Genomic DNA, 72,089 nt, shown 5'->3' on the forward strand with positions numbered 1-72,089 from the left:
TGGTAGTCATTATAGCGCCACTTTCACTAGATTACGGTCATAATACTTGTCATGTTATTCATGACTCAGAACACTTTACGTTCCTCAAAGATGACTCCGTGCCAGACGAGCGATTCTCTTCACAAAGTTAGTTACAAATACAGCTTGACCACTGAATGGCTGTGTCCATGCAACTAAACAGGTTTAAACAGAGAAACATTTTTTGAACTAGTGGGAATGAGCCATTAGCAGGTCCTTCACACTATCAGGCAGTTTGTTTGCTGTGCAGTCTGTACAATGTTATCACTTGTTTGCAGAAAGAGCAGATACTCAACCGTAGAGATCAGCACTGCACACATTTTTATACTTATTCTTGTAGTGCGAGGCAAAAAAGCAACAGCACCAGCTCCTGTCTGACTAATGGTTTTATGACCCTTTCTGCAAAGTCAAAACATGATAAATTCAGAAAGAACTACAGGAATTTGTTCCTAAGAGCTGTAAATGGATGTTGCCAAAGACAAATCTGGCAATTCTGTTTACACTGAACATGTATTACGTATGTGGGCCTAGGAAGGCACTACACAGACTTGCCACCATTAGTACTTAGGAGGTAATGAATCCATTTTGTTTATAGAAGAGCGCCAATTGCCGGGCGGGACTTTAACTTGCAAGAGCAGTAGAGATGAGCGAACGTTCTCGTTTCGAGTAATTACTCGATCAAGCACTGCGATTTTTCGAGTACTTCAGTACTCGGGTGAAAAGATTCGGGGGGCGCCGAGGGGCAGCAGCGGGGAACAGGGGGGAGCCCTCTCTCTCTCTCCCTCTCCCCCCCACTCCCCGCTGCAACCCCCCACTCACCCACAGCGCCCCCTGAATCTTTTCACCCGAGTACGGAAGTACTCGAAAATCGCAGTACTTGGGCAAAAAAGGGGCGTGGCCGAGTATGCTCGCTCATCTCTAAAGAGCAGCATGATTATTGCATTGATTTAAAATCTAGACTCACCTGTTTTATACTAGGGGACTGTATGGGCAGGAGTTCCCCAACACTAACTCCTCAGTGTACAATAATTTCACTAACAATTCATGTACGTTCAAATGGAGGAATTTTCCTTGGCAAATTGCGCCTGAAAAACTAAATCAAAATCCACATTCCTGCGCTATTCTGCATCAAGTAGTGACATAGAATTTCTTGATGCAGATATGCACAGAAAGGAGATTTTCTGCATAACCTTTCTGCATGCGGATTTTGTACATTGACAGGTGGAAGTTAAATGGAATTTTTCCATGGTGAATTCTGCCATGTGAAAATACCCTTGTACTTTATCTGTAATGGTTAAATAAAAAGAATAAATCGCTTTACAATAGACACTTTCACTAGATAAAGTCAGTGGGGCTGGCTGCTTCATACCCCCCCCCCCCCTCCCCAATGTCCCTTTCCCTGGAGTGGCTCATCTTACGTCCAGTGCCCAAGACAGCCAGTGTGTGTCAAGTAGCTGGTCCCCAACCTTTCCTTAAAAGGGTGATGTTTGACAGTCTGATATCAGCCACTGAGCACGAGCAGTGGAGGATGGGGGGGTGGGGGAATGGGGTTAATAAACCCATTTAACAGAAAACTATCATCTAGAGATGAGCGAGCCTACTCGGTAAGGCAGTTACTCGAGCAAGCATCGCTCTTCTCGAGTAACTGCTTAGTGATCAGAGCAGGCTCAGGTGGGCTGCGGGGGGGGCAGAGCGGGAGGAAGAGTGAGAGAGATCTCTCTTCCCCCCCGCTACCCCCTGCTCACCCCCGCAGCCCACCTGCGCCTGCTTGGATCATGCTCGCTCGAGTAACTGCCTTACCGAGTAGGCTCGCTCATCTCTACTAACGTCCCATTTATACAGGATGACTATCAGCTAAACAATCAGCACAAGCGGGTGACATCACGGCTACTTGTTCGCACTCATGCAGAATGTTTAGACAGGCAGATCATCACCGAGAATCACTCACTTCTTGCTCAGTGCTTCACATTCTAAGTACAACACTGAGCGCGAGCGTTTACACATAGCGAGAAGTGAGCGAACCAGCCGTGATTTTTATGCTGTATGAAAATTAATGTCAGACAAAAAGTAAACGAATAACGCATGATGGCTTTGCATTTAAAAACGATTATCACGCATTTTTGGTCATTTGAACAAATTTTGCGCAACAATCATTACGTGTAAATGGCCCTTAAGATTAGTCCATCTGGGTAAAGGGAAGAAAGCATGGAAATTAAAAAGAAAAAGACAAAGAAAAACCAGGTAAAGTCAGAGGGGCCACAGTGCAGAGCCATGCTGCTAAGGGTGACAAGGACTGTCATGGTCATTCTACGATTATCGCTCCTGTTCTTTCAAACAGTAGTGATAATTGCTCTATGAACGGAGGCAGAGCGCACAGGAGATCTATTCAGGCGGCCCACCTCCCTTCAGAGTAAACACTCGTTCATTTGATTTTTATATCTGCATCAAGTGAACGATGAGCGAACAAATAGTTCGTCGTTCAGGCGCAGCCAGGGCTTACACTGAACAATTACCGTTCATTTTTGCACGATTCAGCAATAAATTAAGTGAGAATCATTCCATGTAAAAGGGCCCCCAGACAGGCCCAGTTTCTTTGGATGGAGATTAATGTGACAAATACAATTGTTTTTCAGTAATAACCTGCAGTGTGCAATAAGACTAAATACAATCAGTCTATTTTACTAGAAAAAGCAGCCAACTAGAATCAAAATGCACGCGTCTACAGAAACGATAATGCTCTTAAGGAGTCTAATATGTAGCACCTTTACAACCCAAAGTAACAGCTTTGTTTTACACTTCAATAAAAGTCGGGAAAAAAAGGTGAGGATTTGGACATCTTTATTTCAGAACATACTCCATGAGTCTGGTGTCATCAAAACCAAAAGTAAGCATCTTCCTTTTCATACTAGGATGAAGACATAGAGCTCATCAAATGGAAGAAGAGTTTCTTTTTTTTCCTTTTTTTATTTTATGTTTTTTTAAATAAAATGGTATCGCTCATTCAATACTACCGCTATTGGAAGTCCAAAAATAGCAGTCGTGGGACTTAAAGAGCAAAACTGTGCACAAGGCTTCAGGATAAGTCAAGAACTCCACCTGCAAATTAATGTGCAAGTAAAAGTAATTGTGATGATTGTTGGTTGTCCCTTGGTGGGACTGAGGAAGGCATGCCCATAGCACCAGTCTTCTATTAAAAGTGCTGGAAGAAGCTTCAGTGACTCATTTTTTCCACCAACCAGAGTCTTTAAGAAGGCAAGAAAAGTACAAGCACACAGGAAGCATCTGTACAATCTGAGAAAGTTCATGGTTTTCTTTCTACTGACATTACTATAAGTATTTTCGAGCCACATAGCTTAATATTCCTCCGTTCTTGTAGAATGAGACTTCTGCTTCACTATTAAAGGCAGCGGTCACATGAAATACCTTTCCGGTGTTTGTCTGGAAATAAAGAAAATAACACAACAGTAAGACAGTTCATGATTAATATTAGAAGGATTTACACTCTCTAGAGAAAACCGTAAAAATTCCCAGTAAAATAGGATTTCAACTGCAGCCACATCGTCATTGGTAATATTAGGACCCAGTCTGTAATTTCCAGAACATGGGCATGTACAAGCAGTGACTGTAAAGAAAGCCATAGGACGGTTAGCAGGGCTATACACTTCTAGAATGGGAAAACAAGTAACTTCTTAAATCTTTCTTCCAATACAACAATGAAAGCCGACTAAGTCTCTCTCCTAGAGATTAGGGCTAAGGGCTTATTTAAAATAGACCCAAAAACTGTAAAGGAGATCAGAAATCTCTAAAAAGGTCCTTTATTGTACATAAATTGAATGATTTTCCCCTTAACCCCACCTATGTGCCAAGATCTGATCACTTGAAGTTGCGGGCTTAAAGCTTGATGCTATAGTAGTGAGAGACCATTGGATTACCTACTGTAACTTCTGTCATCTGATTTGAATCTACATAAGCCCTCCATGACTACATCTGTGTCAATATTCATATACCACCTAACCCAGTAGTGACCTTTTTACAGCGGTCATTAATGGACTTCATTAGGATACATTTGCCTTTTTCAGCTGTGCATCAGATGCCTAGGGTCACGTGCTGGGAATAGTGTGTGTGTGTGGGGGGGGGGGGGGGGGTTCAGCCATCTGATCACAGCTGGGCTCTTACTCCAACAGTCTGGATCAGAGAAAGCTCAAAGTCTGATCATTTAACACCCTAGATGTTGCGGTCAATGCTAAAAATGTCATTTAACCATTTCCAATCCGCTGTCTGATATGTAAAGACATTCTGATTGAAGGCTGTACAGCTTCTGATGTCGAAGACGTACCACAGGGTATTCTTACTGTACATTACTGGCCGCTCTGTCGTCGGGGGGGGGGCCTCTCCAGCATGTCCCATACCGCAGTAACTGGCTCTAGCCAGCAGGTGGCGCCATTGTATAATGGCAGAAAGAGAATCCCCCCCCCCCCTAGGAAACCAGAATTGGATTGCAAAGTGTTAAATGGATTAGAGAGAAAGGTGTATTCTTCTGTCATAATCACAGGGTGCATGTTACTATGAGAACTGAAGTACTGCAGTGTATTATAAAAACGATTAGTATAAAAGTGAAGTTCAAGTTCCGTGTTTAAAGGTTTTACACACACACACACACACGCGCACACACATTCTACCATTGGGTTTGTAATGAAACAATGAAAATGCCAAAAATGTAGCATATTCTACCTTATAAAAGCCAGACATAAAAGGGGGAAAAAAAGGATGGCATATGATCCTTTTTTGTTTCTATTGAGAGTGGGGTGTGTCTGGGCTAAAAGAAAAAAAAATAAAATAATGTATGCATATACATTATATGCACCCTAAAAGGACAGGTGTATGTGCAGTTTGATTAGCCCTTTTGTAAGAAGACTAATAAGGCTCCTCTGGCAAACAGCTGTGAGGAGAACAATGCAGCTGTTTGTACAGCGGGCGCGTGTGATTAAACGCATGCAGGCCCTTTTACATCCAAATGAAGATGAGAAAGTGTTAATGACCATTAACACTTTATGCAAATAGATTGCTCAATTTTTCAGTCGTTTGAAAGATTATCTTTGCGTGTAAAAGGGCCTAAAGTTCTCTCTGACAACACTGCACCTGACAGAAATCAAAACAGGAAATTAGGTCCTCAGAAGCCGCAGGAGTGCAGCCTCAGGGTTTGGCCAAGTCATTTCAGGCAATATTTCAACACAGGAGCAAAATACTTTTAAGGAGCGCTAAAAGGGCTTTTTAAAAATCTCCCTTCTGGCAGGTTTCTTATCTTATTTTAGGAGCCATAACAGCAGCAGACATGAGCACCAGTGTGTAATAGTCGAATCCTAACCTTGACTTCCACATTCTCTCCAGGAACCAGCTTGGCAGGGATAGATATAGAATACTGCTCTTTTCCAGAAAGGCCAAATGATTCTGCATTTTCTCCAGGGAGAAACTGGAGGGGTGCGATGCCAATGCCCACTAACTGATCCTTATGAATCTTCTCATAACTTTCAGCTATCACCGCTCGGACACCCTGTTGGCAGATAGTCAAGACAGAATGATGATGATGATATTTATGTAGTGTGAAAGAGTCAAAGTTAGAATTTTCAGTAAACTCATTACAAACATTTTTTATTTCATCTGCAACTTTTCTTCTGGTTTGTGAGGGAAAAAATATACTGTATATATTTCATTCTGGACCTGGAATAGCCAAGATGCATATAAAAAGAAGGGTTTCAAACACTGGTCTGAGTGGTACATATCTCCATCAGTGTAACAGTCAATTGTATTTTGTTCTAGCTATCTATTCAACCATACAGAACGAAGCTTGGCCATGACCTACTATGAAAAGCTTTACCTCCTGCAATATTGCTGCAGGCACCAGGGTAACCATTCTTATAGAATTTACACTGATAACTACTGTAACCCAGTGTAATATGCTTTAGGAAGGTTTTCATGAATTTATATGCCCTATCTAAAGTCTATCAGGTTGTTCTCCTCTGGCATTAGGCCACAATCCCTACCCATGTAGTTAATACGTTGTTAGGAGTTGGTTTTCCACGTATCTGCTCCCATTTAGAGCTCTAGGGTTTCGCCTTACTCCAGGGTCTCTGTTTGGCTTTAACTTCTGGTCCCGCTGTCTGGGCTGAGGCTGCATCCTTGGAGCTCTAGTATATTTTTACAGGTAGCTTGGGATTGCTTTACTGGTAACCTATGCTTCTCCGTAACGATGTGTGTATTCTCTGTATTGTCTGTTCTATTCGCTCAGTTTTTAATTATTTTTCCAAAGTCTTAAGGGCTTCCCCAGTAATTTTTTTCCCTCAGTTCAGCTATTCCCCTTTTTGTCCATATGGTGATTGAGAGAAAAGTTACCTGTTAGCAAATTACCAACTCAGCAACCCCTTTTAAATGATGTGGCTACCACAAGGAATATGAATACTTAAACCCCTTAAAAACAGATTGTTCTGGCGCTAAAGGACCACACACTTTTCAGTGATTACACACGTGGTTTTTTGGCCTTTTTTTTTTTCTTATCGGGTCATTAAAATTACACTGGTCAACAAATCAAACATTTTTTTCTGTATCTGGTTTGAAAACAGGTTGGTTCAACTAATTTTGGGGTGCTGAATTAAGTGGAAAAATCAGATTCCATCACATCACATTTCTGAGATGCATAGCACTATTACATAGAGAATAATACGGTATTGCCAAATATTGTCTGGTTTTAAATAGAAAAAAAAACAGAAAAACTTAGCACTCAGAACTCAATAAGGTTTTTCTGGTAATGTATTTGTGAATGAAACAAAAAAATATCGATATGCTGAGGTAAGAATGAAGAAAAATGCTTCATGCAGATTACAACAAACACTAAACAGCAGTGCAGACAGGCTCATGTTGGTAACCTTTCTGCTCAACTACATAGTTCTGCCATCTAGTGACCATTTTTAAAACTTCATCCACTGTGTATTACATTCAAGTAGAGTTTAGCTTAGTCACTGATTTAATTTTATATAAAATAATTCACCAGAAAAGGCGCACAAACACGAAAACCTTTATAAAATAAAAAAATAAATCTAAAATTACATAAAAACTTTACGTGATACATAATTTCTAAAGGTAAATCCGGATTCTACAGCCAAAAATCTATAAGAATTGATATAAATCGCACACTAGAGGCAAAAATGTTTTTTTAAAACCCCTTCTAATGATTTTTTTCCCCCTTTTCTTTTATTAGGGGTAAAGTGTGCAAAAACATTAAAACAAAGATTTTTTTTTGTAACCCCTTAAGGACATGGCCTATTTTGGGCTTCAGGACACAACGATAACTTTTTTATTTTTTCATCAACACGTCTGTAGAAAGGCTTGTCTTTTGCGTGGAGAACTATAGTTTTTATTGGTGCCATTTTTGGGTACATACGACTATGTTATAAAACTTTTATTAATTTTTTTAATGATAGCAGGGAGAAAAAAAACCCCACCACATTCTGCTATATCTCTTTTTTTACAGCGTTACTCATGCAGCATAAATGACAATACATTTTTTTCTGCGGGTCGGTACGATTACAATGATACCAAAATTCTTTTATATTTTTAAGGTTTTTCAAAGAACAAAAAAACATTTTTGGAAAAATTTTTTTCCTAAATCGCTGCATTCAAAGTCCTATAACTTTTTTATTTTTCCATGGATGGAGCGCTGTGATGGCTTAATTTTTGCGAGACTAGCTGTTTTTATTGGTACCATTTTGGGGTACATACAGCTTTTTTGATCACTTTTATTGTGTTTTTTGGGAGGTAAAAAGATAAATAAGCATTTTGTCTGTTTTTTTAGGGGCTTTTTTACGCTTTTGGCCATGTAGAATAAAAAAACGTGTTTAATTTATTGTATGCGTCGTTATGGATGGCGATACCAAATATGTGGGATTTTAATTAAAAAAAAAAAATTTCTATGACTATATGGGAGAAGGCCCAAAAAATTTCTTTAACTTTTTTTTTTTAACACACTTGATGTCCCTGTAGGGGACGTGCACCATAGCACCAATGATTGCTATAAGAGAAGGAGAAGCAGTTATAAGCCGCTGTCTGACAGAAAAGCACCCTACTTGCTCCTGGTAGACTGCAAGAGATTTAATCCTGCGCCATTTTTTACTATAATGCAGTAGATTTGGTCCTTGAAAGGTTAAGCCAGTGACTGGAGGCTGGGATTCTGTTATTTATGGCAAGAATAGTCTACTCTGCACTGCTGTTCTTGCCATCAGAAATACCTTAACCTTTCCAGAAAGCTAACAGACGCCATCGTAAGTCATTCAGTTCAGTCACAATTTGCTGGTATCTGCTTGCAAACAGATCCGGTGGGGCTGTCAAAATTGTATGAAAAACGGAAGCCATGACACTAGCAAGAATAGAATGCTAAGAATGAACTAGATAGAAAGTCATAAAATCTACATGGCAAGGGCAAATGTGTAGAGCAGATATACAAAACCTACCAGCAGGAATGGTCCCTTGGCTGCCCAGTCTCTCGAGTTACCGGATCCATATTTTTTACCAGCTAATATAATAAGTGGAACATCAGCCTTCTGATACAATTCTGATGCTTCAAATACATCCATCTAGGGAGAAACAAAATAGATACCGTATATTCAAAAGGGTAATTCATACATCAGTGTATCTTCTGCTCTGCAACTCAGGCCAAATTATCTTTTGTAAAGGATGTATTGCTGCAGCCTTTAACCCCTTAGTGACCATGCTTTTTTCAGCTTTTCCATGTTCGTTTTTTCCTCCCCTCCTTTAAAAAAATTGTAACTCCTTTAGCTATCCATTGACGTAGATGTATGAGGGCTTGTTTTTTGTGGGGCGAGTTATATTTTTCAATGGTACTATTTAATGTAACATATAGTGTACTGAAAAACGTTTAAAAAATTCTGAGTGTGAGGGAAATGGAAAGAAAAAAAAAAAAATTCTCCATCTTTCGGGCGCGTCTGGTTTCCAACGGCACACAAACCGCAACAAAAATGACATGATAACTTTATTCTAATGGTCAGTACGATTACTACAAGACCAAACTCAGATTTTTTTTTTTTTGGCTGTACTTGTCATTTTTTTCAGATTCAACATATTTAATTTTTTTAAATTATTTTCTGCCACCATCTTCAGCGAGTGATGGCCATTTTATTTTTCTGTTGACAGCTGTGTGCGGGTTAATTTTTTGTGGGACATCTTGTAGTTTGCATTGGTACCATTTTGGAATATATACGACTTTTTGATAGTTTTATTGAATTTTTTCTTAGAGACTAGGTGACCAAAAAAAGCGCATTTCTGGCGTGTTTTATTATTTTTCCTGACAACGTTCATCCTGCAGGGTAAATAGTGTGTTACTTTGATAGATCGGACTTTTACGGATGCAGGGATACTAAAAATATGTGTTTGGTTTTTATTTAGATTCTTTTATTACAAAAATTACAAAGGGGAGGGGCTGAGCTTTTATTATTAACAACTCTTATTTGTACCCTTTTTTTTTTCTTTAAAGCCCGCCCCCTAGGGGGCAATACTTTGATCGATCGTGCAATATGATGTAGTGACATAGCATTACATCATACTGCTGTCAGGCAGGCAGTCTATCAAGCCACCGCACAGGCATGGCCTGATATGCATTCTGCCATGACAGCCCTGGGGCCTTTTCGGGAGGCCCCCGGCTGCCATGCCACCCGCACGTCTCCTGCCGATACAAGCAGTCAAAAGGCATATCGGCGGTCACTAAGGGATTAAAGGAGTTGTCCCACTTCTAGCTGTCTTGCTGCAGAAAGCAGGCAGCTCTGTACATTGCACAGTGACCCGAATTGGTACTTTTGACTTTAACAGGACTCAGCCTGCAATACTAACCTGGGCCTCTGCGCAATGCACAGAGCTGCCCGCTTCCTACAGTAAAACAGCTACAAGCGTGACAACCCTTTTAACTGAGATTCTTTAAAAATTGGTGCCGACTAAAGCAGAGATGTCAGAGGAAAGGAAAATCTTGAAATCTCCACTGGCATAGATAACACATTTAATGCCTTGAGGGCGCAAACAATTTTGGTTTTAATGTGAATCTTCGACTTTCATAACATACTTAGAGAAAGTTATCACCACAGAATTTTAGACCAATCTAAGAGCTGCCAGAGTTTTGCTTTTTTTGATACAGCACTCCAACCCCCCTGCATAGGCATGGATTGAAAGAGAACCTGTCCCCACTCCGTACTACCACATGTTTTAGTAAATCCGTGTATTCCCCATGAAATAACTCTACATTGTACAGTAACAGTTATTCCTCTTGAATGTTTAGGAATAACTAGACAACTGGGTGTTACCATTAATCTTGTCAAATGAGTGTCCCAATTACTTGGAACTGTCAGTACTGATTGAACGATGTCCGACTGGGTGTTAACAGTTGGGAATGTGTCCCTAGAACAGTTTTCAATTTGTTAATCAGTTTCTAAAAGGACCACCACAAGAATAGAACAGAATACTGAGAAAAGATGCCCCAGAACGGATATTTCATGAGGAATATAACCATTTACTAAAATAAAAACATCCAAAGTGAAGACAGGTCCTCTGTAAAGCTATGTGCACGCTGTCATGCAATGAGCTCAATAGCCACCAGTGCGAGGTAGGTGCTCATGCTCTTCCTGCAAGTAATCAGCACGTTATGAATACGCAGAGGATTTGGAGCGCTGCACTAGAAAAACACAACTCTGACCTCTATAAAATGAAATATATTATGTTAATGGTTGATTTGCAGTTTAAGGACCACAGAAATTTTTTATGTTTGTATCTCTCTGCATTCTGACAGCGATAATTCTTTCACATTTGCAGCCGAGTGGGGTCTTGCTTTATGCAGGATGTGTAGAATTTTTAAGCATTTTGAAATAGATCTAAAGTATTGTTTCAATTATATATATTTTTTTCAAATGGCAGAATGCTTTAACGGTGTGATTTAGCTTTTTTTTTAATGCCATTTATAACACATTTTATAGTGTGGGTTGTTACAATTCCAGGGATGCCAAGAAAGTATATACTAAGAAATGTGCGTATATTTCCATTACTACATGTAAAGTGCTCAGTAATGCTAGTACGGTATTTTCTAATAGACATTTGTATTGGACAGCCCTCAGGGGTTTACTTAGGATGGGTTGATTTGCAGAATGTCTATAGTGGGTATTCCGCCGCTGATCAGCAGCAGAAAGCGTGCCTCAGACCCCCGCACCATTTGGTGTGGATTTTAAAGTGCGTTTTAGTGGCTATTGCTGTGTAGAATTCACCCCCTCATTAGGAGAGGAATTCAGCAGAAAGGGCGATAAAATTGACGTGCTGCAGAATTGATTTACGCACCACGTGTTAATTTCTGCAGCTTGTGGATGAGATTTTCAAAGTCTCATCCACTTTGCTGCTATTGTAATTGCGGCAGAATTAATATGTGGAGAGTCTGCATAGAAATTCCGCCCCGTCTGGACTTTCCCCATCACATTAGATGTCACCTGAAAACAATCAGCTCCAGTGATCACAATGCCAAAGCGCTCAACGCCTTAAGGACAGTTTAAATATCTTAACTAAGCAAGGTGACACTGAGGAACTAGTTACTTAATGTAAGAAAAAATATATATATTTCCCCGGAGTGGACAAAAAAAAAAAAAGAAGAAGAGGTATGCTGCTGTAGTTGCCTGGATGCCAAAAGGGCACTGGCCTAGGGACACGTTTCATTGTATTCTTCAGGAGTATTTCCAGGCTGAATATGTATTAACCAAATATTTTGTGAACATTGCCCAAGAGAGGTTTTTCCCAATTTTGAAAAGAACTTATTCGGAGTAACATTCATGCACACGGGCACGTAAGGATTCCGTGTGGGAAATCCCACACGAAATCCTCCCGTGCCCACTGCCGGCGACCCAGTGTACCTGTCAGATGAATCTTCTTTCTGTATGGAGATGTGCCGCCGGCACACATTCGCAGTACAGAGGACAACGCGCCATCACCTAGGTGATGACGCGGATCCTCAACACTTCTGCAGTGCTCATTGCAGTGGTGCTGAGGGAGGGACGGCTAACACTGACATAAATGGAAGCCGTCCCTGCGTATCCGCTCTAAAAATAGAGCATGCTGAGCTTTTATTTCAGCACGGAGCGGCTGCAAATAAAATCTGCTGGTGTGCATGGGGAGAGGAATCTCCACACACATCAATGGGCACATTAAGCAACGCATCGCCCGCGCCTGCTGACAAGCGTGGAATTCGCTGCTCAATTTGCCCCATGTGCGTGAGGCCTTAAGAGTATCTTACTGCTCACCATTTGTCCTGATGGAAAGTGGATAGTTTTTGGCCCCGTTTTACCAACGATCTTGTTAAAAAGTTTCATGTTTGCAAAAGTTCCTCTAGTCATCACAGCATCATTGCCTCTGCGGGCCCCATAGGAATTAAACTCTCTTGGCACCAAGCTACATGGGAAAAATACAAAAGATATAACATGAAATGAATAGAAAGGAGACAGAAACAGCCAAGTTGCAATAGTGTTGGCGCATAAAGTTAGTCTAATACGGAGAACATACTTTTTCTGAATCAAGTACTTGGCAGCAGGACTTGTACGAGAGATGCTTCCCGCAGGCGAAATGTGGTCAGTAGTGACAGAATCCCCTAAATAAAGCAATACATGGGCTCGTTCAATTGCAGGCAGAGGTGCTGGGACCTTGTCCTGAAATAAAGAATATATATATTTTTTGCATTTTGATCAATTGTAAATATGGCAGAATTTAAGATACAGGGTTTTTTACTTACAAATAAATATATTTAACAAAATCTTGATTCCTATGTTATAAGGAAATATGATAAATACTGAAAAAACAAACATTGGAAAAAACTAATAAATTTACCCGCCACTAATTGCTTCTGTCAAACAGTTTGTTTGCATTGGTAGGCCATGCTAGTAATAATGGACTACAGACGTCCATGACTGGATTATTCTCACAGCTTTTCTTCTGGTATACAGGACATATTCCACCCCTTGTGTCCCAAGCACTGTACATCACATTCTTTACTTTCCACTCCCTGCACATATTTTCTCTGTTCCTTTGTCACTGAAGCTGTAGCACGAGTGTAATATTCGACACAGGACTTACAAGTCCTCTATATCGCTTCCCTTAGGCACTTATTTGAGATAATAAAAAGTCACATACCTCAAACACTATAATCTAAAAGTAGGCGCAGTAAAAACTCGTGCGACGAGATACCGTTTGTGTTACAGCTTATACAGAGTACTGGGAAAAAGCATGAACAGACAAAAAAGAAAAAAGCCTCAAGAATAGTGAAAATAAATGCAGTGATTTACACATAGTAGGTGATGACAAGCCTAAATGAGCATATTGAAAAACCTGGACAGTCTACATGGAATTCTTCTCGAATGCTAATGGAAACAAGCTGACACTCCAATCTGCTCGAAACATTTAGAATTTCCACCTTCACACAGAGAAGTGAATGTTTGCATGGCGAATCAAATACATAGATGGCAGCAGTACATACCAGCCTGTTGAAAAAGGGAGGGCTTCTGATATAGGTGGATCTATGATCCCAAGGAAATAAAGTGCTTTCTGGTGAGTCCAAAAGGTTCCACCTTGTATTTTGTTTCTTTACAGAGAAAATAAAGAATGGTTATCAGATTATATTTGGCCCACATGTAGAAAAAGTGCAATACTGCTACGAACCACATGCATCACACATCAGCTGAACCTACCTTTGCAATGTAGTTATACTTCTGACACTATGGGTATGCACAAACATCGCATTGTAAATCTATGCCAAAATCTACATGCAGATTTTATCGCGGATTTCTAACACAAAATTGACTCCATGCATTGCAATAAATGAAACTCATGGCAAAAATCTGTCATATCACTTTTCTGCAACAGACAGCACGATGCTGATTTATAGTTAAAACACTAATACTGTACATTAATACTGTACTGTAATTTCAGCACACATTCCACGGCCAAAATCCTGCTACATGTGAACTCCCCCTAAATGTAACTAGTGAGCGAGCTACAAGATGCATTTCCTGTACCTCTATTTTAATTTTCAGCTCTTTGAACATGGACGGGATAACAAGATTCTCTTCCACTTGTAAAACCTCTTCACGGCTGGGCCAAATGTCCCGGAGGAAAACCTTCTCACCTTGAGCGTTCATCCCTGAAAAATACAACACAAGTGAATACATAATTCATACATTGAATCACCGTAAATTCTAAAGAAACTTACAACTAGATTAATGTGACCCTCTAGTTCCAGACAAACCAAGAAGGTTGCATCACTTTTCTAAGTGTCTGAAGCATTAATAGTCTAAGACAATACACAAACTGATGTAATTGGCTCACGCGTGTAGCGCTGGCAAATCAAAGCAGTGTGCAATGACTGACTGCTAATACACAGTGTGCATGAAGTAGTCATAAAAGCGGTATGGCCATTTTTGTTTGCCCAAGACCAGTGGACTGCTTTAATACGTATATGGAGGCGATTCATTAAAAGAAAAAAAAAAAAAAAATTGTCTTACAATAAAACCATCTTGGTGGCCTATAGCAACCAATTACAATGCAGCTTTCATTTTTTTCCCAAGAGTACTAAGAAATGAACGCTGGGCTGTGATTGGTTGTCATGCGCAACAGTTTTACTGGGAGATTTAAAAAAAAAAAAAACAAAAACAAAAAAAAAAAACATTGTTGAAGAGTACGTTCACATGTAGTGGATTTTGTGGCGGATCTGCAGCTGATTACATCCTTTCAATTGAAGGAGTGAAGACTGCTACAGAGAATTGTCAAAATCTGCACCAATGTTGCAGATTTTGCTGCGGATTTTCCACTGCAAAAAATCTTACATCAATTCTGCTACTTTTGAACGTACCATGAAAGTAACAAGCGGTCTTTGTTGCCTATAGTAATTAATCACAGCGCAGCTTTTATAGTGCTTTTGAAACATAAAAGCTGCCTTGCAATTGGTTGTATGGGCTACAAAGACAATTCCTTTTAGATCATTTTACATTGAAAGTCTTCATAAATCGGCCTTTTATTTTAGTTTTTGTTTTTTTTTAAAGAAAAGCAGCTACATGGTTTTATTTCTTATTATAACAAAAGTCAGTTTACTTGAAATCTTATTTTAACCTTTTATTTGAGGCGGAGACTTTGGCCGCAACACGCAATTCCCCAGAATCACAGTATGCTGAAGCTACATTGCAGCCTAATGAAAATGAATGCGGCCGCATTGCGATTTGCAAGTCGCAGTGACCAGATCACTGTAAAAATATACAAAACTGGCTGGGTGTTCCGGGTCGCATTGCAACTGCACTAATTTTCGTTAGGTTGCGGTGTAGCATTGAGATCTTGCGACGTTTGGATGGGCAGTACAGGTTGTGGTCAAAGTTGCCATTTAGCCCTAACCTCACTTCTGTGTACGTGCAGGTCTTTTCACTATAGAAGAGGTAAAACTATTGCCTTCAGAGTCCTAGACATTGCATAATATGTATTTAACACTTACCCAGAGCATCTGTTTGCAGGTCTATGTTTACTGTGCCTGCCAATGCATAGGCAACAACCAAAGGTGGAGAAGCCAGGTAATTGGCACGGATACAACTACACCTACTCCCCTCAAAATGCTTGTTTCCAGAGAAAACACCACATGCCACCAACTCCCCCTGAAAAGAAGTAGAACATTTAATATATCTCATTCTACTGTATTTCACACAGATATTTTTAAAAAAGGACAGATTGTATCAGCATACCTCTTTAATAGCCGTGACGATTTCCTCGGGTAAAGGATTGGTGTTGCCAACACATCTTGAGCATCCATACCCAATAATGTCAAACCTGGATTAACAGAAATGCAAATACTGTGATCAGCTGTCATATCAAAGTTAAAAAGGAGCTTGTCAGACTCTGGGGGCCCTAACCACAGGCAGTGTAAGACAGGCAGTTCCTGGTCACGTGGGACCCTGTATTTTACTGGAACACTGCAGCATTTCAGAAAGAACAGTTTTAAAATGGGACAAGCACAAAGATAACTATTCACTGGGCGGCTGCTCTCACCACCCCAACCCAGCCTGACTTCAATGACACTCCTTCCCCTACATAGGAGTGGATGGAGACCTGTCAATAAAGTAGAGTTGGGCAGGAAAAAGATAGAGGGGAGGGCTGCGCTTCTATTACACGTCCTGCTCCTCAGGACCGGACGACTGGTACACTTCCTCCCCTGACCGATGATGATATCCAGTCATGCTACACTGATAGTGTGCTGAACAATCAGTGGCGGATCCCTGTGATCAACTACTGATTAACTATCCAGAGAATAGGTCATCAATTCTTAAAGCCCAGAATACCCCTTTAGACTTTATATGTTATTTGGCACAGCTAACAGGTACATCTTGTACTCACCCCAGTTGGTTCAAGAAAGGCAGCACTCCACTGGCAGTGAGGTAATGTGTCACTGTTCCACTTCCAGGTGATAAGCTTGTCCTTAGGTATGGCTTCACCTTGAGGCCAGCTAATACAGCTTTTTTAGCCAACAGGCCTGTTAATACATAAAAACAATGGTTTTTTGCTTACTTATAGGCCGCCTGCAGACGAGCGGGTCGGATCCGGCGGCAAGAATTTTCGCCGCGGGACCCGACCCGAGAGCCTGCAGGGACGAGCGCGTAGTCACCCGCGCCTGGCGGCCCTGGCTCTTTCATGTGGGAAATACCGTCGCGGGATTTCCGCCCGTGTGCAGGCGGCCATATTTTACAAAATTTCATGTACGCACATAATTTATTAGGTAAAACTAGCATCTAGCTCCCTCTCCTTGCTCACCCTTAGCATGTAGTTCCCTTTTCTTAACTCACAATATGTATCTACAGCATGTTATCAGCAGCTTGAAGGGTCTTTTGTATAAAGATAACTCCTATCAATAAGTTCTAATAAAAGCATATGAAAACCATTGAGGAAGGATGACAAAGATATGATTGTGAGTAGAGGCCATTACTCTATCCATATCATGTGTCTGGCTTATAGTCTATGGAAACACTGCGAAAATCTAGCAACATATGCACTGAATGTAAACCCCAACATATAATACTGTAGAATTTGTCGCCGATAGGCCACAGTATTAATAAAACTCATACCTCTAAATGTTTTTTTGTGACGCATACCACCCAAAACACATGCTAAAAGAACATTTTTGGCAAGACCGTGCAAGCCTTTGGTTATGTCCAATTGTGATCTGAACAAGGTCGGTCATGATTACCTGCAGTTAGCATTACAGAAGGGTTACAGTTGTTGGTACAGCTGATCACAGCAGCAATGAGCACACAACCATGTGACAACTTGTATTGGGATCTTTCATATGTAACAGGAACTTCCACTTTCTGCCTTTCAGCTGGAATCTGAAATCCTCTCAGGCCCGCCTGACGAGAGAACGGAATAGTCCCACATTACTGTATTTATCTATTCCAGTAGATTTTATACCAGTCACATAATTTAGAAAGAAAACATTTAAAAAAAAAACAATATACAAAAACCTACTACGTGGTGCAATTACAGAGCATTACATTCATCTGAAAAGAAACTGTAAAATGTATTACATTTCACAACATTAGAAAGTTAGATGGAATGTACACAAGTAATTCATCATATTCCAATTTCATTCTCTCACTGGCAGACTGTGATCCAATTTTGCATACAAGCTGCAGAGGAGGGGGGGGGGGGACGACCCATTAGGCCATATTCAGATCAACTGTAATTTTTCTAATGAGAAAACTAGCGTGCTTCATTTTAACATAACATGAGAACGAATAATGTTAACAGTGAATTTTCTTTATTATAGGCAATCTGAACAATGGTGCTAGCTCAAGCAGAACATGTCGAGATTGTCCTTAATTCAGGTGAAAAAAAAAGCAGATTTCAAATCAATACCTCTGCAACCAGACCTCCTATTAACTACACAATACAGCTGCCAAACCTCTTTCCAAATTGCAAGAAACAGTTTGTCGCTGATCAACCAAAATCTAATCGACCAAAAACGGTTACTGAATAAGCATTGTTTTTCTTGAAGTTTTCTGACAATTTAATATACACCTACCTTTCCATTGGAAAAATTAGGATTGCATCCAAGGTGGCAACATTCAAAAGAGCCGTCATGTTACGGACATAGCCTGACAGGTTTCCCCTTTACCCAAAGCTTGTATGCAAAATCAGATCACCATCTGCCAAATGCTTTTCATTCTAAAATGGACGTTTTCACATTTTTGAGACACACGCATAGCATTAAAAAAACATATCAAGCACCTAGGAGGAGTTGTCTTTTGCTGTAAAACGTGGCATGCAATTACAGTACATCTCATGCAGATATGCAAATGATTAGATTTGTGGTGCGATTAGATGAACGGTCTTGTCTCCCAAGGCCCTAAAAGTGGTTACACCCTATAAAAAGTCTCTCATAGGATACTAGTGTAAAGTGGACCTCTCTATCCAATCGTGTAGAGCTTGTGGACCACTAGACGCCGCTACAACACAATCAAAGAGATTTTGCTCAGATAACAGAATTTGAGAGGGGGCTCAATTATTGGAATGCGAGAAGCTGGATGGTCGTATTGACAAACTGCCCCCCACCTGGGTATTCTGACCAGACAGTTGGGAGGTGTTGGGACCAGTGGATGCGTTCATGCAAACAGACAAGGCGATCAAGCTTAGGACGCCCTCAAAATATCACCAGTAGAGAGGATCATCTGACAAGCAGCTCCAACTGTTTCGTTGCCCACTAGCCAGAGACAGGTGGTGCCATCATTACAGGCCCCCAGTGTCTGTCGGAGCTATTTTCAGGCACATTCACTTAACATAACAGCCGTTCAGTACTTAACAGCTGCTGTTTAGACTGAACAGTCATCGTTCAGGATTTTATGCAGCTTAAAATTCTGAACGATGATAGTTTAGTGTAAATAGCAACCGTTCAATACTTAACAGACAATATATTAAGTGAATGGAGAGGGGCGGGGGGAGAGCGAGGAGTGAAATCTCCTCCAGCCGCCCCGCTGTGAAGCAACGATACTCGCTCCTGTGCAAAAGCATGTGAGCTAGTACATGCGGGGAAGAGTGTCCGGCACAGTTTGCCCGATAGTTGTCCCGTCTTAATGGGGCTTCAGAAAACCATATTTCTGTATACTCGTTTCATATTTGTCTCATTAACCAAGTCCTAGGAATGTAAACAATTGTAATTTGACCTTGTAGAAGTGTTCTTTCTCCGCTTACCCAATTCAAGGTTTTGTCAGACCTGCAAGAGTCAGTGTCTAACTTAAACCAAAATAATACAATGTGAAAGAATGTTAATTTCCTCTTCAATGATGGGTCAATAATGGACCAATCAGTATGTAAGGTGGTTCTTGTTGGCAGTTAGCCAGAATCCTGCCTTAGGCTGCTTTTACACAGCCTGCTTTTTACCGCGGCTTTTGAAAATCCAAGGCAGTGAGCGGCTATCCTTGTCAAAGGCAGGAAAGAGCATCTTTAACTGTTCCTCTTATACACTTGCTAACGCCGATAGACTGAAATCAGAGGCGGATGCATTCATGTGTAGCTAAACTGGTGCAGATTTTCTGCAGCAGAAAGTTTGCACCAAAATCCACATCAACTCAGCATCAAAAAGCAAGCCAAAGTCTGCACTATTGGCGCTCTCCCCTCACCTCCAAATACTGAGCGTTTGCGGCTAGCATTAAGAGCGCAGTGCACACCGTCACCTGGCAATCCACACTGAGTGCTGGTTAGATCATGCACTAGTGGGCTGCCTGTCACCAGGTGGAAAGACAACGAGGCTCAGTAGCACTTGCTGGGTGAATGTGTGCACTGCGCTCTTGGGTGCTGGCAGCAAGCACTCAGTATTTGGAGGTGAGAAGAATACCATTATGTGAAGGCTGAAATCAGCTGTGGACCTGCAGCTGAATCAGAGTCAAAATCCACACCAATGGTGATGCAGATTTTCCGCTGTGGAAAATATATACCAATTTTGCTACATGTGAGTGACCACACCCTTAAAAAATTCTCTGAAAAAAAACAACAAACCAAAAACATCCTTCCTCTCTCTTGGTAGGAAGTCTCAGGTCCCATTTTCACATTTCTTACTTTTGTCTGAAACACATTCTAAATAAACTTTCTAAAACTACATCATGAGACTGGATTACTTGAGGTCTTCCTCATCAGCCTTAAAGGGGTTAGCCAGTTTTTAAAAAGAGTATATTCATTTCAAATCAATATTCCAAGTACATGTCATTTGCCAATATGATTGTGGTCTTGAAGATGCACTATTTCACAGCACTGTAATGTGGTGACATGACCATGCCCCAGTTGTGTTTCTCCTAAATCAGTGACGTTGCATAGTCTGGTCTAGTGTAGTTTTCCTATCACTCTCAGCACAGAGAACACAAACCACCAGTGATCATGTCATTATGCCCCGACAGGCCGACACTGAATCCTGAATGTTCTTCACCCTCTACTAAGGAGCCTTCCCCTCGTGTCAGACCCTTCTTGGATTAGTTCCCTGCAGTTTGGATATAGAATCAGCCACTACTTTCTAGTGCCCTTAGAAAGGGCTGCTCCAGAGAGGTGGTAAGTTTAAGGCAGCCCAACTCTATAAATAAGTCCTTGTCCCAAGCTCTATACTTCATGTACTGGGTGGTGTTCTTGTCAGTGTCTTGGCTTCAGTGCCCACTCCGGTTCCCGGTTGTGAGCTGGACAGTGGCTATTACACACAGCTGGGAACTGGATAGGCAATGCAGCCAGGACATTCCCTAAATCATTACGCAGTACATGCGGCATAGCACTTAGGTCAACTGCCCATTATAAAGCTTGGCTATCATGAACGCACTGCCACAAAGCAGCTCTTGCTGAAGACCCTAGAAAAGAATGGCGGACCCTCTATGGAGGACTTTATCCAAACTGCAAGGGACTAATCCAAGAAGTGGCCAATGGGGGAGGAAGGATCTTTAACAGAGAAGGTAAAGAGCAGCCAAGATGCTGTGACGGAAGGAGGAAATGAAAACTCAAAGTGTTTTTTAAGCGCAGGGGGAACGCTCTAATAGGAGGTAACAGCAGAAGGCACTGCAGGCGGCAGGACAGAAAATACGTTTTGAAATAAATCACAGTAAAAGTCTCAGGAGGGACCTATACGCATGTATTTATGCAAAACATGATTTGTAAGTTTCATGAAGGCGGTTGAGCCCTATAAAAAACAAAACCACCACATACCTTTTCACTTAGGCAAGCTTCAAAATCCCTCTTCATATCAGTTATAGATACTCGGTCTTGGGGTCTCTTAGGGCCACTCACATATGGAACAATGTTATTTAAGTTGATTTCCAAAACCTTTAAAAAGAAAAGTAAAAAAAATAATTTTAGGGCTGCTAGCATCTTTGGCCATAGTACTGGACTTTAATATACTGCAGCACATAATGCTGACAGATCTGCTTTAAATTAGTAAGCAAGGGGGGCGGAGCCTAGCTTGCCGAGAGAGCGGTTGCATGGCATCAGTGCTCCTGCAGTGAGAGACAAATTATCTCCCCTGCGGGCTTTTCGGAGTCAACCTGCAACTGCTCAATACCAGCTTTAGCTGCCTCGCAAGCTGAGGCACACAGAAGGAAGATTTGGGACCGTTACGGCTGGGACACAAAATGGGGCCTAGCTCTAGTAGCGAAGCCGGGCCCTAGATTTCCTCACCAACGCGGACCGGAAGTGCGGCGCCCCTCCATTTCCGCTCAGAAGTTCGCTCCGGACCCACCAGCCACTGAAGCAAACCTACAAGGTTAGTCGGGGAGGTGAAGCCCAAGCTGTATCCAAGCCGAACAGCTCAGCAGTGGAGCACTTTGAGCTGAGTGGCAGCGCTCGCCCGATAGTCAGGAGCGGACCGGAAGTGCGGTGCCCCGGCGCTCCTTATGAAGAAGTGACCCCCAGAGCATCCAACTGCCAAGAATGCCTGGGAAAGTCCGGTGGTGAGGAGAAAGTAGTCCACCACTCAGAAAGATCATGCCACCGGCTGTAAAGGCCCGTACTGCGGACGCTCCCAACCCCCCACCCCCCCCCACCCCACACCCCCCTCCAGCACTGAAGCACACTGTGTTTGGGGACAGTAACCGCTTGATACTGCAGTGTGTCAGTCACCCCAGTGAAGAGGATCTCCCCTTCCCCCCCCAGAACCTCCAACTAGCAAACTCACAGAGACCGGATCGGGGGGAGAGAGGAGGAAAGTACACCATCCGGAGAAAACGGACTAGTGGCTGCAGCGTCACATCCCGTTCCGCGGACCCCCCCCCCACAGCCTGGGTGCAGCAGAGCGGAAGCTGCAGTACTAAGGGCGAGAGCAAGAAGAGAGGACTGACAGTGACTTATAACACTAGGGCCACCTGTGGGGACCCTAAACCTCTCAGAGCCACCACGCACACCCTCAGGTGCACTACGCGGCGCCCCAACTTTATCCTATCTCGATACAGCCCGCGTGCACGCTATCCCTTCAAGAAATTATTTCTTTATATAAGGGGCGGAGCCTAACCGCTGGAGAGATGAAGTGTTGAAAACGAAACCCGCCTCGGCGGCACTTACCGGGACCTCTAGCAACAATTCAGAAGTTTAAAAATGGGGAAGATAAGTAAGGAGAGAAGCAACGATCCCCAGGGTACCCCCCGCTCAAATAAGGGACAAGTAGACATGCAACGCTACCTGAAAGAGCGCAGCGCACGGTCCATACAGGACTCTGCAAGGATGTTGCCCACCCAAGAGCCCAGCAGAGCAGCCGGCACTGACAGAGAGGAAGATGAGGATTCAGGAGGAGAGGAGGGCGAGAGCATTTCTAAAACCTTTATGAGGGACCTTATGACCTCCACTATGAAACCAGTGCTTATGGAGCTAGGGGAAATTAAAGAAGAAATGAAGCACCTAGGCAGAAGAGTGGAAGACTTGGAATCCTCTTCTGCTTCCATTTTCGCTCACGCACTCGACATGGAGAAAGTGCTGGTCGAACATCACACCTACCTCAATAAGGTCCTTATTATGCAGGAGGACATTGAGAATAGGAACAGGCGTAATAACATACGCATAAAGGGCCTGCCGGAGACCTGGGCTACTGAGGCGCTTCCTAAGATAGCCAAGGAGGTCTTCTCCCTCCTTCTGGGCGCAGAAAGAGCTGACAGTATTTCTATAGAACGCATCCATAGGGCATTGAGGCCCCTTCCATCTACATCTGAACCACCAAGAGACATGGTGTGTAAACTGCTGAATTTCCCAGACGCTGTGGCGATTCTGAGAGCAGCAAGAAACCAAAGAGACCTTCTTTATGCGGACTCCCCACTACAACTATTTCAGGATCTTGCACCATCCACGCTTGCAAAACGCCGCTTATTACGCCCCCTTCTGGACGCTTTAAGGGCGAAAAACATCAAATATGCGTGGCTCTCCCTTTCGGCATAAGCATCTCACACAAAGGGCGAAAGCTGAACATTCGCTCTCCGGAGGAGCTGCGGAACTGTTGGCAGATCCTAGAAATGGAACCCATGGATCTCCCATGTTGGCTTCCGATCCCTGACTTCCCAGGTCTGCCTTGCCTAGTCCCCCCGGAAAGGTGGCAACCGGTAGCGAACACGAAATCCCCTAGGGGGAAAAAGAAGAAGGCCCGGGAGGAGCCCACGGGAGAAGATACCAGAATCGAGGCGCCGCCTCTTTTGCCCCCACATGTTCAGTTTGATGGTCCGCCACAGAGCGAATATTTGTGCCTTTTAAGTTGGAAAATCTTGTTGGCTACTACTGCATTCACTATACGTTTAACACTGTCTGCTGTCTGTTTATAGGACTTTAACTTGCCTTCTCTTTAAGTATGCCTATACTTCTTTGTTCATATCACTTATACCCTCCCACCTCATTGGTCCCGAGGTGGTGCCCGCTGAGTTGGACCACGTACAAGCCTTACCGTCTAACTGTGTCGGTGCGGCGTTCACTCTTATTCGTTCATAAAAGCTTTTGGAGAGAGCTCCGGATTTTTCTCCGATCTCAGGAGACTCACTCCATTTCTTTCTATATAAGCTTCCTTTCCTCTTTTAGAGTACTTATTTGTTTACCCGCTACCTTTGCGTCCAGGCCCGAGTGCCCTCACCTTCCCTGTCTTGTGTCTCCCAATCCCTACCCGTCCATACTCCTTCCCTCCTCCCAACAACCAATCCAAGGCGCTAAACGCCTCTGCGGGCTTGAATACCAGTCTCGACACGTCGTAATTCTACTCTTATACCCCAGCAGAGTGACCTAACTGATAGACTTACCCTGCTGAAATAGAACCGCCTCCCGTACGATGGACGACCTACGGATCACATCCTTTAATATGAAAGGTCTCAATTCCCAGATGAAGAGGCATAACGTCTCCTTGATGGCCAAAAGGTATGGTACAAAAATTCTTCTTTTGCAGGAAACGCATTTTAAAAAAGCTAGATGTCTCTCACTTCCAGGCAGACACTTTGAGCAGGGTTTCCATTGCGCCCATCCCTCCTCGTCCTCCAAGGGGGTGTCAACCTACTTCCACAAATCCCTCAACTTCTCCTGCCTCTCCCAATATAGGGACGGAGAGGGAAGAGCCCTTTTTATAAAGGGGCTTGTTAATAATACAAAAATGACTATAGCAAATCTATATGCCCCGAACGTAGACCAAATTCCCTGGTTAATCAAGCAACTGACAACTCTGAGTCATTTCTTGGAGGGCCACTTGATTCTGGGCGGAGATATTAATGTAGTTCTTCACCCCCTGATCGACTCAACGGGGCGCTCACACATCTCTCAGCCTAAACTTAGGAGGCTCTCACGGGTACTCCAGGATCTTAATTTGGTGGATGCGTGGCGTCTCCTGAACCCCTCCACGAAGGATTATACCTTCTACTCCCAAGTACATAAGTCATACCAAAGGTTGGACTACCTCTTCGTCTCCTCTGACCTCCTGGCGTACTTAGGGGGAGCTAAAATTGACATAATTACCATCTCCGACCACGCTCCGATCCATCTTGATCTGCGTCCATTATACCCCAAACCTAAAGAGTGGAGATGGCGTCTCAATGCCTCATTATTAGATCCAATTGAGGAAAGAGAGCGCCTCACCAAACTCATTGAAGAATATTTTCTTCTGTACGGAGAGGGGGGTCCGGGGATCCCGGTGATCTGGGAGGCCCATAAGGCCTTTACAAGAGGTCTTTTAATAGCTTTAGGTTCCAAAACCAAAAAACTTCAACAAAAAGCCATAGACGATAAACTTAATAAAATTTCTAAACTAGAGCTATAGGCGAAATTGTCCCAAACTAAGACCATTATGGACAACCTGACCGAACTGAGGAGAGATCTCAAACAAGACCTAGAGTCTAGATTTAATAGAAAACACTTATACTTTAAACATGCGGTGTATGCTCAAGGCAATAAGGGGAGCAAACTTATGACCGCATTAATAAAGAAAGCGCGCGCTAAAAGTTTCATTAAGTCTATAAAGACCCCTACAGGTTCGTTGGCAACCTCCTCAGCGGAAATAGCTAACGCTTTCCAGAACTTTTACTCTCGCCTGTATGACATTAGACAGGACACCCCCCACCCTGAAGGGTTAGACATAAAAAAGCTGACCGAGACCGCCTTGCGCAATGCTCAGCTCCCGAAACTGAGCGACAGTCAAGCTATCTCACTGTTGGCCCCAATAACACAATCAGAAGTAGAACAGCTCCTAGCCTCATGCCCCCATAACAAGAGTCCGGGCCCGGACGGCCTTAGTCTCCCATATTATAAAGCCTTCAGCTCAATTCTGGTCCCCAGACTCACCGAACTTTTTAATGCATTGTTGAAGGGAGCCACCCTGCCCAAACAAGCGGTCGAAGCACACATAACTTTGATTCATAAGCAAGATAAAGATCCGGAGATGTGTGGCAACTACCGCCCGATCTCCCTTATCAATTTTGACATTAAATTATGGGCCAAACTCCTGGCTAAAAGAATGGAGAGCTTTATTCCCCTTCTAATCAACGAGGAACAGGCAGGTTTTGTGCGGGGGAGGGAGGGTAGAGACAACTGCCGTAGATTACTTCACGCAATACGCCTAGCCCAAAAACGCCACATTCTGTTGGCTCTGGTGGGCACAGACGCGGAAAAGGCGTTTGACCGAGTCGACTGGGCCTATATGAAGGAGGTTTTGGACCACTTCAACTTTCCCCCGGCCTTTGTCTGCCATCTTCTCCCTGTACGCAGCCCCATACGCCAGGATCAAGATAAATGAAATTCTCTCAGCCCCCTTTAATATCAAGAATGGAACCCGCCAGGGCTGCCCACCATCCCCCACGTTATTTGTCTTAGCTCTGGAACCCCTCCTCCAACTAGTAAGGCATGACCCAGTGATCACGGGACTTTCATGGGGACATCATACCCTTAACACAACCGCCTTTGCAGACGATATAGTCTTTCTGGTGTCAAATCCTGAGAAGGGCCTACCCAAATTAATAGAGCTTCTCAATAGCTTTGGATTAATATCCAACTTCAAAATTAATTATGGGAAGTCAACGGTTCTTAACGTATCCATCCCAGCGAACCGGAGCAGACAACTAAAAGAGAACTCTCCTTTCACCTGGGCGGACTCTTCGCTAGACTTCCTAGGGGTCAAAATAACTAAGGAACTACATAACTTGTATGCAGCTAATTTCACGCCCCTACTAGGTCAGATTAAAAACCTACTGAATTTATATGATATCCCACATATCTCATGGTTTGGGAGGAAGAATATTTTAAAAACCTACATTCTACCTATAGTGCTTTATAAAATAAGGATGCTCCCCATCCATCTCCCTGTGAGCTTCTTTGGGGCATTGCGCAGGGCGTTCACCGGGTGCGTCTGGAGGCAGAGGAGACTGAGGCTGGCCTACAGCTTAATGACTAAAAGAGGGGCGGAGGGCGGCATTGATCTTCCAAATATCCAGGACTATTATCGGGCCTCACACATAGACTATTGGATGGACTTGGTCCATCCAATAAAGGATCAGCTCTTTGTCTCTCTGGCAGAGAATGCGGGAGACGACTCATTCACAGAAGATCTATGGTTCCCATCAAAAATCAAATGTAGATCCAAAGACTTTAACCCCCTGATTAGGGGTCCCTGTGAAACATGGGCCGACTTGAGAGGGGAATTGGCCCCCGACCCTTCCCCACTTGCCTCACTTAGCTCCATACCGAAACTGCTAAGCATTCCCTTTGACTCTGCTTCCAGGTCAGTGTGGAAAAGACTCAGCTCATTTAATGTAGGAGATCTCCATGCACTAGCGCATAAAAACCCCTCGGATGTCCTTAAAATCTTACTATCGCAACATAGCTTTTCTTTTCTGCAACGGGCGTCTGTTGAGAAGATATTTGCGGAATTCTATAAAAGATACTTCTCCACCAGACCTCTGACACACACTTTGAGAAAGCATTGAAGGAACATAACCCTAAACGTAGGAAATTAGCGTCAGTTCGGAAACAATTCATTATCAGAACACCCTTAACCAAACCCTCTTTCCTACTATCATGGGAAAAGGAGTTAAACATCACTCTTTCCTCAAGCGACACACAGTCAATTCTAAACACATCATTCGGCCTATCTCCATGTGTATTGGCTCAAGAAAGCCACTACAAACTACTCGTCAGGTGGTATAAAACGCCACAATGGCTCCACGCTTACAAACTAGCACCACATGGGAGATGTTGGAGATGTGACAAGGAACCAGGCTCATACCTCCATATATGGTGGAGTTGCTCAGTGTTGGCACCCTTTTGGAGGGAGGTGGAAGAGGTTATGAGGAAAATTGCCCCGGCTGTGCAACTCTCCCCCGAGATGATATTCTTATGGAGACCGTCCCCTGCGTTTCACCCAAAGAAGAATAGACTCATCGCCTTCTTGATAGACGCCGCCAAAGCCTTGATACCTACTCTGTGGCTCCAAAAACCACCCCTTCAGCAACTCAATGGATGGCGAAGGTGGACGTTATCTGCAATTTAGAGGAACTCTCCAGTTGGTCCAGTGGAGCCCACGATAAGTTCCTTCACACATGGGACCCTTGGAGAGATCTGAGACGAACCCCGCTTGATCCAAGTCGTTAGTCACTCAAGTAGAGAATATCCTTCTGCCTGCTATAAGGAGCTCTCTTCCCCTCCACCCCCCCCCCGCCAAGTGAGGGACTCCATGACGACTCCATCTTTCCCGGAGAGACATTAACACAGGCCATTACAATGAGTAGGAGCCCCGGCTCAACCCCTGATTACAAAGATATAGCTGCAAGCACTCCCCGGGACCTGATATCACTCAGAGGACGAACATCCCCCCCACCCCACCTCCCCCCCTACCCATCCCCACATGCTCGCTCACAGTGTTTCCTTCCTTCTTGCTATAATATTTCTAAGCTGTGTTACCCATCCCTTGTGTGTCATGTGTCTCGTGTCGGTTACCATGGGATATTAATGGTCATTGGAGCGCAGATCTCTGATGAGGGTCCCTTCTTTGGGGACCCCTGATATATAAAGCTACCTGAATTGTCTCAGACGCTCCTCAAGGAGGGATCCCTCAAGGTGACCTCCATAATTTGTTACAGTACATGTTTCAACCTTGTCCTACGACAATTTGTATCTCTGCTTCCATATATCATTGTTGTAGTATATGTGAAATTATTCAAAAACCTTAATAAAACGTGATTTAATAAAAAATAAAATAAAAATTAGTAAGCAAAGCGCCATCAGTGCTGCTATGCATTCCTATATGTGCGTCATTACCTTGGAATACTTTGGTATTCTTGTACCAGTTTCATCTCGAAGCAACTTTATAGCTTTCAAATAGGCTTCAAATAGCCTTAGTCTATGTGCATCAACACCTATCATGGAGACAAAGGAGGAAAGACATCAGAATAAATTACCATCACAGTTCTGTAAAAGCATGCCACTTTACACAACCCTCCATCTCCAGTCACTAGAGGCGAGCATAGCAAATTAATACTTTCATTTTGTAGCACACAGCTATCTCATAAATAGTACTGGAAAACTATTTATGCACAAACAAATAATGCCTCATTTAGCAAGCCTCTACTGCTTGACTATGCTTCCAATTTACGTTAATGATTATGCAACACTGCCCACTGAAATGTATCTTCACCTACAGTTAGTCATTACAAAAATTGCATTTCGTAATGCATGTTGCAATAGTATGTGCTCGCCTAAGGGCTCATGCCCACGGGCGTATGCGTAAAACACTGCAGGTCATCCCGCAGTATTTTACCCATTTTTCACCGCATATGGAACTGCGCATGGCTTTGTATCACACGCACACAGACATGCGCAGTGTGACTTATTTTTGATCAAATGGGATGTGTATGGACAGCGTTTCATATGCAGCCCATACAAATGTATAAGGGCTCACGCTGTGTAGATACAAAGAGAACTAGAGCATGCTGCGATTTATTTCTCTTGCGTATCGATACACAGCATCTACATGCTGGTGTGCATGGATCAATGAAAGTCCATTGACTCCATTCACCGCGTGAAAACACGGAAGTGGACACGAGTCCTCTAGAGCATAACTATATGAAAAAGGCAGGATTATAAAAATTCATCCAAGTATTGGGATCACAGTGATAATCGGCCAATGCAAGCGAAGATACAGCAATAAAACCATCATCGATTGCGCCAGTGTAAATCATTTCATGAGTGACATATAGAAATGTTATTTGCGTGAAAACTACAGAATGCCCTACTACCCATTGCTAAGCTATAAGGATTTCTCTGTTGGCAAAATGACCATCAAGTCTTCACTACACAAATTTTCAAACCACTGATCATTTCTAGTAATTTAAAGTCACCTTGTATAATGGGCCCGTTACACACATTTCTCAATGTTCAGACCAGTATTGTATTTTGTCACGCTAGAACCATCCAGAACCAACAACATTGATTTAACTGGATAGAAGTTAAACACAAATCCATTTGTGGAAGCACAGTCTTGAATTGTTAAGACTGTGGCAAAGTTGAATATAGACCAATGTAAGCCAAATATGTAAGTGTTTTTACATTGGCACATTACAAGACAACTACAATGCACCAATAGACATTGCTGCCAGAAGTATCATCACCCAGATGGTTAGTCCAGAACACTTACCAGTTTGTTTCAGGTGGTTAATAGTTACTTGGTCAACTGGAAAGAAGGCCACGGTGGCACCATATTCTGGACACATGTTGGCTATTGTGGTACGGTCAGCAACTGAAAGCTGAGACACCCCCTCGCCAAAGAATTCCACAAATCTCCCGGATAAGTCAGCTTGTCTTAAGTGCTGCAGGGGAAAAAAAGAAAAGGAAAAGGTTTGCTTTGAAGGACTACTGAAAATATATTTAACCTTTATACGGAACTTTTAACTAAACTAAATTCATAAAAGATTCTCTGCACCTGCAAAGTTTCGAAACCCCTTCCTCACACTGGACAACTTACAATAAAAGTATATGCTGGCAAAAGATGTGTCACACAATGGTAAGAGCTGAGGCAAGAGTTACAAAACTAGAGATCTCTCTGAACAGCAGAGTATGGGAAAACACCTCTTAAAAGTAAAGAGGTTTAAAGGGGTATTCCGGGCACAAATTAACATTTCAAAGTCTAATCTACATCACCACATTTTGTAATACGTTTACTGTACTTGGCCTAGCTACCTTCTTAATTTTTTATGTCATGTGACTCTCTGCCTGAAAAATATCTCCCCATTTGCTACTTCCTACACCATCCATAGCCTCCAACTTCCTGCTGTGAGCAGTGCATGATGGGAGGACAGGAGTAGAAGTACTGTGCTATATTGCTCATGTGCAGTTCAGAGTGCTGGAAGTTCCTGTCCGTTGGCTTCAGCCGCTTTCTCTGGCACTCTCAGTGAGAGGGAGGTTGGTGTTGGCAAGTTGCAGGACCTGTGAGCTGTGGGCGGAGCTATAGTGCTAGCCAGTAAACACGCTCTATGCATGCTGGGAGATGTAGGTAATAGTCTGCAGCTGAGCTTACGGCAGAATTGATGCATGTAATCACAGCGGCACAGATTGCTGCTACTTAGCTGTAACTCCTAGAATTCAGCATTTTCAGAATTACAATTGTGTGCCCGGAAAACACCTTCAAGAAAATAACACACAGAGTTCTCAGAATACATTAGGCAGATTCAAGAGCACAGTCACAGTTGTATTATTGAAACATTACAGGTATAAAAAGGTATCAAATAAAAATGTTATATTTTTTTCTTCTCTTTTTAAATTCTCACCTTAGTGATGCTTAAAACAACATCTATGGAACTGGAAAGTTGAGATACAGAGCCAGTCACCTCACATCCAACAACTTCTGGTAGGGTTAATGTGGTGGGAATGCCCAACATAGCTGCTTCTGATTCTATTCCTCCGACACCTTAAAAAAAAAAGTAAGTTACCATTAGTGACACAGGCTATCTGGAGAAAGAGCCAGGCCATATCCTGGTGCTATATTACTGCTCCTTTACTGCAGGCAATAAACTAGTGGAGCCCCATAAATGCAATTATTAAGGGCACATTTAATTAAAACTTCACTCTTAGGCCGCCTGCAGACGGGCGGGTCAGATCCGGCGGCGAGAATTCTCGCCGCGGGACCCGACCCCAGCGCCTGCAGGGACGAGCGCGTACTCACCCGCGCTTGGCGGCCCCGGCTCTTTCATGTGCCGGCTTGCGCAGACCGGAGACCGGGTGAGTGACGTTTCTGTGCGAGGCTCTGCGAGCCCCGCACAGAAATAGGACATGCTGTGGTTTGCTTGCCGCGCGACATTTTGCGCGGCCGTCTGCATAGGAGTGCGTATTGTAATGCACTCCTATGCAGGCTTTCAGTGGCAGGAATCCCGCGGAAAATCCCGCCCGCGGAAAATTTCCACCCGCGTGCAGGCGGCCTTAAATTACAATTTACACTTTGAGTCTTGCCTTTATACAAAATAAGTATCTTTGTAAATCTTCTGTATTTCTTAGAAAACACATAGGGTGCTCTGCCTAAGCAAAACAAACAATCCTTCAACATGATGGTCAGCAAGTTTACTCACCTAAACCCAAGATTCCAAGGCCGTTCACCATAGTAGTGTGAGAATCAGTACCAAGTACACTGTCTGGATATAAGAAGCCTTTTTCTTCCATAACTAATCTGGACAGGTACTCCAAATTCACCTGATGCACAGTTCCAGTTTCTGGAGGAATCACTGTGACATTCTTGAAAGCTTTGGAACACCACTGATAAAAACAAAAAAGTGATTAATTGCAACATTAACTAAACAGTTTGCGCTTTTTCAACATGAAAACCTCTTAGGCTAGGTTGACACGGAACGGAATTGCTGCAGAATTTACACCAGCGGCTCCTAATCCCGGGATTAGCCAGCATTGTGTACGAGATTTTGCAGAAATCTCGTCCACACGGGCGGCCAATCCATTGCTGCAAAGACGGGGAGAGAAAGCCACAGCGGAATGCTGGCGGCCGAACCGCTCCAAAACCTGCAGCGAAATGCCACGGGTTTTGAAGATGCGGCTCTCCCGCGGAAATCATGCAATTTTTTGGTTCGGCCAAGCCGCCAGATTTCCGCGACATTTCAGTCCTGTGGGAACCCAGCCCTATAGTAAAAGGATCTCTTCAGCTTAATACATTTAGGAAAAATAAAAACCGTTGCACCATAAATATTGACGCCAACCAAAATAAACACTGTGGATTCCCATTAGTCCTGAGAATAACCTACTGTACATACACTATAGTAGCAGTATCTTTTACAAATTAGATTTTAATATTGCCTTGAGGACAATTCATAGTAAAATCATATTCATTTTGGCTGTTTGTGTGGTCTCACCCAAAGGGTACAAACGCATGCACAGCTATTTGGTTTTTACTATTTTTTCACAGATGTGTTGTAGTGAGCAAGCCTTTTAAAAAAATGTTAATGTTTACAAAACCTAAAAACTGCATTTAAAAAAAAATAAAAATTATATATATGTATATATATGCTAACCCACTTACACAATGCAATAGGGACTCTTAGTACAGTGTAAAGGTACCTCTACCCAGGGCGATTGCCTGGATAATAGCTTGAAAAGGCAATTTTACGGTGATAGTCGTACCATGTACACAGCTACTGACAGGGTATTGTGGAAGAAATCACTCAGCAGTTGCTAGTCACTTCATTTTAGCTCACTGAAACAAAGCAACTAGCAAATGACTTTTCACTCAGCATAAAAAGGCAGTTGTTTAATCTTTGAATGACTGCCTGTTCAATGTGAATGGAGGTAGGCAACCAGAAGTAATCTCTGGCGTGCTCCGCCTCCATTTACTGAACGACTATTGTTCTTGTGTGAAAAGCACAGTAGCGATAGTTGTTGGGAAGACTGTTGGGCAGTTATGCGTTTGACAGTCGAACAATGTGAAAAGTACCTTAAGGTCACAAAACTTGGGCCACAATTACTTCTACCATCCATTGATTTAGATCAGGCGTACATTCTGATAAGGCTTTACAAAACGGTCACTGCTTTCATCACCTTTAACATGGACAGAACTTCCCACACTGCTGAAACCTATACCTGCACCTTCCTCAATTTTAGTTAACCTGACTTCCAGCCACCACAGGAACCTATGGTGATCCAAATCAGGTTCAGTAGATCTATGGGAGGTCTGGGAATTGTGGATGTAACACAGATGCTGACATATGGCCATTTACCTGCCATGTGGAAGTAGGGTTAACATGTAACGAGCTCTAGGCTCTCCGTTTTTAACCTTACCTTAAAAAATTGAAGTCTTTCCTTATTCCGGTTAAATTCAATCTCCAGACTTTTCAGTGCAGCTTCTGGTCTGTAAATTGAGGTTGCACAAGAATTGTTCACATAAATGTGGTCTCTATATGGCAGAATAAATTATTAAATAAAAGACTACGCAAAAACCTGTTACTTACTCTGGAATAGGTTGCAAATGAAAAGGACATAACATTGGTGTGTTCTCAATCTGTTCACGAGAGCTTCTGTTTGATGTTCCTGAATCGCAGGCTCCCTTGCAGCTACTTTGTCCTCTACAGTGGGACTTCATGCCTGCTGATTTAGCGGGTGAGAGCTTGGACGCTGGTCTGTGCGAATCGACTGAGGTTGTAATAGAAACAGTCTGTGCAGCGCTGCTGTGAAAGAGGTGTGAATAATTTAAATAGCCATATCATTTCCTGAACTTTAATAAATACACAAATGGAATTTAAAATACAAAACTGAAAACATTACTCTCTTTGGATTTAATAAATTGTGACTTTTTAAAATTTGTTTTAAGCTTGGTGATGCTGCATTTCCCAACAGAGCAGGTACTGCAGTACAAAGCACAATAGCGACACACACTTTTATAGCTGGACTCCAGGAAACATAATTCACAAATCCAAAAAACACATATGTATGTATATATGGCAATCTGGCTGTCATTTACCTTAACCATAAAATACCTATAAGGCCAAAAACCTATCATACATAAAGGGAGCAGTATGCTAACCCCTTAGTGACAGACTCTGTTCTGTCTGGGTTTTCTATTCTAAAATGTTAAAAAAAGAAATAAAAATAAATTGTCTAAACAACAGGATTCAGCATAGACACTTACCAGTGTGTGTAGCCATGCACCTTTATCATAATCCTAACGTTTTCAGTAATTTAGTTTTCAGTATTTTAGTAGCTTTACTGCGAGATTAGACCAGACAGGCTAAATTTAGTTTCCTATGCACATCAGTATGCCCTGGGTGCCCATAACTCAGTTACTGGTTCATGGGTTCTTGGGACAACTTTTGGTAGGTCCCACTGCATACTAGGAACACTAACAAAACCTGCCTTCCAGGGCATAACAAAAGGCTCAGGGGCCGGGTGCAAAAGTTTAGCTCGGGTCCTCATCCCCATACCTAAATTGTGCTGCCTACAGCTACAAAACAAATTTTCATACATGATCTAGCCCCTTGGTTTAATCTTTTCCAAAGATGACTCATTTCCTGCACTATATCAAAATTAGTCTGTAGCCCCATAGGCCACTCTCACACACGGCTTTCATTGATAAGGGTTGATTTCTGAAGACTAGATGACTGGGTCAGAGCATCTCCAATAGGGCAGGTCTTGGAGTGTTCCTACCGCGTTTCCCCAAAAATAAAGCCTATCCCGAAAATAAGCCCTTGCCAGACTTAAGAATTTTCGGGAAGGCTTGAAATATATACCCTATTCCAAAAATAAGCTCTTGTTGCACTACATTTAAAAAAAATAAATTATTATTACTATTAAAAAATACTTACCTAGCAGGATCGTCCAGGTCCCTACCTACTTGGCCACTCGTACAACATCACTTCTTGGTTGCATGATTCATAAATTCCACCTCCAGGAAGCAATTGCTCTGGTTGGTTCTTTGATCGCTGCTTAGCCAATCAATGCAACGCTCGATGAACTAATCACAGCCTTCACAATGGTTCATCAAGCGCTGCATTGATTGGTTCTTCGAACAGTGCTCAGGCAATCAACAGCTATAACGTTGTGAAGGTAGGATTTAGGGATTGGCTGAGCGGCGTTCATCTCAGCTAAGTTTCTGCATCTCCAGTGGCAATAGCGATGTCTGCTACGGAGTGAGGAGAAGCCAGAGATGCAGAGGCTATGTTGAGAAGAACACCACTCAGCCAATTCATTAATCCCACCTCCACAACGAGATGTCTGTTGATTGGTTCTTCGATCGCTGTTCAGCCAATCAATGCAGCGCTCTATGAACCATTGCAATGGCTACAATTGGCTAAGCGATCGAAAAACCAACCACAGCCATCGCTTCCTGGTGGTGGGATTTATGAATCCTGTAACCAGGAAGTAATGTTGTATGAGCGGCCGAGGAGTGCAAGACAGTGCTAGGGCTCTGGAGACAGCGGGAGAGACTGGCTGAGCCTGCGGTAGGCAAGTAAATCAGACATCCCCTGAAAATAGGACCTAGTGCATCTTTTAGGGCAAAAATTAATGTACGGCAGGGTCTTATTGTCAGGGGAAACTCTAGTATGCAGTGAGATCTACCAAAAGTTGTCCAAGAACCTGTGAACCAGAAATTGAGTTATAGGTTCCTGGGGCACACTGATGTGCATGGACGGTAAATCTAGCCTGTCTGGTCTAATCTTGAAAAAAAAAAAATGCTACTGTTGCACCTAAAAGTAGATTATACATTCTTAAAGAGACTGTGTTAGTTAAAACTATGAAGTGGATATAGTGGCCTAGACAGGAGCCACTCACAAGTAACAGCCCACTGTTTAGCTTTGCAGAGGCGTTTGAGCCTGATCAAAAAAAAAAAATGATACTTTTAATCCACTATCAGGACTAAAGTAACCAACTAAGTATCTCAGTATCTACATTATCTATGTACAAGTTTGTTTATTAAATTAAAAAATGAAGTACCATTTAGTAAAATCCAGCTGCAAAGAATGATCAACAATGAGGTCAGTTGGACAGGCTGGATTCACAAGTTTTGGATCTCGGTCAAGTTTCTTCACAGCATCTCTCATTGCAGCAAAGTCAACCATTGCAGGAATGCCACTACAGTAAGAAGGAAATTATATTTAAACATTAAGAAATACCAATCCAAAAGTTTGTGTTTCAAAAGAGTTAATAGTCTGTTGAATCAATGTCTCTGGCATAAAATTTGTGAGTCATGTGCATTTGTTATTAAATAGTGGAGATGCAAATGCCAGGCTACAGATCTGTAACATGCTGTTTTAAAGCAACATTAACTTTTCAGAAAGCTTATGCTCGTCTAATAGCCTGTGTGGCTCATCATTGTCTCATGTGTCTCATTTATCACTGTAAATCAAGTTTTAAGTGCCAGTCCTTCTATAATCCACTGCCTGTCGTTAGGCATTCAGCTTCTCTAGTAACAAGAATATATTCTCACCTGTGGGGATCGGGTTATACAAGCAAAGCATCAAAGAACGCACAGAAGCCCTTTTGTTCACTCTATACAATACTCACGTGAAATCCTGCAGGACAACACGGGCTGGAAGGAAGGGAATTTCTTGGCATTCACAGTTACTGTTCCACTTTAAAACTTTCATGGCATCGTCCTCCTTTACCAACACGCCATCACAATTACGCACCACAGCTTCCAGCACCACTCGGATGCAGAAAGGCAAGGCATCTGAAAGAGTAAATCATGTTAAAATATAAGCTAGTGAACAATTAAAAGGGTTGTTCAAGAGAGTCAATCCTTAATAGGTCAAATGGATGTTTGGAGGAGGAAGGGGGGGGGGGGGGCGTCCGCTATGTGAAACAAAACACTCTCACTACGGGTTAATCCTCTGAAAGCCAGAACGGATAGCCACTCTGTATGAGCATCTCCCATTCTGGCTGATCTGGCCCATCCATACATTACATGGACAGTTATTCATTTGAGTGGGCTACATTTACCACACAACAGTTGCTGCAGGGGGATGAGTGGACAGCTATAGCCCGACCCATTGGCTTCTTTTTACAGAAGGATATTCATGGTGAGACAAACACCTTTAAATAGTAGTAGGAAAAAAGAAAAGAATGAATCAGTTTTACTTAGAGAATGTGTCACCAGAAAATGACCTCTTGCTTAAATCAAGTTATTATGCAGAATATATACAGCACACAAGAAATCTTGGGTGTGTTTTTTTGCTTATATTTTCTATGTTACACATTTTACGTCTATAGCCATCCATCTATACACATTTTAGAAATCTAGTAGATGAAAAAAAATACACACAACCATCTAAATGCCCCAATCGTTGTTTGAGGGTCCTGAATAGCGCCCCCATGATGTGACTGCGGAGTGTCATTAAGTCGCCATGGTAAACGGGGGTCTTCGGAAGGTCCCCAGGACTGCCATAAACAAAGGCCTAACAAAAATTCATTGACAGCCTATAAAAACTAGATTTTGTAAGAACTTACCGTAAAACCTCTTTCTCGTCTTGTTCATTGGGGGACACAGCAAAGACCTTGGGTATAGCTTCTGCCACTAGGAGGCGACACTAAGCATAAAAGTGTTAACTCCTCCCACTATCTCTATCCCCCTGCAAGCATCATGCTAGCTAAGTTTGTGTGCAAGCAGTAGGAGCAGCCAGTAGGATACAACATAGATAATCAACAACAATACTCACGAACTGTAACTCATTCCAACACCGTGTGCGACTGCACCGCGGACCCTCCCCTAGGGAGTATACGTCACAGTTCCAATACCAGACTGGGCGGGTGCTGTGTCCCCCAATGAACAAGACGAGAAAGAGATTTTACAGTAAGTTCTTACAAAATCTAGTTTTCTCGTCTATCATTGGGGGACACAGCTCTGACCTTGGGACGTTCTAGAGCAGTACCAAAGGGGGCGGGAAATATAATAAGTCGCATGTGTAAGGAAGCAAATCTGCTCCTTAGCTACAACTAACGTTAATGGATGCCTACACATCTCGAATGCTCAGAGACGGAGCATAAAGGGGCCCAAGTAACCGCCCCATGCATCCTCCAGATAAAAAACTCCAGATAAGGAGCTTCCGACGAGGCACCCGCCGCCGAGTACTATGAGTCGTAACACGGCCTGAGAATATGCCTTACCTGGCACTGTAACCTTGTACTGCCGTGAAGCAGAGCCAGTGCAATGAGTCCCCTCAGATTTGCCGAGATTACCAGTGGCGCGCCAGCGCGACTGAAAACTGCTATCTGAGGAAGTTCCCGTTGCATAGTCAGACCGAGTCCACTTGCCACTGGAGCATTCCTTGAAACGAGGCACTACCGAGAAAAGAGCCCACCGGATACTTCATTGAAGTGGATCTTGACACCACCATCAGCGGGGGAATATACATCCAGTTGATAACGACCGTCTCCTGATGACAGCCAATGTTCAGCCCAGTCTGGAGCAGGCGATAGGAGCCATAGGTCCAGGGACTCCCTGTATGAGCACTCCTTGTGTATGGAGGTGCTACAGGACTCAGCATGCTGACAATGAGTTTGGGTGCTGTTGTCAGTAAGACGAGATATCCTTTGCTGGAAGTATCTCGTACTGTAGCGAGAGCGCACTTGGCCTGTGGCTCTGGCTGGCCCGTCCACGTGACATCCTGGACGCGGATGCCACGGTCCGCTGGCTGCAGGGAACTGCAGGAGGGGCAACAGGGCAGCGTAATTAAAAAGAACGCTGAAATATGCGCAAGCCCTACAGAGAAGGAAGCTGGCCATGCAGCAATCGAAAAGGCAGCCGCGTAGTGACATGGCTGCAGCCGCCCATTAACTGCGACCGCACTCGGAACATATAGCCATGCACTGGAAAACCAGTGGTCACACAGCAGCGGAGGCCAGTGCGTGCAGCAAGAGGTGCTGCATCTCCCTGCAAACACACGAGGGAAACAGTGCAGGGAAGAGAGGGCATGCTTGCCACCCACCGTGCAGCGGGAAAATCATCCGACCGCGCAGCGGGAAAAATCATAGGTCCGCTTCGCGACACGTGGCCGCAACTGAAATGGCTGCACGGCGGCCAGCACATGGTCGTGTACCCACACTCCCACACTGAGCACTGAACAGCAACTGAGCACAAAAACAGGCAAAAGCGCGGCCCCAACCAACAGGGGCGAACGCGCGCCTGCAGTGACTGAGTACTGCGCGACGGGAATTTCCCCCGCGCATGGAAGTGAAAGACTGAGACGCGTGTCAGCCAGAAGCCGCGGGCGGCACACCTCTAGCCGGAGCAGCCGCAGTTGGCCTCGCCAGAGGCACACTGCAGCCGCTGGGAAAGCCACGGGAGGCACACAACCGCCGCCCCCCGGAGCCGCGCACACAAACAGGCACAGGCGGGCCCCCAGTAGTAAGCACAGCAGCGGCGTCAAGAGAATCCGCGGGCGGCCCCCCGAGAGCCATGGACCGTCCGAGGCCGCGCAAGCAGCAGGTGGCATCACCAGAGAAGCAGGCAGCGCATGTCGCAGGTACAAAAACAAGAACCCACGGGCCGCACAATATGACCGCGGGTGGCACACCAGGGCCGCAATCGGTTCGCATCAGGGTCTGCGCGGGCAGCCGGAACCGCAGGGGGCCCCGCAGGAGCCGCGGGCGGCACAAGGCTCCATATACAGAAAAACGCAGGTGTCAAGCCACAAGCGGCTGGTAAACCAAAAACAGCAGGGACCACACTAGAGCCGCGGGCTGCACCAGGCGCACGGCCCATACCAAGTGCAGGTAACACACAACAAGCCGCAGTATACACTGGCCCTTAGGTGCAGGCGAAGCTAAAAACATACCTGGAGACACCCAGTTACAGTCCGGACAACGGCGGACTAACAAAATAAAACCACATACTTACCTCTTGACTGAGGTAGGGCGGCCTCCCTACTTCAGCAGAGCTTCTCCCCACAAATCGCCTGCCTTTCATGGGGCAGGGGATGCCGAACCATGAGAAAGAGGGGCTCTATGGCTGGCGGGTCAAACTCAGTTTGAGGGCCGAGTGCCTTCTGAGGGGACCGGGCAGACAACAGAGGGCTAGGTTCACCTCTGTTCGCCCTCCTCGGTGGGTTAACAGGGAGAGTGCTGCCTCCCCGTTATTCCCTAGTCTTTCGGATAAAAAAATATGCAAGAGAAAAAAAAAAAAAAGATTAGTCTCTGTAGGAGAGACAGTCCTGCCTCCTAGACACTGAGCTAAAAACTGAGCTAGCATGCTGCTTGCAGGGGAGGGGGGGTGGGGGGTGGGTAATAGCAAGTGGGAGGAGTTAACACTTTTATGCTTAGTGTCGCCTCCTAGTGGCAAAAGCTATACCCAATGATACAGACGAGAAAAAGTGGTATAACGCAATATTGTGGCGTTACATTACACTGAATGAGTGCCAAAATGAATGCAAGTTCAAGTCCATGATGGGGACTATAAAAATAAAGTTTCAACGCACCCTACTTTTCCAGCACAAACAATACAATCTATATAAAAAATAAATAAAAGCAGATTGGGTATCACCGTGTCCATAAATGTCTGATTTATGAAAAGTAACACATTTATCCCGTATGGTGATCTCTCAAGAATTGCGAATTTTTGGTCTCTCAGAAAAAAAAAATGTAATTAAAGATTGTCAAAAAGTCACATGAATTCCAAGATGGTACCAATAGAAACTACAGTATGTCCTGCAAAAATGAGCCCCCACACTATGTAGAAGGAAAAACCGACACAGAAGAGAAAAAAAAAAATCCTATAGGTTCAACTGTGCTAAAATAACCAAAAGAGTTTATAAAGTCCTCTGCCACATGATCCAGCATCTCCGCCGTCCTCACGGTGTTGGTATGGAAGTTCACATTACCAGATATCACCTGATAGCTGCAGCATTACTGTTCCCAACGCCTGGCTTCGTGCAACCCAGGATGTGAGCGTCGATGTCAAGAAAACGGGCAACAACGCTGCACCTTCTCATTGGCTGAAGCAGTCAAGTGACATCACCTTCTATAACAAACACTTGGACAGCGGAAGTAGAGCTTATTTTGTTATTTTAGAACAGTTGAATCTTTAGAGGAAACAAAATGCAGACTGACTGCCTTTGGTGCCCCAGATGTAGATTGTCTTAAAGGACTTTTTGAGCAATGTTTTTATGTAATATTATCTTGATGAATGTTGTGATTGTGATTTTTTTGCAGTTGTGATTATTGACGTGTATAAAAATGAACCTGTGCCTTACGTTAAATGAACACTAAGCTAGGGCTCCATGGCTGATTCTTCCCCTCACCCGCCTAATCAAAAAAGAATAATAACGCTATGGTAAACACCGTAATGCTGCAATTTTACTGCAACTTGTGGATGATGCCAGGTCAGCAGGAATCCTTAAAAGTACATTAAATTCAGCACCCGTATATTATTCTGGCAGTTAGCTACTCACCATAATCTGAGCCCTGCAATTTGGAAATATTGAAAAAAGTCTTATCCGGACTGCACTCAAGAGTTTCCACCAAGTACTTGAAAGGGTTCTCTGTGAAATGATATGAAAAGAAATAGATCACGACATTACAAGATAAATGTACAGTTCATGATCTCTCACGCCAGTCAGCTTATACTACCTACCTGAATTAACCATCCTCCTCTTATCTCCCTGATCGGGCTGCTCACCACCCTGACAAAAACAGAAAAACTGATGTTCATACACAGGTAGCCACGTTTATATCCACACTTCAAGGAAAGCAAGTAAACCGAAGGAAAGTACAGTATACTTTTTAGAGTTACTTTCTTGATCTGTACTACTGTATTGGGGCTTGGTCTAGAAATGCAAAAGGATCATCAGATCTTAAGGGCTCATGGCCAGGGCCGTATGCATAAAACGCTGCAGGTTTCCTGACAGCAGTTTACACATTTTCCAGCCCAGACTCTGTATGGAACTGCGTATGCCCGTGAACCCCACACTCACGGACACGAGCTGCATGATGTTTTAGTTCCCTGCTCTGTTCAGTCAATATACTGCATATGGACAATGTATCATAAGCAGCCCATACAAGTGTATAGGGCTCATACTACGTACGCAGAGAGTTAGAGCATGTTATTTCTCTTGCGTATCGATATGCAGTGTCTACACGCCACTGCGCATGGGGCAATTAAAGTCCATTGACTTCATTCACCACATATCACGCAGCTGTGCAACCCTCAGACCCTCAACGTTCAGAGTGTTTGGAACCAGTATGGCTATTAGGTGGTCAGTGGTTGCCTTTATTATCCAACAACATCTTGGAATACTAGTTATATTGAACATTAGGCCACAAAAAAAAAAAAAAAGGTACAAACTCTTAGGCCACTCTCACACAAGAGTTCACAAGACGCCGCATCCGAAACTGAAGCTTTATACAGCGATTTTGCGCAGCATTTTAGAATGCATGTTACAGCGAGTGCTGGTCTGTGAAGCTTCATTAAAATCAACGGGAGTGTTGTACCACGATTAGCGGGCTGTGAGAGCAGCCCAAGGGCCCTTTTACACAGAGCAACTTGCCGGGTACAGATGCCCAAAAGTTTGTCCCAGTGATAATCATTCTTGTGCTCTGCACAGGAATGGGCATCACTAGTGAGTGGAGGGGATCGTTCCGGCCCGCCTGTCTTCATTCACAGTAAGTAGTCGTTAATTACTGTACAACTGCCTGCTTACACAGCCGATCCATCATTCAGTTTACTGAATGCAGAAACTAAACAAATGAGAAGTAAACGAATTCTAGTTTGTCGTTCAGTCGGGGCATGCATTTACACTGATCCATTATCCTACAGAACGGATGATATCAGCCTGCACGAAAGGGCCATTGTAGTGAATTAGGCCTTCTGAACACGGGTGGATTTGCACTGTGAAATCCGGAGTGAGATTCCGCCTCTGGATTCTGCAGCAAATCCAGCTAATAGCATGCCATGAGAAAATGTGATTTCCTGCTCACGAGCAGAATAGTTTGCGATTTTCCGCTCGCGGGGTAGAAATCGCAGCATGCTGTGATTTTCTGGGGGGCTACGCACGTCCGGCTTCCATTGCCAACAGTCCCGCGTCCATTCTAGAATCATTACAAAATGACACGGCTCCTCCGACCATTGCGACGGCGCAGCGTCCTCTGTACTGCGCATGTGCACCGGCCGCACGTTCACAGAAGAGGAGAAAACCAGCAGACCGGTAACCTGGGGTTACCAGGCTGAATGCCGCATGCGTGGCCCGACACACCCGTGTGCAGGAATTCCTTAGGGAATGAATCCACGGACCTTCCGCAATGACATTAAGAGTTTTGAGAAAAAAAAAAAATTAATGAATAAAAATCTGTACAGCGCATGTCCGACGGTTCGCCATGAGGACCATCCACACTACAGATTGAAAACTGAAAGTACAGGTACGTGCGGACACATGCAATTTTGGTCTGTAAAAAAAAACTGCACCATTTTCACAGCGTGTATGTGTACTCTATATGTTTTTGCTGCACATTTTTACATCTGCGTGTCATTCCATTTGCCTGATCACAAAACAAGAAATGCAAGAAGATCCAAGGGATGGCAGTTTTGTCATAACCCACAAAAAATAAATACCGCAGTGAACACGGATGCTAATGCATGTTTGCTGCATTTTTTAAGCACCCGTAGACTTTGAGGCTGGGTTCACATGGGGAGGATTTCCTGCAGATCAGCAGCGGAAAGCCTACCTCCAAAACCGCACCAGTCTGTGCGTGTTTCATCTTAAATTCCTGTGCGGAATTCACACCATCATTGAGAGGGTTGAATTCCGAAGCAAAGACGGCTACATAATTGACATGTCATGAATCTGAATTCCACGCCGCAAGTCAGTTTCCGTGCAGGTTATTTCTGTAGCATGTGGACAAGATTTTCAAAAACTTGTCTACTTTGCTGCTACTGAAAATGCGGAGGAATTGCTGTGTGAAGTGTCCACATTGAATTGCGGCGGGATTTCTACCTGTGTGAACCCAGCCTAAAGGACAATTTTGACCTATAAATACGATCCCCCCCCAAAAAAAACCAAACTGTAGAATATATGAATTTAATTCAATGCATCCTGTGCTGTCCATATGCAGTCAATAAAAAAATCTGAGTAAGTACACACAGAAACGCACCCTTGTGAATGGGCCCCAAAAGGTGGTCAAACACCTATGCTAGAAGTAGGATGCTGGTCTCAAGCGCATGATTGTTTCAGACACAGACGAACATATTGGCCAATACAATCATTCAGACTGACTGTACATGATCAATGACACCAGGTAATGGAGAAGCAATCCCTAGGAAATGTTCTTCCAATGCAAGTGCTTTTGTCCGAAACATTTCAGATGAAAAACGGCTAACTTTTTTCCCCCACCTATATGTTGACAGTCTATTGCCCATTGGATAAATGATCATTCTGTTTAAGCAAATAGCTGTATTGTCCTCCACGATTACAGCCAGCGTCCCACTGTAAACTACCAGAGGGTCACGGGCTGTAAGAATCTTATCAGTGCTGCTGACTGTGATAACAGCCTGCACCACTGATAAGAGCTCATCGCTCATTTCAAGAAAACTAGAATTGAACGACGAACGACTCGTGCACAAAAAATGCACGATGTCCATGCATTTAGACCCAACGATTCTTGCTGAAAAGACAACTTAGAGCGATATTTGAGCGAGAATCATTGGGTCTAAATGGGCCTTTAGTTTAAAGAGGGAGGGAGAGAAAAAAAAAAAAGGATGGCACTGAAAAAAAAAAAATTTCTGGAAATAGTGGATCCAAAATTCTATAGCAATTTGTCACTCATGCCATCGAAGGGTATTCCCATCTTAGACACAGGAAATGCCATAAATGTCCTTCAGAAGGGATGTCCCCTGACGCCCATGGTCAGGAGGACACTGGCTGCAACATCTGGAAGGAGAGTCAATGGAAAGCTGTGAATGCAAGTGGCTCTTTTCAGGACTCCTAACAATAGAAACAGCTGCGCCAACTCCCATAGAGGATGGAAAGAAAAAGAGAAAGTCTGGGGACCCCCATTCTGGCTACAGGTCCCAGAGGCAAGACTTGTATCTATAAACAATGGATATGTCATATAAGTCTATGGTAGAAACACCCCCTTGAAGAAGGTCTGACAAGAACTTTGGTTTTGTCATTCTGCTGATAGTCCTGTAAACATATGGAGAAAAAAAACCTGAAAGCGGAGCATCACCACTCTCCCCGCTAATGGAGTATGTCCAATCTTGTTGTATACCATTAAGAGGATGCACTTTCCATCTGCCTGCACAGAAGGTGCATATAATACCAGTAAAGAGAACCACTGGTATGTAACAGGCCGCTAGTCCCTCTGTGGACGGGAGCACCGCAGCCCCCGCACTCAGCTGATGTGTGTACATGACTGACGTTAGACCCCACCGATCTAATATTCATAGGCTATAGATACTGTAATCCCAAAAACCATTTAAGGGTGGTTCACACACGTTTTTCGTGGCAGGTTTTCATGCAGTCTAAGCCAAATGCAGAAGTGGATTCAAAAGGAGAGGCAAATGCAGAAGAAGGAATTCTAATTCTCCATTCCGCTGGATGCACATCTGGCTTTAGCTCAAAAACCGCATCAAAAGACACACAGTACCTAGGAAAGCACCTCTAAAGATCAGCACACGCACCCGTGTTTTACTAGTGTAAAAGGCGCACAGTCATAAAATCCCCTCAAACGATAGCCATGAAACGGAAATATTTTAGGGCGGAAAAATAAAAAACAAGATAATATGGTTGCATAAGTGTGGACACCCTCATATATTTGGGGATGGGGTTGTGTTCAGAATTAGCCAATCACATTTAATCTCATGATAAATAGTAGTTGGTACACCGCTGCCATTATGTAAGGCCGCCTGTCCACAGCCGCAACCGAATATCACTAGTGATATTCCCCCGCGGTGGAGGAGGGGGGAGCACTAAAAGGTCTCCGCAATGAGCCTATATTAATATTAGGCTCACCGAGGAGAATCGCAGCATGCCGCGATTTTATTCACGCGAGTGGAAAATCGCTATCATTTTCCGCTTGTGTCCAGTAGTCCGCGCTTTCCATAGTTATCCTATGGAAAGCAAGTCATGCAAGCTCCGCGTGCGATTTATCACCGCGGAACACACAAGCCAGCCTAAAGTGAGTCTGATCTCCCCCATACAAAGTTCAGCTGTTCTAGCAGGATTTTCCTGACATTTTCTTAAGGCCCTTTTACACACAACAATTATTGCTCAAAATTTGTTCAAACGAGCAAAAGTGGGCGATAATCATTCAGTGTGAAGTGAAACTAACACTCACTTGTTAGCGGTTGTGTAATGGGGTGTTCTAATAAAATACTATTGATGGCCCATCATCAGGATAGCTCATCAATAGTTTATTGGCGGAAAACCTTCAGCAATTCCACCATGTGTAAATGTCCCCCTAGGCTGCCTTCACACGGGTGAGAAAATAGTGTGAGATCTGTGCGTTGCGAGATGCTCAAATATGAAACCCATTCTCTCTCACATCGCAGTGCCCATTGCTTTCAATGCTAGGTGCACACAATGCAAGGTCTCCATTGAAAACAATAGGAAAAACTCCACGATCCCCCACCGCGGTTGATCCCTACATCCCACGAAGTGAGGCTGTTTTGACATAATACTACCTTGAATCCACGGGAAATTATCATGGTGGGGAGTGCAATACGGGAGTAGGATTCACAACCCCATATTGTGCTCGCCCGTGTGAAGTTCGCCTTAAGGAGCTGCAGGAATTTCCGCCAAGTACTGGTTGTGTAGTACATGTGACAACCCTCTCCCGTATTCTTCATATGTCTGGGCTGTGGGGGGGAGGGGGGGGGGGGCAAAATGGAAGCCTTTTCTAACAAAGAAAAACATCCAAGCCCGGCTATGTTTTGCTAAAACCTACATCAAGTCTGCCAAAAATATGTGGGAGAACGTGTTCTGGTCCGAAAAGACCAAGGTTGAACTTTCTGGTCATAATTCCAAAAAGATTGTTAGGCCTCCCTCACACAAGCGTTTGCAAAAACACTGCGATTTTCAACGCTGTGTTTACCGCGGTTTCAGCAAGGTTGGCATATGTTTTGACAGCGTTTTGGCTGCGTTTTCAGCATAGCTGAAACCGTAGCCAAGGAAGCTGGAAGCTTTTTTTTGAGACTTGCCGGCATAGCAACCTGCATTTAAAGGGGTTGTCTCGTGAAATCAAGTGGGGTTCAGTACTTCTGTATGGCCATATTAATGCACTTTGTAATGTACATCGTGCATTAAATATGAGCCATACAGAAGTTATTCACTTACCTGCTCCGTTGCTAGCGTCCCCGTCGCCATGGATCCGTCTAAATTCGCTGTCTTCTGGCGTTTTTAGACGCGCTTGCGCAGTCCGGTCTTCTCCTTGGTGAATGGGGCCACTCGTGCCGGAGAGCTGGTCCTCGTAGCTCCGCCCCGTCACGTGTGCCGATTCCAGCCAATCAGGAGGCTGGAATCGGCAATGGACCGCACAGAGTTCACGGTGCACCATGGGAGAAGACCCGCGGTGCATCGTGGGTGAAGATCCCGGCGGCCATCTTGGTAAAGGAAGAAAGAAGTCGCCGCAGCGTGGGGATTCAAGTAAGCAATAAACTTTTTTTTTTTTAACCCATCCCTTGGGTTTGTCTCGCGCCGAACGGGGGGCCTATTGAAGAAAAAAAAAAAAACGTTTCGGCGTGAGACAACCCCTTTAACGCTATAAAAACGCAGTACAAACTTGTGCCGCGTTTCAGTAGTGCTGAAAACAGAGCCCATTCATTTCAATGGGAGACTCACAGCTCAAAACGGCCAAGAATAGAACATGCAATGCTGTCAAAACTCAGTGTTGGAAACACTGCGTTATCAGCCTTGTGTGAGCAGCCCCATTGAAATGAATGGGAGCGTTGTACAGCTGTACAAAAACGCCTGTGTGAGGGAGGACTTAGGTGCAAAGCAACACTGCGCATCACCAAAAGAACACCAGACCCACAGTGAAGCATGGTGGAGGCAGCATTATACTTTAGGGCTGTTTTTCTGCTGCTGGAACTGGTCCAGTCCATTTTGGCACAAAACCTTCAGGCTGAAAATGAAGATCCGTAATCATAGTAATCAGTTGATGGAAGCAGTAGGGGTGAGGGTCCTGCTCCAACGAGCTTACATACTACAAGTAATGGGGTGAGACAGAAGGTAACGGGGCTGGAGATGTGCGCAGTATGGTGAGGTGGACAGTGAGGCGTGATATACACATAGACAATGGTCAAATTGAGCCATATTGTGGCTGAATCGATATGACTGCAGGGGGCGGTTGATTGCAGCTAGCAGGGATTGCAGTTGGTAAGACAGGGAGCATGTTATCTTGCGGCATACAGAGGGGTTTGGTTTAGGGGATAATGTATGCCATCCTGAAGAGGTGTGTTTTTAGAGCACACCTGAAGTTGTGCGTCAAGGATTGCCCGGATAGTTTGAGGTAGCACGTTCCAGAGGACTGGTGCTGCTATGGAGAAGTCTTGGAGGTGGGAATGAGAGGTTTGAATTAAAGGGGCGCTCAGTCTGGTTTCATTAGAGCAGAGAGCCCGGGCTGGGTGATGGATTGAGATGAGGGAGGCAATAGGGGGGCGCTGTGCTGTGGAGGGCTTTGTGGATGAAGGTAGCGAGTTTAAATTGAATTCTGTATTTAACGGGCAGCCAGTTCAGTGACCGGCACAGGGCAGAGGCGTCAGAGTAGCGGCTGAACAGGAAGATGAGCCTGGCTGCCGCATTCAGGATGGATTGGAGAGGGTAGAGTCTGGCACGGGGGAGGCCGATCAGCAACGAGTTGCAATAATCGAGGCGGGAGTGGATGAGGGCAACAGTGAGCCTTTTTAGCGTGTCCACGGTGAGAAAAGGGTCGGATTCTTGCGATGTTCTTGAGGTGCAGCTGACATGCTCAGGCCACAGATTGGATGTAGGGGGTAAAAGAGAGGTCAGAGTATAACCCCAAGGCAGCGGGCATGCTGTCTAGGAGTTATGGTGGCGCCACACACTGAAATGGAGATGTCAGGATAAGGTCGGTTAGTGGAGGGTGGAAATACTAGTAGGTCAGTTTTTGAGAGGTTGAGTTTTAGGTAGAGAGGACATAGTATTAGAGACAGTGGTGCTGTGATGTCACGGGAAGAGATATATAACTGGGTGTCGTCAGTGTAGAGATGGTATTGATAGCCAAATCTCCTGATGTTTGTCCAACTGCGGCTGTGTAGATGGAGAAGAGGATGGGGCCGACAGCAAAGGGAAGAGGAGGGGAGGTAGAGCCAGCAAAGGAGACACTGAAGGAGCAGTCAGATAGGTAGAAGGAAAACCAGGAGAGCAATGTATATTAATGCAACCATATTAAAATGAAAAAAATAACCTAAAGAATTTTTTTTTCACTGTAATTGTACAGATAACGGGGCACACAGAAGGTGGAAATAAATCTAAAATTATTCATTTTTGTTGGAATTTTTTAACATGACAAAAACATGGCATTGTAACGGGTGTGTGGACTGTTAGGTAGAATCTATACACAGTCATTGGCCAGTTGTGCCACTGTCAGAAGGCTTGCTAATGCCTGGTTTAGACAACAATCCTCGCTCAAAAGACATCAAAATTACCTCAAACGGCAGTTTGATTGACAGTTTTGAGCGATCACTTTGCGCTCTGAGTGAAGTATACAGAAGCGGGGCTGCTTGTCTTCTGTATACTCCTGCTTTCTTCACGGAGCCCACAGCTGGTATCCAGCTGTGCGCTCCGTGCGGAGTATACAGAACACAGCTGGACCGCTTGTCTTCATACTCCAGCTGCGTTCGCAGAGCTGGTATCCAGCTGAGCGCTCCGAGAGGGGTATGCAGAACACAGCTGGAGCGCTGTCTTCTTCATACTCCATTTGTGTTCTCCAAGCGGGATACCAGCTGAAACAATAGAATCAGCAGTATCACGCTGAGAACTCAGCACGCAGCACTGATCAGGTTTATTGTTCTCTTTCAGCTTGCTGAAAGACAACGATGAACGACTCGTTAACGAAAACTGCAGGATGTCCGATGGAGTGATTTTTGAGCGAGAATCACTGGGTCTAAATGGGCCTTTAGTTCCATTAGTACGCAGCATAGCGATGGTAGTGCGCCACAGAAACAGTCACCAGAAGGAGGAGACAGCGGCACTGGCGGGAGTAATTACTACATTTCTTTAAGTACACATTTCCAGAAACCGCTTTAAATTCTGGGTTTCCCTGCAATGAAGAGACTCGGGTAATAGCCGACAGAGGAGCGGTGCTTCGTAAGGGGGTTTACAACTAAAGATATTTATCCCCTATTGAATAGTAAACATGTCTGATCACTGGCAGTCCAAACACTGGGAGCCCCAACATTAGCGCCCCTGAACCCCCCCCGCTGTGATCAGAGAGGCGGTGTGTGTAGCCCATACACAGCCAAACACTAAAGTGCCAACTACCCGGGGCTTCCTCACAGATGCCCCGTGCCGTGGACCCCGCATCACATGTTCATGTAATAAACCCGTAGTTTTCGAGGCGTCCGTGCACAAGGCTTCTTCACTATAAGCGTGTGTACGCCTTGTAAACCACGAGGCGGTGTGTGGACTCCTCCGACACGCCATTCAGGTGGTTTCACGTCTACGTTGCGGATCCGGCCCAAAATACCTAAAGAAAGATAGCTGCTGCATGCGACACTTTTTCTTCCATCCGAATGCCAAACGCAAACCGTTAAGTCAGTGGGGTCCGTCCGGCGCGGCTCGGTTCCATCCTGAGAAGGAACTGTTCGGCCATGGGAATCCCAAACGTAGCCGGAAAGCAGAACCCCCAGCGCAGGTGTGAGAGTGTCCCCAGGAGGGAGACTGCGGAGTACACGGATCTCTACATGTCCCCGACACGCGACGGTCAGGCATGCATGCTGCCCCTCCAGTCACAGGGGCACTGAGAGCACCCGCCTCAGTGGGGTGCTGGTGGTCAGCCATATATGCCCTATCATGTGGGCGGGGGATAAAGGTCTTTAATGGGAAACCCCTTTAATGGCAGGTGGTGCCCAGTGTAAGGGGAAGGTGTATATACTGACTGCCATGGCCGCGGTCTGCCGTGCTGACAATACAGTGCTGGTAGGTAGGGGCTGCGAGAAGCCACAACACCATGGCGGCATCAGGCAGCCAGGAGCGCACATAGCAGACGCGGCCGCCAGCCGCAGCACAGGTAGAAGCTCACCGGGTCCCGTCTCAGCCCCGAGGATGGCTGTGCCTCCCCGTCACCTCCCGAGCCTGCAGTCGCCATGTTGACTCCACCGGAGCCAGCTGCCCGATGACGTCGGCGTTTCTTCTTTTTTTTTCATGCAACTTTATTGGAAAAAGATAGCAGTACTAAAGAGGGGTTTGCTTCTCTTCAACACAAGAAACTTTATTGAAAACAATATAGACGAACAAAACAAGCAGCGCTTTATTACTGGTGACACTAGAAACTAGAAGAGCTAAGGAGAATGTGTCCTGAGGGGGAGGAGGGCCCACGGTCACCACAATGTCAGCCCGGAGTTCTGTGGCTCCATGTGCACATATAATAGTACACCCAGCTCTTCCCCAGATGTTTGTTCACACCTGTCAACATTTTCTGTTCCTTCATAGGAGTAGGAAAACTAAAATAATGACTATTATAGGGCGCATTCACACGGGCGTATGCACAAGGGAACATACTTCAGCGCAAAACATTTGTGCCGTGAACGAGTCTTTTGCATGCGTATCAAATTTTTTTGGTGTTTTGAACACTGGATACAGCACGCCCCAATGTTAACGGCTACATGGCCTAATGAGGTCAGGAGGGTTTTTTTTCACGGAATTGAGCAGCGTATTGCGCATTTGCGCACCTACCATAGGCCCAATGTCTATGGGCAAATTTGTATTGCGGAATCCATGCGGGACAACTGTGCAAATGATCCGCAGTTCAAGCCGCCTATATAGAAACATGGGAGTTTGCAGCTGAATTAAAGCATACAGATTTGTTTTGCGGACCTTTTGGTCTGGACAACAATTGCAGCATGCTCCATTTCAGTGCAGATCCCACACAATGGAAGCTGTCTGATCCGCAGCAATTCAATTACAGGCGGTCCACGGATTCCACAGGAAAGCAAGAGATTTAAAAAGAAAAAGAATCTCTACTGCACATGTGCGGCGGCGTACCAGCCAGCCGGCGCTCCCACACACGTCCGTAGTGAAGACCCGGATTCGGATTCTCCATACGGAATCCGACCTGCCCGTGGACATGGGGCCATAGACTTCTAAGGCTGCCTGCAGACTGGCAGAAATTCCGCGGTGGGATTTCCCGCGAATTTCCGTCCTAAGAAGCTGCCATAGGATTGCGTTAGTAAACGCAATCCTAGGCAGACGGCTGTGGTTTGCCCGCGCGAAACTGCAAACAAACTGCAGCATGTTCTATTTCATGTTCTGCGAGCCCCGCACAGAAATGTCACTCACCAGCCGCCGGCTCCAGTCTGCGCATGTGCCGGCAGCTGGCACATGAAAGATCCGGAGCTGTGGGGCGCGGGTGAGTACGGCTTGCTCTCTGCAGGTGCTCGGGTCAGGTCCCGCAGCGAGAATTCTCGCTGCCGGATCCGACCCGGCCGTCTGCAGGCGGCCTTAGGAGACCTTGGCTTGCAAATGCACACAAAAATAGAGCATGCTGCGTTTTTTCCTGCGCATGCAAAAAAAGGTTGTAAGAACAAACCTATTGAAATGAATGGGTTCTATTCTTTGCATATTGTGCACAAATTCAGCTGTGCGAAGCTGCCCTAATAAGGTCATGATGTCCAGTATTATTTTACTAGAAAATATAGCTTTTTTTCTACCATTTAGGGCTCCTTCGCACTGGCAATCACGATTTTGCTGCGAGAAAATCATGGCAAAATTGCAATTTTGCTCATGAGATCTCTGAATGTCAGTGACGCTTTTTCATGCAAAAACATCACTGCTGCTTGTGATTTTCTCGCATGTTTTTACCACTTTTTTTCTTGTGATAATCTCATGTTAAAAACGCATTGCATGAAAATCACAAGTTTGTGTGCTGCGATGCGCTAAAAAGGAGGCTCCATAGGGAAACATGGGAAGTAAAAAAAGACAAAACGCTGAAGGATAGGACACGCTGCGATTTATTTATTTTTTCACTCCACATCGCATCAGTAAAAACATCACTAATGTGAAGGAAACCATTGCAAATAATTGGTTTAATAAATCTGCGTTTTCATTCACTCTCGCATCGCTCAAAAAACTTGCTATTTTTCTCACAAGCGTGAAGGCACCCTTATAACAAAAATCTCTGAGTGAATCTCCAAATAAAGGTATGAACAAAGTCGAAATTAATGATTACTGCAGTTCTGAAGGCCAAAGGAGGTCCAGTGCGCTAATAGATGGGGTAATAAAGTGGCCATTCAGCATAGATCACTTATTAAAGTTATACGTGCTCCACACGGTCACATGTAGCTGATCCATAGAGAGCTGCGGTAAGTACCGCCAGCTGTGTTTTTGTCCAGTTTTAGGGTGTATTCACATGGCCAGATACGACTCTTTGGCACAATCTAAGGCCAGGCTGACATGAGCATATTTGAATGTTTGCAATGGGATGGGGGTGGAGCTAAGCTCCCACCCCTTGTCCGCAGCCAGCAATGGGTCCCCCACCCGCCCCCTCTCATTGCAAACAGCCAGAGTGGAGGAGGGAGGCAGAGAGCCGGTGAGGGGTGGGAAGGGAGAAGACAGCTCAGCTGGTAGTGTATGTACACTCCTGTGAATAAGCCCTAAATCTGCAGCTTGTTGCTTTTTAGTTTTTTCTACTAGTTGTAGTGTGGATTTTTTTAAATTAAACAAATCATACTAAAAAATCTAGTTGTTCTTGCAGGTTGATTAAGGCCAGTCCCACAGGAACGATCCAGATTCCGCATGCGGGTTCCCACAGCCGGTGACCCTGCATACCTGCTTTATCTGTTTGTTTTTTTTAAATACTCCCCAACCCCGTGCTGCCGCTAGGTGTCAATTGCGGATGGGCTGCGGGTCAGGTGGCTTCCATTGACTTCAGTGGAGGCCGTCCGAAGCAAAATAGAGCATGCTGCAATTTTTCCTTTGCTCGCGAAATACGCAATTAGTTTCCGCAAGTGTAAAGAAAAATGCGATTTTTACATACCATTGATTACTTGCCATTTACTGTGGATCCTCTGTGCAGACGTCAACCGCGGATTCCGCAATAGATATGTGTTCGTGTGAGACCCAACTTCTCCAGCCAGGTATCAAATTTGTCACCAAGAAAACACGTATAACAGGCAACATGATGGCTCCTAGCTTATACAACAATACTACGTCGACATCTCAGAATGTCTGCTTTCACGGGCCGAGAAAATCGCACAAATCTCGAACGGATATGAACCCCATTCTTTTGAATGAGGTCAGACACATGAGCGATTGTTTTTATTTTTATTTTTTTTCCTGCCTTAGCATGCCTTTCAAAAAATGTGGCATGTCCTATCTTAGGGCATTCCCTCAGAACGAATCACCAATTGTTTTCAATGGGGCCGCAAAGCATCGCACAGCGTGCAAGGTACACTCGAGTGCGATGCAGGGTTTCCTCCACCGTGGCTAAAAGTTGTGCCGGAGGATGACTATTTTCCTGAATCACATGCATCACAAAAATTGCTTTCAGCAGAGGCTTATTGGATTATGCTGTTATAAACCTGATTTCCGCTTGGTCTTAAGTCCGCCGCGCTCACACAAACGGGTCAGATTCCACATGCGGAAATCTGCAGCGGAACACCTGTGGTCACTCTCTCTCTCCCCCTTCCCAGCCTTATCCATGTGGTCTGCGATTGATTCCGCCGCTCATACGGTTGCACGCATCAATTGACAGCAATGGAGACCGCGTGGAATCCACTTTAAAATAGAGCATGCTGCGATTTTTCTTCCGCTCGCAGAATACCCAATTCGTACCCGCAGATGTGAAGGAAAATGTGAATGTCTTTCAATGATCTTCAGCACAAAAATTCAGTTGTGTGAGACCGGCCTTAACTTTAGATCTGATCTTGTATTTATATACTAATGTTTTTGGATTGTTTTTCATATGTTTTATTTCTTCATTATTTATTCATGAGTAGGAGTGGTCATGCATTTGTTATGTCATATCCTGCTACCCTTAAATTACTTGCTTGTACAGGCTATATGCCATGATTAAGGCTTTGTTTTTTTAGAAACGCGTAGGTCTCTGATCGCACATGTGAGTGTGTTTGCCTTTTTATGGACATATTCTACTAAAGATTCATTTTTTATGATAAATGCTGGAGCTATAAACATCATTTTCCCCACTTTTGAAGAGTGCTGTCATAGTAACATGATCTCATTTGGGCGCCACACAGAATGGCCACTTATTATACACTCATCTAGTAGTGCTTTGGACCTCTTTCGGCCTTTGTCATGGCATAGATTCCACTAGATGTTTAAATTATTCTGCAAGAATATTGGCCCATGCGGACACATATGAGTTTTTTTTTCACACAACTTTCAGTCACATGAGAAAAAAATACGAAGCATCTCCTACTTTGGTGCGTATTATGTGCTGAAATAGATCATTAACCCTTTGCAATCCAAATTAGGATTCAGTGTTTCCTAGGGGGCTTTCTCTTTTTGCTATTATACAATAGTGCCATCTGCTGGCTAGAGCCAGTACTGCGGCATGGGACATGCTGGAGAGGCCCCCGACAACAGAGTGGCCAGTAATCTACAGTAAGAATACCCTGCCGGATGTCTTTCGACATCGGAGCTGTACAGCCTTCAACAGAATGTCTTTAGACGTCAGACAGTGGATTGGAAAGGGTTAAAGTCAATGAACCTACTTAAATACACAGTGAATACGTAGCAAACTTGCGTATTCCCTGAATATTTGCGCATCCAAACAATTGGCCCATCTTCATTCATTTTTGCCTGCATTAATATGCTGTATATTTACATGAGCAAAAAGCCCATGGAAGGGCTGAATATGCAATCTTCGGTTGTGTAATGCACAACATCCCACATCCTCCCATGTGAATGAGCCCTTAGACAGCAATGGCACTTGCACAAGTAATCTGCTGTTATGGCCCATCTGTAATAAGGAATGATGAGTTGTGTGTGCGGACACATTAGTTGGAGCACCAGCGTTGAATTCAGCTGCGGTTTATTTGACTGTTCATCAGAATGATCCTTGGCATCCTCCTCTGAGGGAGCAGAGATTGACTTTACATGATCTTATCTCATGTAAAGGAAGAATCTATGGTCCATTTACACACACAGATAATCTTTCAAAAGATTGAAAGATCAGCAATCTTTTTGCATAAAGCACTCATAGGCACTAATTGCTATTAGTACTTTATCAGCTTTATTTGCATGCAAATGAGCTTCTGGGAGCTCTTGCAGAACTCAGCAGGAGGTCCGAGCTCTGTAATTAGCTCCATTGTTCAGGCAGAGGCTGCTAAGAGAAAAAAATGTAATCTCTAGATCCCGGTGGAGAATTCAGCACCATGGACAGCAGTCACAGTGTTGCAGTCCTGCTTATTAGCTGTTCTGCTGAAGAGGCTGAGAACTGAGACAAAGCAATCAGCTGTAATCAGCTCCTCCTTTTCCCCCCAGCAGAACACAGTCTGCGGTCCATGCTTATTAGCTGTTTTGCTGAACGATGGTTTTCAAGCAGAACTGAAAAGCGTTCAGCAGAAAACTGAAAGATGGGCACATTTATAAACAAAGATTATCGCTCAAAAGATGGCTTTTGAGCGATAATCGTTGTGTGTAAATGGGCCTTTAGGCCGAATGCCCACAGGTGGATTTTTGCTGCGGAATTCACGGCAGCATCTGCCCGCAGGTTCCACAGCAATGCCCACACACACGAGCAGAAATCAACTGCGATTTCTGCTTGCGGAGGAAAAATCACAGAATGCTGCATTTCGGAGCGTTTTCCGCACAGACGGCTTCCATTGAAATCAATGGAAGTTGTCCGATCCACAGCCTATCCAGAGTGACAATTCTGAAAAGGTCGTGAGACCCGTGTCGTCTGTATTGCACATGTGTGCCGGCGCGACGGCCGGCATATCCGCAGTACAGAAGAAAGACACAGACAGGCGAAATTTGTGCGTGGCCGTGTGTATTCAGCCCTAAGCATAACTTTGATGGTTTCAGAAGCCATTAGCAGAGTGGCACCCTGTAGTATGTAGTGTAGGGAAGGGGCACCAGGACACAGCGAAGAGGTAAAAGGGGAATAAGGTTCCCGAGAATGTTTTCAAAGCAGGGGGATTTTTTGGCATGTTTGGATTGCGCCTGGAAGTCCTATGTGGCCTCCTCTAGCTGAGCTCATGTAGGGGAATGGAGGAGGAAAGGAAGCTGGCGGCATTAGTTGTGAAGGCAGTGCCCCCTTAATTGTGGAAAAGAATAGCACCTTGTGCCTCTGTTCAGGTCACACACCTCTAAGACTGGCCCTTGGATTATTTGTTCCCCTGGCCGTCTGCTGGAATGACAAGTGTTGGAGGAGCATCTACAGACTATTACTGCAATTATCCTCATGTTAATGCTGCTGATTAGAGATGAGCGAGCACACTTGTTTAAGGTTGCTCCTCGATCGAGTAGCAGTCTTATCAAGTAACTGCTGTCTGCAGCTGGCCAAGCACAATAGGAACAATGCACAGCAAATCCGCAACCAATCCTCAACATAAAGTGAAGTGCTGTGCATTTATGTAAATTCTATCCATTTTGCTACAACTGTGATATACTGCATATTTTCAGCATACAGATTCATGGTGGAGAATATGCAGCGTATCCACCCTATTTGAATATACCATAATGGGATATTCCAAGTAAAGATATTTATGGTCTATCTACAGGATCAGTTACAGGTGCCTAATGGGCGAGGATCCATGACTGCCAGCAGACTTCAGTGGAGAGATGCGCACATTCCCGGTGAGTGCTCCCTCCTGTTTCTGCTCATCATGTTGACTTGCAAAACCAAGGTTACCCCAACATATCAGACGTCTATGGCTTATCTTGTGAATCTGTAAATGTCTCTGGTCTAAATACATCTTTAACAAACCGCAGCCTCTGAGGTTTGTTCACCAGCTTTGAAATCTAAAGGGTAAGGCTTCCTGTCCACGGGCGTTGCGTTATCCTGCGATAGATCTCTGCCATGGGAGCCGCCGCCTTGGGTCGGAGCTAGTAGAAGGATCTCCGCGGTGAGCCTATCTGACAGATAGGCTTACCGCGGTGAATCGCGGCAATTCGCAGCATGCTGCGATTTGCCGCCCACCAGCAGAGAATCGCTATTATTCTCCGCTCATGGACAGGGGGGGCTGCGCTTTCCATAGCAACGCTATGGAAAGTGTGCACTGTGTTCCCCACGGCCGGACTATCGCTGCAGGGAACACAATGCAAAAATGCCCGTGGACAGGCAGCCTAAATCACTCTGCAATTCCATAAAAGCCCCCAATGAATTCTGCATGCTGCCGCTTACTTTAACCCGTTAAGGACAGAGTACCTGCAATTTAGCAGGGTCAGGTCAGGTTTTCAGCTGTCAGAGACAGTCGAAGACACAAGGTTTAACAGGCTACATAGCATTCAATGAGTGCTATGTAGAGAATACAGGAAGCATCCTGCATGGATGACAACCCCCGGCATGTCAGAGCTGCAGGGTCGCACAGTGACTATGGATGCTGCTCCTATGGATGTCCCAGTTACAGTGGAAAACTGTGAAATGGAAAAAAAATGACATTGTGAATGCCCCCCAGAGTCTTCTTTCACATGGGGGATATCAATGTTAAAAACTAAAATAAAACTTTTCTTAATAAAAGTTAAAAAAAATGTACAGAATAATTTGAAAATTTAAAAAAATAGCAAACCACTGCCCATGCCAAACTATACCATCGCAATATCGCCCTGTAATCCCACACTATACAAATTATATATCAAAACATGCAAAGCAAAATAGCAAACCTATTCCTGCACTTTTTTTTAGCATAAATATAATTTTAAAAATAAAGAGCTTTAGATTTTAAAAAAATCTTTTTTTAAGTTCTTCTACATATTACCCCATATAAGACAAAAAAGAAACATTTTCAGTGAAAAAAGGTATTTAAAAAAGCCCCACTTGTCACAAAAACACAGCAAAAATAATTTTTGCAGCCCAAGAAAAAAAATAGGACTATAAAACCGCCACATGCATAAAATTACTAAAATGTGTCTGGTCTTTTAGGAACAAAACACTGAAAAAATAAAATAAAAACCATCTAGTAAAATGCTATAGACAAGTAAAGGTTCATGCCCCTATATTCCTTCAGCTCTGGTTTACAAGGGTACTGTAACTGGACTTGGCCTTTAGACATAGTTACTATGTAATGTTTTCCGTCACACGGCTATGCTGCGTTCTCTCTCTTACTTTTTATATTCCATAAACATTTATTGAACCATAAAGAAGTATGTTCTGAAAAGTAAGTGGCTTTCTGCCACATTGTGTGAATGGAATTTATATTCTCATTCACTGCAATATAGCATCTGACCGTGGCAAAAATAAGCAGAAATAAACATACCTTATAAAGGCAGTCTGACAGATCTCTGTAACCCCTTAACACTGCAGGGCGTACAATTACATTCTGCAGGTTTGGGGTGTGTATGGAGGGAAATCACGGGGCGATCCCACTCCATACAACCCGGGGGCTGGCTGTTTCTTAAGCCGCAGAGTTCATCGGAGCTGTTAACCCTTTAAATACCGGCGTCAATTCTGACAGCAGCATTTAAATTCCCCGACTGATGTTCGGGGGTCCTGTACGGCCCCCCATGATGAGATTGCGGGTTGCAATACGGCTGCCACGACAATTGCATCGGAGGCAATTGCACCAGGGGCCATGACAACGGCATCGGGGCCTTTTGTTGCATGGCTTCATAGAATGCCTGTCAGATCTCAATATGATGTAATGCTAAGGCATTACATCATGCTGCAGGAGCGATCAAAGCATGCAAATTATTGTCCCCTATAGGGACTAAAAAAATAAGTAAAAATAAATTTGAAAAAGTTTTACTTATTTACTAAAAAAATAAAAGGTAATGGGAGTTTAAAAAAAAGAAGCCTTTTGCCGTATTTATAATAAAAGAATCGAAATAATAAAACAACAATACATATTTGGTATCGCTGCATCCGTAAAAGTCCAATCTAGCAAACTAATGAATTATTTACACCACACGCTGAACGTTGTCTGAATAAAACAATAAACAAAAATGGTACCGATAGAAACTACAGAATGTCCCACAAAAAATGGTCCCTCGCACAACTATGTCGACAGAAAAATAAAAAACTTATGGCTGTCAGAGAATGGCGGCAGAAAATAATTAGAAAAAATGTAATATCTTTGAAAAAAATAAAAGCAGTACAGCAAAAAAAACTATATAAATTTGGTTTTGTAGTAATTGTACTGACCCATAGAATAAAGTTATCAGGTCATTTTTGTTGTAGTGTGTAGTATATAGAAACAAGACGCACCCAAAAATGGCGGAATTTCATTTTTTTCCATTTCACTCCAATTACATTTTTTTAAAAAGATTTTCAGTACATTATATGTTACATTAAATAGCACCATTAAAAAATACAACTCGTCCCACAAAAAATAAGCCTTTAGACAGCGACGGCGATGAATAAATAAAAGGGTTATGATTTTTGTAAAAGGAGGGAGGACAAAGCAAAAATGGAAAAAGAAAATGGGCTGTGTTCTTAAAGGGTTAAAGGGGCCATGCTAACATGCACAACCCATTCCAGAATGCAGTGTACACGGTGATTAGCTAATTGTGCTTGGGTCCCACTTTCTGCACCCCCAGCAAACTAATAATATGTCAGTCATGGACGAGTCGGCTCTTTTAGGTGAATGATAGGAGTTGGCTCCTGTCTGAGAACTGGAAGCACCTCTTGTACCCAATGTATAGCATGGTTTGAACAGCAGGTCATACAGGGTGAAGCTACAGAACAGTGGGGGGAGGGGGATCTCTTTCCCCCCCACCTGCTCACTCCCGCAACCCACCGCTCACCCCCGCCGGCACCCGAATCTTTGCGGACGAGCAGGCAGGTACTTGAAAAGGACGATGCTAGGGGAACCCTAACCGCTTGAGTATCTGTCCTTAACGACTACGCTCGCTCATCTCTAGTGCTAACATATTCTGCAGAACTTTTGAATTTGGGTAAATTTACATAACTTTCTACAGATTTACATGAAATACTATGCTGCACTCCATTACAGTGAAGTGTGTCCATAATGAATGAAAAACCTTGGTAAGCCTCTTCTCATATTACAGTTTTTTTTGCTCCTCACCCCTTTACAGTACATGTCGGGTTTCTGCACAAGGACAGAAGCTGAACAGAGCAATGAGGTTCAGTGTGTGAGACAGAGACCACTTTGGCCTGTTTCACTAGGCAAATATGGAGAAAACGCTCCAATACCGATAAAATCTTTAGATTTTATTTAAACTTCCCATAAAAACAGTGAATGTGCATCCATAAAACCAATTTTATGGCTGCGCATTCACTATGCTTTTATGTGAAGTCAAAGTATGAAGATTTTATCATTGCTGGAGCGCCTTTCTCCATATTCGTCTTCCATATACCTGGGATCCAGCCTGACGCTTTCTCTCTGTGTATTATATGCTATTCCCTAGAAGATAATCTGGACTGTTTCATGTCTATACTTCTATTTGGGTCTGACAGTTAGCTGGCCAGAACCTTTTTAAGTCTTTTTAGTTGGATCAAAAATCGCTGTCCACAGGTCTACTGGCATTGTACAATCATGCGAAAAGAATCCAATAACCATTAGGCCCAATGTCCATGGGCAGATTTGAATTGTGGACGATCCACAGTTCAAGCCGCCCATAGGGAAGCATGGGGCGTCCGCACTTCTAAACCTGCGGATTTGATTTGTTGATGCCACGTGCGGAAAAGAAATCGCAGCATGCTCCATTTTACAATGGATTCTGCGCAGATGGGCTCCATTGATCTCTATGGAAGCGAGTGATCCACAATGCATTCGCAATTCAATTGCAGATGCATTGCGGATTTGTAGGCAGATACCTCTCTAGTTGCTTGGAGACCAAGCAGGGAGGAGGGGAAGGCAGGCACTTGGGAATTGCAATTTTTTTCCCACATGGACGATCCGCAGTGCATCCGCGCAGAAAAAAAATTGCATCCACGATCACTGGCAAGCATTTAAAAATCTTTTCTGCACTGACTTGCAGATCTTCCACTGTGGAAATCCGACCCACTCATGGACATGAGGCCTTATACTCATTGACCACATACCACTTGCACAGCATAGGGGCTTATTCACTGCGTACGCAGTTTGCGGTCTGTGAATATGCAGCACTTTCACGGAGGAAAATACTGCGTATTCCCTGTGTATCTGGCCCTGCTTGAATTTTTTTTTTCACGCATATTAAGGCCTTAGTCAGACGGGCGTTTTTTCGCGCGACTTGCGCATGCGTCCGGCGATTTTTTTAAAACCATTGCTTTGCAATGGTATCGGACACATGAGCGCTTTTTATGCGCTCGTCCGATAAATTATAGAACAGAAATCGCAGATCAGCGCTGACCCCATTGAGAACATATAGAAGACAAATCATTCTTCTCTGCCACAGCTGTAACAGCTGTGGCAGAGAAGAACGATGTTTGCCCATTGAATTCAATGGAGCCGGCAATACAGCAGGTTCCACTGAAAGCAATGGGCTGCCGGCGTGCGCGGGATGAATTGTCGGGAAGGGCTTAAATATATAAGCCCTTACCTGCAATTCATCCAGAAATGTGTTAAAATAAAAAATATATATATACTTACCTTGTCCCGGCAGACGGAGTTCAGAGCGGCCGGCCTGCAGTGGGTGTGAAGGGGGTGTGAGTCAGACTTGCCCCTGATTTGCTCAGCGCTGAGCCAATCAGAGGCAAGGCTGACTCACACCCCCCTTCACACCCACTGAGCCAATCAGGGGCAAGTCTGACTCACACCCCCTTCACACCCACTGCAGGCCGGCCGCTCTGAACTCCGTCTGCCGGGACCAGGTGAGTATATAGATTTTTTTTATTTTTACACTTTTCTGGATGAATTGCAGGGAAGGGCTTATATATTTAAGCCCTTCCCGACAATTCATCCCACACTCGCCCACAGCGCATTGCTTTCAATAGAGCCAGCTGTATTGCCGGCTCCATTGAATTCAATGCGCTGGACAGCTCCAGCCCGTTTCTAATGAAACGCGGCTAGGAGCAGATTTTTGGGCGTTTTTTTTTGGCCCCGGTCACGCGATTTGCGGATGCGCATCCGTCATGCGATCCGCAAATCGCACGAAAAAACGCCCGTGTGACTAAGACCTAACAGCGTTTTTTTACACACACAAAAAATGCAAGGTGGTCCATCGATTTCATGTATAAATATGCAGTGAATACACATGTATCATGGATATTCACTGCATTTTTATGCAATCCCATTGACTTCAATGGCCGAAATAGGGCATACTGCAATTTTTTTTTTTTTTTTTCCACCTGCAAATCAGTGGAGATTCAGCACTCTATTACGTGCATAATGCAAGGCGAATCTACTAACTTTGCAGCCCACAGGGCTTAAAGGGGTTGTCTGGGACATTTAAAAATTTCTGTGAGAACAAGAAATGTGTTAAAATAGCAAAATAAGTCATATTCACTGATTTAATCTTTCTTCATTCCAGCGCGTTGCGCCATTCCTTTCCTTCGGGCTTTGTTTGCATGAATGTAGATATGACATGCCCATATATATGGGTGACTGCTGGAGCGAATTACTGGCCTCAGTGGCCATATGCCGTACACTGGTGAGGTCAGTGCTTGGCTGCAGCAGTTACATATATATGTGGACACTTCACCACTGCAGTCATGTAAACAAAGCAGTGACAGGGTGTGGAAAGGGTGAGTATACCTTCTTCTTACACATTTCTTTCCCTCCACATTTTTCTGTATCGGACAACTTCTTTAATGAAACATCAAAGACAGTCCTATAGGTAAACAGAAACAATGTACTGACATCTTGTGTCCAAACTGCTTCATTACAGTTTTATAGATCCTTTCTTACATCTTTATATCAATGAAACATAGTGACATCTAGTGGTGAAAAGAAGCTGTACAACCTGAATGTCTATCTCTCCCCACAAGAGAGCATTTTTTTTTACTGCAGGCTTTTTTTTTTTACATGTACTGCCTGGGTTATCGAAGCATTGTACTGTATCTCTTTTTATTCTATTAAGATGTTACATTTTATATGGTTTTTAATCATGCTATAATTTATTATATTCAGCATATTAAAAGGGGTTGTCCGGATGCTATACCGTTTTTAAGCATACATCCAAATGTGTGAAAACAATAAAAGTAACTGTACTTACCTGTTCTCAACCCCATAATCCAGTTCTGTAGCCCCACAATCAGAGGCCGCAGCAGTCAGGTGCCAAGAGAACACTGGCTGCAGTGGTCTAATGGTTTCCGTTCCACAACAAAGATCAGGAGGACCATGGAGGTGCAGCCCTGGATCGCCGGGACTAAGGACAGGTAAGTACCGCTGTTTTTATTGTTTTCACACATTTGGATCTATGTTTAAAAAATTGTATAGCTTCTGAACAACCCCTTTAATTATCTATTTATGGACTCATAGGGAAAGTGGAAAACACTGAGACAAATATCTTCATTCCCTTAGCTGTTTTATTAGGTGACATCTACATACTTCCTATTTTTTATATAATGTTAATTTACATTTTTAATCTTATCCAGTTTTTTCCTTTGTGCTTTTCTCCCCTGCCCTCCTGCACACAGGACCTCCAACACATCCAATACATCTTTGGAGTCGTGTCACCCCCAGGCATCCTGTTGTCCTATCCAGCCGAACTGACGAAGGGGTTCTTCCCCGAAACGCGTATTCTATTGCTGGTTTTTAATTTGTGAAAAAATAATAAAAAAGAAGTGCTTTCACCATCACACATTGGACTTTGATCTACATCTTCTAGTAGCTTAGAGGGTTGCGCCTCCATACCAGTTCTTTTCACATCCTTTTCGCTACACTCACGCCCACACTGGTGAAGCATCATCTGGTTGGCAGCACCTCCACCATTCAAAATACTCAATCATTGAAAGCTCTTTGTACTCCATAAATATTCCACCACCCTCACTGGGTCTTGCTCCACCCTCCTTTTTCATTTCTTTTACTCATATATATTAAATGTGGCACCTCTTCCATGATGAGAATCTTTTATTTATATAGTGTAAGGCATGATTTCTTGCACAATCGACCCCCCCCCCAAAAAAATAAAATAAAATTCTATTTGTGTATACAAATAGAGGAAGGCATAGTCAGTTATGTTGCATTTTACAGTTGAGAACTAATTTCTGTCTGTCTTTTAGACTAATAAAAATCGAATCTGTTTAGTAGGTGTAATGCTTCTAGATTGTGTCCTTTTGGGATCAGATAAGAAGGTTATTAATAAGTAAAATATGCAAAGCAGGTATTGATAGAAAACAACACAAATTTTAGAAAGCTACCACCAGGGGGAGTAGAGGCAGGCCCTGTCTTAGGAGTGTGCCTGCAATGACTGTGGACGTGGAACCACTGTGTCAACCTACCAGATAAGTGATGACCCAGTCCAGCACGGCTGACATACCAGATGTATGAAATCCAGTCTGTAGATGAGAACTAGGGGAGGCACCTTGCCCTGAGATAGTAACAGGGAGAGGGAAGACCCTGCCTAGAAGCAGGTCTGGTGACCTGATAAGGACGACCCTGCAGTCTTCCACTAGGCGCTGACTGACCCTGACAGGACAGAACACCTATATAACCAAAGACAAACCTAAACAGGGAGAAGTACAGAAACAGAAAGAAGAGCAGGTACACAGGAACTACAGACTGCAGGATACAAGAAGGGAAGAACAATAAAGCACAGAATGATCACAAGATAACTGCAGAAGCAGGGGGCTAAGAAAGAAGTTAGAGAGCTGAATTCACAACAACAGTGCAGCACTGAAAGGAAATCCCAGGTCAGCCATACAGGGCGGTGATTAGGAAAGGTCCTACAGCTGCGCTGGAAGCCATTAATCTAGAAGTACCAAAAGACAACAGGTATAACTCAGGTTACAAAAAGAGCAGGGGGACACCAGTGTCTACCAGACACAGGGAAGAGGAGTTAGTCTAACAGCACAGTCTGTGCAAAGGCAGTCCAAACATGTATCATAAAACTCATCCTGGGCATCACTCTCTCCCGCCCCTAGTTCGTCAAAACGCATAAGTTCGTTCAGCTCCTCCACCCACATCATCCTTGGTGGAGGTGCTGTGGACTTTAAGAGTCTGGGAATAATTCTCCTAGTAGCGAGTATAAAATATCGCAAAATACCTTTTTTAGCTGTTTTAATGGGTCCTGGGAGCATTGAGAGCAGAGTAGAGATGAGCGAACGTACTCGTCCGAGCTTGATACTCGTTCTAATATTAGCGTGTTCGAGATGCTCGTTACTCGTAACGAGCACCACGCGATGTTCGGGTTACTTTCACTTTCATCTCTGAGATGTTAGCGCGCTTTTCTGGCCAATTGAAAGACAGGGAAGGCATTACAACTTCCCCCTGCGACGTTCAAGCCCTATACCACCCCCCTGCAGTGAGTGGCTGGCGAGATCAGGTGTCACCCGAGTATAAAAATCGGCCCCTCCCGCGGCTCGCCTCAGATGCGTTGTGACATAGCTGAGGGACAGTGCTATCGTGTTGGAGCTGCTGTAGGGAGAGTGTTAGGAGTGAGTGTAGGCTTAAAGAACCCCAACGGTCCTTCTTAGGGCCACATCTAACCGTGTGCAGTAGTGTGGAGGCTGCTTTTTGCAGTGTTGCACTTTTTTTTTTTTTGGTATATCGGCCGTGCAGAGCATTGCGCCCTGCAGTAATACTCCAGGGACAGAAGTGTGGAGGCAGGGAGAGCGTTAGGAGTTATTGTAGGCTTCAAGAACCCCAACGGTCCTTCTTAGGGCCACATCTAACCGTGTGCAGTAGTGTAGAGGCTGCTTTTTCCAGTGTTGCACATTTTTTTTTTTGGTATATCGGCCGTGCAGAGCATTGCGCCCTGCAGTAATACTCCAGGGACAGAAGTGTGGAGGCAGGGACAGAAGACATATATTATTGATTGAATATACGCAGTGGGCCTTTTCTAAAAAATATTGGGCAAAAAATCTATTTGGCCTGCCTGTCACTGTGCTCAGTGTTCTGGGTCCGTGTGTGCTGGGTGTAGTAGTTCTACAACAAAATCATACGCAGCCAGCTAAGTGTTACAGCAGGCTTGCGCCAAATTATTTCCTGGCTCTGAAATCACCGCTCTGTTGCAGTTAATAACAGTGCAACACTCTGCAGTTCTGTGACACAGTTCAGGGACAGAATTGTGGAGGCAGGGACAGAAGACATATATTATTGATTGAATATACGCAGTGGGCCTTTTCAAAAAAATATTGGGCAAAAAATCTATTTGGCCTGCCTGTCACTGTGCTCAGTGTTCTGGGTCCGTGTGTGCTGGGTGTAGTAGTTCTACAACAAAATCATACGCAGCCAGCTAAGTGTTACAGCAGGCTTGCGCAAAATTATTTCCTGGCGTTCCGTAAACGAAGTCAGCCTCCAACCACAGGCCAATAAGCTGCACATTTAATTACAGCGTTCTGTTTCTGCACTACTGGTAATACACCATGCTGAGGGGTAGGGGTAGGCCTATAGGACGTGGACGCGGGCGAGGACGCGGAGGCCCAAGTCAGGGTGTGGGCACAGGCCGAGCCAGTGCGGTGGCCAGGGGTAGAGGCAGGGCCAGACTGAATAATCCACCAACTGGTTCCCAAAGTGCCCCCTCACGCCATGCCACCCTGCAGAGGTCAAGGTGCTCTACGGTGTGGCAGTTTTTCACAGAGACGCCTGACGACCGACGAACAGTGGTGTGCAACCTTTGTCGCGCCAAGATCAGCTGGGGAGGCACTACCACCAGCATGCGCAGGCATATGATGGCCAAGCACCCCACAAGGTGGGACGATGCCTGTTCACCGCCTCCGGTTTGCACCACTGCCTCTCCCCCTGTGCCCCAACCTGCCACTGAGATCCAACCCCCCTCTGAGGACACAGGCAGTACTGTCTCCTGGCCTGCACCCACACCCTCACCTCTGCTGTCCTCGGCCCCATCCAGCAATGTCTCTCAGCGTAGCGTCCAGACGTCGCTAGCGCCACTGTTTGAGCGCAAGCGCAAGTACGACGCCACGCACCCGCACGCTCAAGCGTTAAACGTGCACATTGCAAAATTGATCAGCCTAGAGATGCTGCCGTATAGGCTTGTGGAAACGGAGGCTTTCAAAAGCATGATGGCGGCGGCGGCCCCGCGCTACTTGGTTCCCAGTCGCCACTACTTTTCCCGATGTGCCATCCCAGGCCTGCACGACCACGTCTCCCGCAACATTGTACGCGCCCTCACCAACGCGGTTACTGCCAAGGTCCACTTAACAACAGACACGTGGACAAGCACAGGCGGGCAGGGCCACTATATCTCCCTGACGGCACATTGGGTGAATTTAGTGGAGGCTGGGACAGAGTCAGAGCCTGGGACCGCTCACGTCCTACCCACCCCCCGAATTGCGTGCCCCAGCTCGGTGGTGGTATCTGCAGGGGTGTATGCTTCCTCCACTAAACCACCCTCCTCCTCCTCCTACACAACCTCTGTCTCGCAATCAAGATGTGCCAGCAGCAGCAGCACGTCGCCAGCAGTCGGTGTCGCGCGGCGTTGCAGCACAGCGGTGGGCAAGCGTCAGCAGACCGTGCTGAAACTACTCAGCTTAGGAGAGAAGAGGCACACGGCCCACGAACTGCTGCAGGGTCTGACAGAGCAGACCGACCGCTGGCTTGCGCCGCTGAGCCTCCAACCGGGCATGGTCGTGTGTGACAACAGCCGTAACCTGGTGGCGGCTCTGCAGCTCGGCAGCGTCACGCACGTGCCATGCCTGGCCCATGTCTTTAATTTGGTGGTTCAGCGCTTTCTGAAAAGCTACCCCCACTTGTCATACCTGCTCGGAAAGGTGCGCCAGCTCTGCGCACATTTCTGCAAATCCCACACGCACGCTGCCACCCTGCGGACACTGCAACATCGGTTTAATCTGCCAGTGCACCGACTGCTGTGCGATGTGCCCACACAGTGGAACTCTACGCTCCACATGTTGGCCAGACTCTGAGCAGCGTAGAGCTATAGTGGAATACCAACTCCAACATGGGCGGCGCAGTGGAAGTCAGCCTCCTCAATTATTTACAGAAGAGTGGGCCTGGTTGGCAGCCATCTGCCAGGTCCTTCGAAACTTTGAGGAGTCTACCCAGATGGTGAGCGGGGATGCTGCAATCATTAGCGTCACCATTCCTCTGCTATGCCTCTTGAGAAGTTCCCTGCAAAGCATAAAGGCAGACGCTTTGGAATCAGAAACGGAGGCGGGGGAAGACAGTATGTCGCTGGATAGTCAGAGCAACCTCATGTCTATATCTCAGCGCGTTGAGGAGGAGGGGGAGGAGCATGAGGAGGAGGGGGAAGAGACAGCTTGGCCCACTGCTGAGGGGTGAGATGCTGCTTGCCTGTCATCCTTTCAGCGTGTATGGCCAGAGGAGGAGGAGGAGGAGGGGGAGGAGCATGAGGAGGAGGGGGAAGAGACAGCTTGGCCCACTGCTGAGGGTACAGATGCAGCTTGCCTGTCATCCTTTCAGCGTGTATGGCCAGAGGAGGAGGAGGAGGATCCTGAAAGTGATCTTCTTAGTGAGGACAGCCATGTGTTGCGTACAGGTACCCCGGCACACATGGCTGACTTCATGTTAGGATGCCTTTCTCGTGACCCTCGCGTTACACGCATTCTGGCCACTACGGATTACTGGGTGTACACACTGCTCGACCCACGGTATAAGGAGAGCCTTTCCATTCTCATTCCCGAAGAGGAAAGGGGTTCGAGAATGATGCTATACCAGAGGGCGCTGGTGGACAAACTGATGGTAAACTTCCCATCCGACAGCGCTAGTGGCCGAAGGCGCATTTCCGCGGCCCAGGTAGCAGGGGAGGTGCAGAGATCAGGCAGCATGTACAGCGCAGGCAGGGGAACACTCTCTAAGGCCTTTGGCAGCTTTATGGCTCCCCAGCAAGACTGTGTCACCGGTCCCCAGTCAAGGCTGAGTTGGCGGGAGCACTGTAAATGGATGGTGAGGGAGTACGTAGCCGATCGCACGACCGTCCTCGGTGACGCCTCTGCCCCCTACAACTACTGGGTGTTGAAACTGGACCCGTGGCCTGAACTCGCGCTGTATGCCCTGGAGGTGCTTGCTTGTCCTGCGGGTAGCGTCTTGTCAGAGAGTGTGTTTAGTGTTTGTAAACAATTTTTATACGTTTCAATGCTCATTAAAGCGTTGAAACTTTCACCTCAACCAATTTTTATTTTAACTGGGCTGCCTCCAGGCCTAGTTACCAATTAAGCCACATTAACCAAAGCGATTAATGGGTTTCACCTGCCCTCTCGGTTGGGCATGGGCAATTTTTCTCAGGTACATGAGTACTGTTGGTACACCAATTTTTGGGGGCCCTCGCCTGCAGTGTAATCCAATTAATTTTTTGCCCACCTGCATTATAGCTGACGTAACATCAGCTGTGATGGGCAATGCAATGGGATATTTTTATGTACCGCCGGTGGGTTCCAGGGAGCCACCCATGCTGTGGGTCCACAGGGAGTTGTAAATGCATCTGTGTCTACTTCTAAAGAACCCCAGTCTGACTGGGGCATGCAGTGTGGGCCGAAGCCCACCTGCATTAAACATGACATTATTACCTCAGCTGTGATGGGCAATGCAATGGGATATTTTTATGTACCGCTGGTGGGTTCCAGGGAGCCACCCATGCTGTGGGTCCACAGGGAGTTGTAAATGCATCTGTGTCCACTTCTAAAGAACCCCAATCTGACTGGGGCATGCAGTGTGGGCCAAAGCCCACCTGCATTAAACATGACATTATTACCTCAGCTGTGATGGGCAATGCAATGGGATATATTTATGTACCGCCGGTGGCTTCCTGGCACCCACCCATGCTGTGGGTCCACATGGAGTTGTAACTGCATGTGTCCACTTCTAAAGAACCCCAGTCTGACTGGGGCATACAGTGTGGGCCGAAGCCCACCTGCATTAAACATGACATTATTACCTCAGCTGTGATGGGCAATGCAATGGGATATTTTTATGTACCGCCGGTGGGTTCCAGGGAGCCACCCATGCTGTGGGTCCACAGGGAGTTGTAAATGCATCTGTGTCCACTTCTAAAGAACCCCAGTCTGACTGGGGCATGCAGTGTGGGCCGAAGCCCACCTGCATTTCATCTGACGTTAGCTCTGCTGTCCAGGGCACTGAAATTGGATACATTTATGTACAGCCGGTGGGTTCCAGGGAGCCACCCATGCTGTGGGTGCACACGGAATTCCCATTGCGGAGTTGTACCTGCCTGTGACTATTTATAAAAAAA

The 72,089-nt window shown here is 44.7% G+C and overlaps 1 protein-coding gene across 2 annotated transcripts; it reads right to left on the reverse strand.

Moving 5' to 3' along the window:
- Positions 1 to 2,839: 2,839 nt before the first annotated feature.
- Positions 2,840 to 51,865, reverse strand: IREB2 (iron responsive element binding protein 2). Of its 2 annotated transcripts, none has more exons than XM_066592280.1 (23): positions 51,760 to 51,865; positions 42,137 to 42,185; positions 41,955 to 42,044; positions 37,075 to 37,240; positions 36,505 to 36,642; positions 34,026 to 34,238; positions 33,856 to 33,925; positions 32,145 to 32,328; positions 31,350 to 31,489; positions 30,221 to 30,392; positions 28,846 to 28,943; positions 21,301 to 21,417; positions 17,315 to 17,474; positions 16,468 to 16,603; positions 15,819 to 15,903; positions 15,575 to 15,731; positions 14,112 to 14,236; positions 13,574 to 13,678; positions 12,607 to 12,749; positions 12,348 to 12,495; positions 8,520 to 8,642; positions 5,384 to 5,569; positions 2,840 to 3,456 (listed from the first exon to the last, which is right to left on the reverse strand). In XM_066592280.1, the coding sequence occupies exons 1-23, from the start codon at positions 51,823 to 51,825 to the stop codon at positions 3,346 to 3,348; spliced, it is 2,982 nt and encodes a 993-aa protein (XP_066448377.1). In that variant the 5' UTR covers positions 51,826 to 51,865; the 3' UTR covers positions 2,840 to 3,345. The 2 variants fall into 2 exon arrangements, with proteins under 2 accessions (XP_066448377.1, XP_066448376.1); XM_066592279.1 differs by having other exon boundaries at positions 34,026 to 34,241.
- Positions 51,866 to 72,089: the final 20,224 nt, after the last annotated feature.

The sequence above is a fragment of the Eleutherodactylus coqui genome, chromosome 2 (assembly GCF_035609145.1).
Source record: "Eleutherodactylus coqui strain aEleCoq1 chromosome 2, aEleCoq1.hap1, whole genome shotgun sequence".
Lineage (NCBI taxonomy): Eukaryota > Metazoa > Chordata > Amphibia > Anura > Eleutherodactylidae > Eleutherodactylus > Eleutherodactylus coqui.

Coding starts and splice junctions, on each gene's coding strand:
- IREB2 (XM_066592279.1), bottom strand. CDS start 51,825: ATGGCGACTGCAGGCTCGGGAGGTGACGGGGAGGCACAGCCATCCTCG. Junction 32,329..33,855: donor AAAGACTTCAATTTTTTAAG/GTAAGGTTAAAA, acceptor TGTTTTTATCAG/TGGTGTTCCAAAGCTTTCAA. Junction 21,418..28,845: donor GAATACCAAAGTATTCCAAG/GTAATGACGCAC, acceptor TTCTTTTTAAAG/GTTTTGGAAATCAACTTAAA.